Below are 72089 nucleotides of genomic sequence, written 5' to 3'. Positions count from 1 at the left end.
GAACCTTTTAAAAGATGGCAAATCAATTTTAGTTTGTCATATGCAGACATTCCAGGGTTCGATCCATATCTTACAATACATCACCCGAAAATCAGTCTAGGAGCAAGAATCAATAATAGAACACAACATGGATCAAGAGCAGGTATTCTATTCATCACACTACAAGGTCATACAATTCCAAATGCATACAAATTAAGCTTTCCATGCACCAACAACACAACAAATTATGAAGCTTTGGTAATGGGTATCAAAATGGCTATAGAATGGAACATTACATAATTTCAAGTCTTTGGAGACTCAGCTCGTTATTAATCAAATTAATGATGATTATCAAATAAAGGCTGAAAAGTTAATGCCTTATAAAAAGATGGGTGATGATATCAAGAAATACTTTGTAGAAATAACTTTTCAGCAGATTCAAAGGAATGACAACAAAGTAGTAGACACCATGACTAAACTTGCTTCTATCCTTCAGATACAGGAAAATTAACAGTGTTATGAATTCCTAGTGGAAGAGTTGCTTTACCCTCCTCATAACTGTCCTGATTCCCAAACTATTCGTCACCTTGTGGGGCATGATTCCTCCCACTACGGTGAAACTTACACATACCTGAAAGATAATATCCTCCCTCCCAACTTATCAAAAGATCAAAAGAGAAACTTTATTTGCTAATCCTCATATTTTACTCTTGTCGTGGATACCCTATTTAAACGAGGTCTAGATGGTACTCTTTTAAGATGTCTCAAACAAAAAGAATCTGAGAATGTCTTACATGAAGTCCATAATGGCATTTGTGGCACTCATTTTAGCATTTAGCATTTTTACATTTTGCATTTTGCATTTTCTATTTTGCATTTTCCATTTTTTCATTTTTGAGTTTTAGCATTTTAGCATTTACCATTTTAGCATTTTAGCATTTAGCATTTTTGCATTTTTGCATTTTAGCATTTTAGCGTTTTGCATTTTGCATTTTGCATTTTAGCATTTTAGCATTTTGAATTTTAGCATTTTAGGATTTTGAAATTTAGCATTTTAACATTTTAGCATTTACCATTTACCATTTAAGTATTTTAGTATTTAGCATTTTAGCATTTATGCATTTTAGCATTTTAGTATTTTAGCATTTTAGCATTTAGCATTTTAGCATTTTAGCATTTAGCATTTTATCATTTTATCATTTAACATTTCTGCATTTTGCATTTTGCATTTTCCATTTTAACATTTTAGCATTTTAGCATTCAGAATTTTTGCATTTTACAATTTCAAAATTTTAGCATTTAGCATTTTAGTATTTTGGTATTTTAGCATTTATGCATTTTAGCATTTTGTATTTTAGCATTTTAGCATTTTAGCATTTAGCATTTTAGCATTTAGCATTTTAGCATTTTAGCATTTTAGCATTTAGCATTTTAGCATTTTAGCATTTTAGCATTTAGCATTTTTGCATTTTAGCATTTTGGCATTTAGAATTTAGCATTTTGCATTTTAGCATTTAGAATTTTGCATTTTAGCATTTTAGCATTTTAGCATTTAGCATTTTAGCTTTTTAGCTTTTTAGCATTTTAGCATTTTAGCATTCGACATTTTTGCCTTTTTTGCATTTTACCATTTTAGCATTTTGCATTTTAGCATTTTAGCATTTCGCATTTTAGCATTTTAGCATTTAGCATTTTATCATTTTAACATTTTAGCATTTAGCATTTAGCATTTTTGCATTTTGCATTTCGGATTTTGCATTTTAGCATTTTAGCATTTTAGCATTTTTGCATTTTTGCATTTTAGCATTTAGCATTTTAGCATTTTAGCATTTTAGCATTTTAGCATTTTACCATTTATGCATTTTAGCATTTTGCATTTTAGCATTTTGCATTTTAGCATTTTGCATTTTAGCATTTTAGTATTTTAGCACTTTAGCATTTTGCATTTTAGCTTTTTTGCATTTTGCATTTTAGCATGTTAGCATTTTAGCATTTAGCATTTTTGCATTTTTGAATTTTAGCATTTTAGTATTTAGCATTTTAGCATTTTAGCATTTTAGCATTTTGCATTTTAGCATTTTAGCATTTTAGGATTTAGCATTTTAGCATTTTAGCATTTAGCATTTTTGCATTTTTGCATTTTAGCATTTTAGTATTTTAGTATTTTAGCATTTAACATTTAGCATTTTAGAATTTTAGCATTTAGCATTTATGCATTTTAGTATTTTTCATTTTAACATTTTAATATTTTAGTATTTTAGCATTTAGTATTTTATCATTTTAGCATTTAGCATTTAGCATTTTTACATTTTTGCATTTTTGCATTTTAGCATTTTAGCATTTCGCATTTTGCATTTTGCATTTTGCATTTTGCATTTTGCATTTTGCATTGTAGCATTTTAGCATTTTAGCATTTAGCATTTAGCATTTTAACATTTTAGCATTTTAACATTTAACATTTTACCATTTATGTATTTTAGCATTTTAGTATTTTAGCATTTAGCATTTTAGCATTTTAGCATTTAGCATTTTTGCGTTTTGTATTTTACATTTTCACAATTTAGCATTTTTGGATTTTTACATTTTTGCATTTTAGCATTTTGCATTTTAGCATTTTAGCATTTTAGCATTTAGGATTTTTGCATTTTGTATTTTGCATTTTAGAATTTTAGCCTTTTAGCATTTTAGCATTTAAGGATTTTAGCATTTAGCATTTAGCATTTTAGCATTTTAGCATTTATGCATTTTAGAATTTTGCATTTTAGCATTTTAGCATTTTAGCATTTAGCATTTTACCATTTTAGCATTTATCAATTTTGCATGCATTTAGTATTTTTGCATTCTGCATTTTGCATTTAGCATTTTAGCATTTTAGCACTTTTGGATTTTTGCATTTTAGCATTTTAGCATTTAGCATTTTTGCATTTTAGCATTTTGGTATTTAGCATTTTAGCATTTTAGCATTTAGCATTTTTTCATTTTTCATCATTTTTGCATTTTGCATTTTAGCATTTTAGCATTTTAGCATTTAGCATTTTTGCATTTTTGCATTTTAGCGTTTTAGCATTTCGTATTTTGCATTTTGTATTTTGCATTTTGCATTTTGCATTTTGAATTTTGCATTTTGCATTGTAGCATTTTAGCATTTTAGTATTTAGCATTTAGCATTTTAATATTTTAGCATTTAACATTTAGCATTATACCATTTATGTATTTTAGCATTTTAGTATTTTACCATTTAGCATTTTAGGATTTAGCATTTTTGCATTTTGCATTTTACATTTTAGCAATTTAGCATTTTTTAATTTTCACATTTTTGCATTTTAGCATTTTACATTTTAGCATTTTAGCATTCTAGCATTTAAGATTTTAGCATTTAGCATTTTGCATTTTGAATTTTGCATTTTGCATTTTGCATTTTGCATTTTTGTATTTTAGCCTTTTAGCATTTTAGCATTTTAGCATTTAGCATTTTAGCATTTTAGCATTTTAGCATTTATGTATTTTAGAATTTTGCATTTTAGCATTTTAGCATTTTAGCATTTAGCATTTTACCATTTTAGCATTTATCAATTTTGCATGCATTTAGTATTTTTGCATTCTGTATTTTTGCATTCTGCATTTTGCATTTAGCATTTTAACATTTTAGCATTTTAGCATTTTTGGATTTTTGCATTTTAGCATTTTAGCATTTAGCATTTTAGCATTTAGCATTTTTGTATTTTAGCATTTTGGTATTTAGCATTTTAGCATTTTAGCATTTAGCATTTTTTCATTTTTCATCATTTTTTCATTTTGCATTTTAGCATTTTAACATTTAGCATTTTAGCATTTATGCATTATAGCATTTAGCATTTTAGCATTTTGGTATTTACCTTTTTTGCATTTTGCATTTTGCATTTTGCATTTTGCATTTTGCATTTTGCGTTTTGCATTTTGCATTTTAGCATTTTAGCATTTTAGCATTTTTACATTTTTACATTTTTGCATTTGTGCATTTTAGCATTTTAGCATTTAGTATTTTAGCATTTTAGCATTTTAACATTTTAACATTTTAAAATATTTGCTTTTTTGCATTTTAGCATTTTAGCATTTATGCATTTTAGCATTTTCTATTTTACATTTTGCATTTTAGCATTTTAGCATTTTAGAATTTTTGCATTTTTACATTTTAGCATTTTTGCATTTTGCAATTTGCATTTTCCATTTTAGCATTTTTGCATTTTAGCATTAAGCATTTTAGCATTTTAGCATTTTAGCATTTTAGCATTTTTGCATTTATGGATTTTAGCATTTTGCATTTTAGCATTTTGCATTTTAGAATTTTAGTATTTTAGCATTTTAGCATTTTAGCATTTTTGGATTTTTGCATTTTAGCATTTTAGCATTTAGCATTTTTGCATTTTAGCATTTTGGTATTTAGCATTTTAGCATTTTAGCATTTAGCATTTTTTCATTTTTCATCATTTTTTCATTTTTCATTTTAGAATTTTAGCATTTAGCATTTTAACATTTATGAATTATAGCATTTAGCATTTTAGCATTTTAGCATTTAGCATTTTTGCATTTTGCATTTTGCATTTTGCATTTTGTATTTTGCATTTTGCATTTTGCATTTTGCATTTTGCATTTTAGCATTTTAGCATTTTAACATTTTTGTATTTTAGCATTTTAGCATTTAGTATTTTAGCATTTTAGCATTTTAACATTTTAACATTTTAAAATATTTGCTTTTTTGCATTTTAGCATTTAGCATTTTAGCATTTATGCATTTTACCATTGTAATGCCCCGCCAGGAACCCCAAAGGATAGCAACACAACAAGGCAACTAAAAGGCGCAAAAATTTTTTTTTTACAAAGATTAAATGAGTTAATCATAACTTGCACAATAATTAACATAAGCGGAAGACTAACATTTACATCCTAAAGGGTTACCAACGAAGATTACTTCTAAAAAAAACCACATCACAATATTAATCCAATCATCCATCTAAAATTAGAGAAAGCCAATAACGATTAAATAACTCATATTCATAATTTGATCTCCAAAAGATAGGCTTAAAGAATTACAACGTATATACTTCCAATGATTCATTTATACAAAAAAAAAAGAAAGATAATTGAAACAATATATATCCCAAGAACTTAAATTACAATATTCCATAAATTACATGGCTTCAATAGAACGATAAAATACAAAGGTTACAAGATGTTGATACAATGACCACACGGGCCTCAAGGTACAAATTCAAGAACATAAGTGCTACACGAAGCAAGAACCAAGATGCACCGGCGAAGCCAATCCTCGCATGAAGGTAGGAACAAGATATCCGATGGGAAGTGGCACTACCACCCGACCATGTGATCCCATAATGGAGCCACCCCACCGTGCTAGGAGATAGCAGAAGACCCTCAAGCAAGCAAGAAAAGTACAACAGTACACATGACTCCGCAATACACAAGTGACTTGACTCACAAAACACTAGCGACCCTAGAGAGAGAGTATCATCACATGGCTTAGCATGGTTACCCTAGGTAGGTCTCCATAGGTCCCGACCCCCATCATGGGTTATCCTGGTAACCTCTCCCGAACCCCTGGCTCCATCTAAGCATCATGCGGACCCTACCATCCTTTCGTGAAGACAAGGTGGTAGGTTTGCCATTCCAGGCCTTCCCAAACACCTTGAGCCTATACAAGGACTCAACCATGTACGGGGTACATTATCTTAATTAAATTAATAACTACCCACCCCCTAATCAAATTATTAGGTTATCACTTAATAGTTGACTTTCGAGGGGTTATCCTGCCATCCACTTTGGGTGCGGCCCCCGCCCGAAAGCCACTCTCTCTACTAGGTCACTAACTGGATAAGACTATCTATGAGAACTCTATGGTGGGCTAACAACCATAAATTATCCAGGCATAACACAGGTGGAGGACTCACAGTCACAAACCCAGAGTTGACCATTAGGGACATAACACATAATAGCCCACTTGCTCAAGGTTTGAACATCGACACCTAACCAAGGGTAAACATCGACAACATAATGACAATTTTAAACATAATGCGACGACATTAAAACAACTAGACTGCAATTATTAAAAGCACAAGATCCTACACAAGCAATCTTTCTGTAAGCAGTCAACATTTAAATCAAATTAAACAAATACATACAAGCTAATATAAACTAATTCCAAAATAACAACTATTCGTCGAATACAATCATCATACGATTATTTTTCAATACTTGGATAACAAACACTAATATTAAATTTAATCCAACTTCCCTTTTATTCCAACGTTAATGCTAACCTCCATATTATTCTATTTATTTTCAAAATATAAAGAAATTAAATTCTAATCACTAAGCCAAGGAATAATTAATTAATCTTAATAACATTATAAACTAACAATTAACTTAATATTATTATTTAATATTAAATGATAACATATTATTATTTTTGTTTAAATAACAATATGTTATCACGTAATATTAAACACAAAATAACACTAAGGATTTTATTTTAACCACTAACCAATTATAATAATATTTTCTTTTTTTTAAAACTTAAAAAAAATATTAAAAAAAACAAACTTCAAACATACCACGTGGGGCCCATAGCACCCACGGCAGCATGCGCTGCTTTTCCCAAGCTGGGGAATGCAGCGAGCTACATCCTCAGACTTGGGGAAAGCAGCGCTGCTGCTAACCCCCAAGCTGGAGAAATGCAGCGAGCTGCAGGGAAAGGGGGGGGGTGCGTGGCTGGGTTGAGCCCAGCTCCCCGCCACCGCCCCCAATGATTTGGATTTCAAATTTAATTAATTTTTTTTTGTTTTAATAAACAATTTAAATCTCATTTTTAAATAAAAACGCCTGAGACCATAAAAACAAAAACTATTAACAGAGACAGAGGTGGAAACCTCTGTTAAAACAAAATTAACAATTAATTTCCCAGCTACATCATTTTTTTTTCAAACATACAAACAAAAGATAAATTATAAAAATCACTGGTAATGCCAATTTTACCAGCAAATAAAAATCTTCTGAGACAAAACAGGGGCAATAAAATTTCATTCAAATCAGCCCAGTTTACTCTAAAAAATTTAATTAAATGGGAATAAACTTAATCCCCAAACCCCAATTGAATTTATTTGCTCCCAACAAGCAAGAACAAGAAAAATTAACTCATAACCATCATTTTTAAACTGGAAATTACGAGGGAGAGGTATTTTATGAATGCTTGGCAAAATTTTGCCAGCATAACACTATTAAAACCCAACAATATTTCCAATTACAAACAGCAAAACAAACCAAGAAATCTCTTGCACAAGCAAAGATGAAACAACAAAGTTAAGTTAAGAAATTACATGGAGAGAGTTTGAGTTTGGAATTTTGATAACAAATTGATAAAATCCTTCTTCCACAAACCCATGACAAACAAACACTCAACACCCAAAATTCATAAATCAAGCTTTTAAACAAATAACAAAGAATTGGAAGGAAAACAAGGATTTTTTTGTTGAAATAAACAAGGATTCAACCAACCTCTAAGATTTCCAAGAAGGAATGGTATGCTTCAGCAGGATTCCCAGCTAGTTCAAAACCCAAATCCACCCTTCAAGCAATTTTTCCAGAATTTCTTTTTCCTCCTCCAAATAAGCATAACCCCCAAAATCTCCTCCAAGGTAAATTAGTAAGACAATCTTTTAACCTAATTTTCTAGGTTGCAATATTTTTATTTAAAAAAAACATTAAAAATCCCACAATTGACTTTCTTTTTCTTTTCTTTTTTTCATATCCCTCAAAACAAATAAATGAAAATTCCCTTTTTGAAAATTACATTTTTCATACAGCAATTAAATCAACTTTTCTACTAAATAGGAAAACAATGAGTTAGCTTTATTTGCATATATTAAAAGCAATTAACTAATTTATTCTACTTCTTCCGTTGGATCTAAACATGATTACTTTGCCAAAATAAGCAACTAAAAGTTAAAATCTAATAAACTAATCAATTAAGCTTGATTCAAGACATACGGCATAATAAGGAATAAATCGCTCAAGCCAACAAATAATGACAACTTATACTTTAAATAAATAACCGAACCACTATGGCACACAAATTGAGGAAAAGTGAAAAGACTCGAATTTCAAACAAAAGGGATGAACGACCGACTGATGGCACTCACAATAATAGACTGAGGTAAGGACTAGGGTCAAAAGCTATCTCCTCCACTCCCATCGGACATATAAGGCACGCTCAGACCTGTGAAGCCAGGTGGAGATGATACCCCGTACGTACCCGGTACTTGTACCTGCAATATCCTGCATCATCGAAGCACACATACATGCATACAAATATAGAATACATGGCATGCACACCGATGAAGGAGAATCGCGACATTCCCTGTCTCATCGAAATGAGTGAAGGAAAATCGTCCCCTTGCATCCAATAAAATAGCAAACACGCAACATATATATGACACATCGCCTAGATAAAGTAAGATGTCAGTACAAGCAATAATCCATGAAATACTAGAAATCACCAATACTGAAATACTGAAAATAACTCATGCATTTAATATCCAGATAAACATGAAATAATATCAAATACGTCTGCAAAATGTCGAGCAATAAAGTGTCAACTGAATAGGAAACTGCAACACAAAATCAGTCTAATAAGTCCGATCAAGAAGGGGTACTACATTCTCCCCCACAAAACTAGGCTTACTCCTGGAAGCCTAAAACAGATAAGGATAGAGCTCTCTCATCTTCGTTGCATCCTCCCATGTCGCCGAGGTCTCATCATTTTTGTCCCATAGGACCCTTACTTGGTCGATGGTGCGTCCCCTGAGGGTCAAATCCCGACACTGAAGAATGCGCACGGGCTCCATGGAAAGCTGCCCGTCCTCGACCTGCAAAGCGTTCCAATCAAGAACATGAGTCACATCTGGGTGATAAGGTCGAAGAACTGAAACATGAAAGACATCGTGGATGCGGGATAGACTCGGTGGCAAGGCAAGACGATAGGCAACAGGTCCTATCCTCTCAAGGATCTCAAACGGGCCAACAAAATGAGGTGCCAACTTAGAGCCCTTTCCATAACGGATCGGACTCTTATGCGGACGCACTCTCAAGAATACATGGTCGCCAACAGAAAACTGACGATCTACCCTGTGAGCATCTGCATACTTCTTCTGCCTATCCTGTACAGCTACCAAATGCTCACGAATCCGCTCTACCTACTGCTCCATCTCTCGAAGGATATCCGGGCCTATAAGCACCCTGTCCTCTAACCGATCCCAACTCAATGGAGTATGGCAAGGACGGCCATACAAAGCCTGAAAGGGAGACATACCTATGGAGCTATGATATCTGTTGTTATAAGCAAACTCCACAAGATAAATATAATCCTCCCAACGTGACTGCTGGTCCATAACATACATGCGAAGCATGTCCTCTAAAACCTGATTCACACGCTTAGTCTGACCATCCGTCTCTGGGTGATAAGCTGAACTGAAGTTCAGTTGAGTTCCCAAAGCATGCTGAAGTGAGGTCCACAATGCTGAGGTAAAGACTGGATCTCTATCAGAGATTATCCGCCTCGGAATCCCATGCAATCTCACCACATCTTCCAAGAAGACACAAGCCACCACTGCTGCTGTATAGGAAGCTCGGATAGGAACAAAATGAGCAACCTTCGTCAACCTGTCAACAATGACCATGATGGCATCATGACGACGTGAAGAAACAGGCAACCCAACAATGAAATCCATGGAAATGATGTCCCATTTCCAATCCGGTACTAAATTAGGCTGTAAAAGCCCTGCTGGGTGCTGATGCTCCGCCTTCACTCACTGACATTCCAAACACTTCGACACAAAATCGGCAATGTCACGTTTCATACCAGCCCAATGATAAATCTGTCTAAGATCTGCATGCATCTTCTTGACACCTGGATGTGCCAAATAAGGTGCACGATGGGCCTCAGTCATGATCAAAGTGCGAAGACCCTCCAAAGGAGGTACGTAGATCCGACCAAGATGACGTAGAATGCCATCCGCCTCAAGACTATACCCAGTGAATCTACCCTCTAAGGGCCTTCCGGACTCCAACACGGCTCTAACATCCTGATACCAAGAGTCCTGAGGAAGAACTCCAAGAATTCTCTGTCTCAAGTCCACTCCAAGGGATAATGCTGAAACTTCATGCCGCCTACGACTCAAGGCATCAGCCACTACATTCTCCTTCCCTTGAATATATCGAACCTCAAAATCATACTCGCAAAGGAATTCCATCCACCTTCGCTGTCGAGCATTCAAGTTCGGCTGCGTGAAGATATATTGCAAACTGCGGTGATCACTATGCAGCTCAAACCGACGCCCTAACAGAAAGTGATGCCACCTAACCAACGCATGCACTACAGCTGCCAACTCCAAATCATGAACTGGATAGTTCAACTCGTGGTCCTTGAGTTTGTGAGACTCATAGGCAACCACACATCCATCCTGCATAAGCACCACACCTATACCTTCTAAAGAGGCATCTGTGCATACCATAAACTCTCTGGATGGATCAGGGACTGCCAAAATCGGAGCATTGACAAGGAGTTCCTTCAAGGCACGAAAAGCTGACTCACACCGCTCTGACCAAACAAACTTCTTTCCTTTCCTCTGAAGAGAAGTAATCGGGTGACCTATACGGGAAAAATCCTTAACAAAGTGATGGTAATATCCGGCCAAGCCCATAAAGCTCCGAACCTCTGAAACATTGGTCGGTGCTGGCCAATCCACTATGGCTTGGATCTTTGAAGGATCCATAGATACACCCTCTCCTGAAACCACATGAGCAAGATATTTCACCTCAGTCTGGAAGAAATCACACTTCGCTAAATTGGCATAAAGCTAATTCTCCCTCAAGCACTGCAAAACTAGACGCAGGTGACCCTCATGCTCTTCCATAGATCTAGAATAAATCAATATATCATCCAAGAACACAAGGACAAAATGATCCAGGTATGCACAGAAAACCCCATTCATGAGGCACATGAAAACTGAAGGCATGTTTGTCAACCCAAATGGTACTACTGTGAACTCATAGTGACCATAACGAGTGCGAAACGCTGTCTTATGAATGTCTGCATCATGAATGCGCAACTGATGGTACCCAGATTTCAGATCAATCTTAGAGAACACCATGGCTCCCTTCACCTGATCGAAAAGATCATCAATACGAGGCAATGGATATTGATTCTGGATGGTTACCTTATTCAGCTATCGGTAATCAATGCATAACCGAAGAGAACCATCTTTCTTCTTTACGAAGATAACAGGCGCACCCCAAGGAGAGACGCTAGGACGAATGAATCCCTTGGTCAACAATTCCTACATTTGCAACTTCAACTCACTCAACTCCTGAGTAGTCATCCGATATGGAGCTCTCGAAATAGGTTCTGCAGTAGGAACCAAGTCAATGCAGAAATCTATGTCTCACTTCGGAGGCATACCAGGAATCTCCAAAAGAAACACATCAGCAAACTCTCGAAGAATAGGGTGACCATCAAGAGCGATTTCTCAACTCTCTCCCTCATCCATATCCTCAAGAGTTACTGTAAAAAGCTGACATCCTCTACGCATACACCGCTTAAGTTGCATAGCGGAAATCATACGTAAGGATATCGATCTCTGAACTCCAATGATCCCCACTTTCCTGCCATGGTCATCTAAACACTCTACTGTCTTCTGACGACAGTCCACATGAGCACTGTGAGATGATAACCAATCCATCCCCAACACTACTCCATAGGATCCCAAAGGAATGACACGAAGGTCAACAGAAGTCACAAAGGGATCTAGATCTAACTCACAACTAGGAACAAAGGCATCTACGAACATGCGTACCCCGGTAGCCAACTCTACCTGCCACCTATCTGCCTGCTTAGCAGACGTGAGTCCACACCACTCCACAATGGATGAAGAAATAAAAGAATCCGATGCACTGGAGTCAAAAAGCACTGAGATAGGGATACCACACAACACACCTGCGGCCTCAATAACTGTCCCCTGATGCTCAGCCTGGCGGTTATCAACCGCTGTAAACACTCTGTGGGACCTACCAGCATCCCCTCCTGTAGGCTCTAATGCAGCTGGCCCCTGATTCCCTGTCTGGTGGATACGCTGAGGACACTGCACAGCTATTGACCATACTACCCACAAGAGTAGCAAGCTCCTCTACCTGGTCCTCTACCTCCAGTCGGCCCACTGGACTGCTGAAAGCTTCCCCTACTAGGGGCCTGTGATGCACTCTGAGAAGACTGTCCTGGAAAACCCTGTTTGCTCCTCCGTCAGTTCCTGTTTCTTCTATGAGGAGGGTTGCCACCTTGCTGGCCCTGAGACTGTTTCAGTTTCTGCTGCTGCGGTTGTTGTTGCGGCTGCTGCTGCTGCTGCTGCTGTCCACCCTTAGCAGGTGCCTGAGGAGCCCTGAATGGTGCTGCTGACTGGGACTGATTCCCATGAGCTCTGTTCCCACTGGAAGGAACACTCCCTATCTGAACTCCTGTCTGTCCACCATGCGCACGGATGAGGTTCTGCTCAACCAATCTGGCTTTCGCCACCACTGCCTCCACTGAAACTGGCTCAAAAACTCTAACCCCTCCACTAATGCGGTCGTTAAGACCTCTCAAGAAATGCTGTACGAGCATAGTCTCATCGTTGCCAATCCCGGCATACTGCTTCAGCTCATAGAATCTATGCTCGAACTGGTCAACTGACATACCAAATTACCGCAATGCATAGAACTCATCTGCCCGAGTCTGTCTCCACTGCGGTGAGAGAAACCGTGCTCTGAACCTCTCTAAGAAAATCTCCCAAGAAACAGTATTGATATTCAGACCAATCTTCTCCTCCTCTAACTTCCACCATATAGAAGCAAAATCATCAAGATGCATGATCGCACATCTTGCTCGGGTGTTGCTACTGTATGGGAACATAGCGAAACACCTATCCAAACTAATCAACCAAGTCTGTGCCTCGAGACCTGTGCCTCGACCATCGAAGAAAGGAGGGTTGGTCCTCAAAAGATCGTTGATGTGACTCGAGGGAGCTGAATCATGGCCAACTGGAACCTCTCTCCTCCTAGGAGACCTCTCTCTCTCTCTCTCCTCTAAAACATGCTGATGCGACTCCCCAACCTAAGCATGGATGGGCTGCTCACCTTTAGGCCTGGGGCCTAGCCTAGCTAGAACTTCCTGAAACATCTACCTCAGCTCTTCCCTTTCGGGAACCTGCTCTTCTACATGCGGTAATTCCTGATGCACTGACTGATCCTGCTCCACAATCACATGAGCGGGAGGTGGTGAAGGACTATGGTGGTCTGAACCTCGGCCCCGTCTCCCACCTCTACCTCTATTGCGGCCACCAACACGGCCAACTCCCCTAGCTTTCCTAACCATGACCAAAACTACAAAAGAGAAAACGGTTCAGATCAATGACAATGATATAGCAAGGGAAATCCAAACACTAAGATCTACACACAAGGTCAAACTAAATGGGCTCACTACAATCCCAAAGTACCCAATGTTGAAACATGGGCTCTGATACCAAATGTAATGCCCCGCCAGGAACCCCAAAGGATAGCAACACAACAAGGCAACTAAAAGGCACAACATTTTTTTTTTTACAAAGATTAAATGAGTTAATCATAACTTGCACAATAATTAACATAAGCGGAAGACTAACATTTACATCCTAAAGGGTTACCAACGAAGATTACTTCTAAAAAAAACCACATCACAATATTAATCCAATCATCCATCTAAAATTAGAGAAAGCCAATAACGATTAAATAACTCATATTCATAATTTGATATCCGAAAGATAGGCTTAAAGAATTACAACGTATATACTTCCAATGATTCATTTATACAAAAAAAAAAGAAAGATAATTGAAACAATATATATCCCAAGAACTTAAATTACAATATTTAATAAATTACATGGCTTCCATAGAACGATAAAATACAAAGGTTACAAGATGTTGATACAATGACCACACAGGCCTCAAGGTACAAATTCAAGAACATAAGTGCTACACGAAGCAAGAACCAAGATGCACCAGCGAAGCCAATCCTCGCATGAAGGTAGGAACAAGATATCCGATGGGAAGTGGCACTACCACCCGACCATGTGATCCCATAATGGAACCACCCCACCGTGCTAGGAGATAGCAGAAGACCCTCAAGCAAGCAAGAAAAGTACAACAATACACATGACTCCGCAGTACACAAGTGACTCGACTCACAAAACACTAGCGACCCTAGAGAGAGAGTGTCATCACATGGCTTAACATGGTTACCCTAGGTAGGTCTCCATAGGTCCCGACCCCCATCATGGGTTATCTTGGTAACCTCTCCCGAACCCCCAGCTCCATCTAAGCATCATGCAGACCCTACCATCCTTTCGTGAAGACAAGGTGGTAGGTTTGCCATTCCAGGCCTTCCCAAACACCTTGAGCCTATACAAGCACTCAACCGTGTACGGGGTACATTATCTTAATTAAATTAATAACTACCCACCCCCTAATCAAATTATTAGGTTATCACTTAATAGTTGACTTTCGAGGGGTTATCCTGCCATCCATTTTGGGTGCGGCCCCCGCCCGAAAGCCACTCTCTCTACTAGGTCACTAACTAGATAAGACTATCTATGAGAACTCTATGGTGGGCTAACAACCATAAATTATCCAGGCATAACACAGGTGGAGGACTCACAGTCACAAACCCAGAGTTGACCATTAGGGACATAACACATAATAGCCCACTTCCTCAAGGTTTGAACATCGACACCTGACCAAGGGTAAACATCGACAACATAATGACAATTTTAAACATAATGCGACGACATTAAAACAACTAGATTGCAATTATTAAAAGCACAAGATCCTACACAAGCAATCTTTCTTTAAGCAGTCAACATTTAAATCAAATTAAACAAATACATACAAGCTAATATAAACTAATTCCAAAATAACAACTATTCATCGAATACAATCATCATACGATTATTTTTCAATACTTGGATAACAAACACTAATATTAAATTTAATCCAACTTCCCCTTTATTCCAACGTTAATGCTAACCTCCATATTATTCTATTTATTTTCAAAATATAAAGCAATTAAATTCTAATCACTAAGCCGAGGAATAATTAATTAATCTTAATAACATTATAAACTAACAATTAACTTAATATTATTATTTAATATTAAATGATAACATATTATTATTTTTGTTTAAATAACAATATGTCATCACGTAATATTAAACACAAAATAAAACTAAGGATTTTATTTTAACCACTAACCAATTATAATAATATTTTCTTTTTTTTAAAACTAAAAAAACATATTAAAAAAAACAAACTTCAAACATACCACGTGGGGCCCATAGCACCCACGGCAGCATGCGTTGTAGTACCCCTACCCTAATCAATCTCTAACCTTGGTTTAATCTTGATCAGCTTATCGTAATATTATGTGATAGTCAGATGTTTGATTTAACGCATAGCTATTGATATGGTTCTCACATTAGTTGTATGCAGATTTTCAGTGTTCCTATTTCGTGATGTTAGTAACGGACTAACGCTTTCATTCAATTTTATATATGTATGCATGTGTGATATTGGTTGCAGGAAATTTCAGGTTCAACGCCGCATGAGTGCGAGGTTCGTCTTCACCTGAATGTACAGGTTTGAGTGTACCTTTTTAATCCCTAGAGTCGGATTAGGTGGTCGTAAGACCCTAGTTGACCTTAGTCGTGCTCAAGTGAGCATCGCCTGTCGTCGTCTGTAATCCCTCTTTTGTTTGGGTTTGCGAGTCGTCTGTTTGGTTGACCTTCTCATTTTGCGTGCTTGGTGTGCATGATTAAATTGATTATTTAGTCTTTAGTAATTATCTTGATTAAATATGCGTTTGTGCATTGATGATTAATGGATTAGATTATTCTGGTTTCCGTTATGTGATTTTCGTTGTTAATGAATTGCCTATTTTAAATTGGAAGTAAATTTGAATTAATGTCTGTTTTCGAATATTTAATGCATTTTGTTTATGATGTTGAAAAGGAAGTTTTATATTTTATCGCCATAGAGTTAATGGTATTTCGTTGGATTATTAATTAGAAAGGTTAAATTTGTTTATATAAGAAATCAATTTTTGGTTTGGAAAACAAGTTATATTGTTGATATTGTTGAAAGAATTAATTTTTGAAGAGTTATTTTGTAAATAAGAGTTTTTATTCCAAAAATAAAAATTTTGGGTCAACTCTTCCATATAACCCAAATTTGGGGAAATTTGGGGGGGATGGACAAATTTGGAGAAGATTTTGGGTGGGAGGAGATTTTGGAGGTTTTGGGAAGGAATGATGCTGGATCTAGCAGGTGGGCTCTCCTTCAGCCATTCCAGGATTGCGTATTCAGGTAGGATTCCGAATTTGTTATTGAAAAATCAATTGATTGTCCATTTGAATTTGGCTGGAAATTTTCTGATTGAGGTGTGTTATTCCTCATTGCTGTATGGTGTTTGAAAATCCCTGTTGTGTTAGGAATGGATGAATTCCATCAAGAATCTTGATGCCAAAACTGATTTTGTTGAAAATGGATTTTATATTAAATCGAATTTATTTTAAATCAAAATTTCTTATCAATTTCGTGCTGGGTGTTGTGTTCATTTTGGACTGTGTTTATTAAAAAAAAATAAAGAAAGATATTATTTTCGAGCTGTGCGTGGTGGTTTTTGTTTATGGAAACGAAACCATGAATTTTGTTAAACCCGAGCTGGGCGGAGGTTTTGTTTTAGACAGACCGTGGGTTTGGGGTTTGGAGGCGGGGAGTGGAGCTCCACCGCTCCTCCTCCCCTTCCCCCCCCCCCCCCCCCCCGCGCGCGCATCCCCCCCGCTTGCTCCCCTATTTCTCCCTGGTTCTCCGCTCGCAGACCGCAGCGCCTGCGGCTCACGGCGGTGGCCGCAGGGCGCCGCGGCACCTGCGGGCACCACCGTGAACGTCGCTCGCGGGAGTGTCCCTGGCGCTAGGGTTAGGGCACGGCCCTAACCCTTGCCTCATTGTTTTAAAACGCATCTTTTTTTAAAAATAAAGAGCATAGTTTTATTTAAATGCATTTTTTTATTTAAACGTAGTTTTAAAACTATTTTTTTTTAATGTATTTTTTTATATTTAAAAAAAAATGCATATGATATTTTATATCATTTTAATGGAAGTATTTTAAATGTTAAGTTTAGTTAGATTCTTAATTATGATTAAAGGTGGGTTATCTTGTTAAATGTTAAACTGGTATTGATTAACTATATAATGGGGTTATAGGTTAATCATCATCCAATTTCATTTCACGGCTTTGGTACCTTTTCTAATTAAGTTCTGAAACTGTTATTTTGCAATTTAATATTGTCGATGTAATTCTACTTGATGATGTTAAATATTATCGTAGAATATATTATTGAGTAATTGAAAAGTAGTGAAATATTTATCGTTGGGCATTAGAAATTGAACGATATGCTTTTGATAATGATTATCTTCATTTGGATTTCCTTTTTATATTTAAAGTTTCGTGATCCGTATAGTGCATCTGGGATTAAAAATAAATATGAATCCGTAGAGATTGACTTCGAACCAGTATGTCTATGACGTTTTGATTGGAGATTAAATACCTTGTTTAAGTGATTAATGGTTGTCCGAATTTTATTAATATAAATTGGTTAAAAACTCATTATGGCTTAATTTGCCTGTTCGATGCTTTGAACCTTAGGAGTTAGAAAACCAAGAACAACTTATCCCTTGATGAGGTAGATAACTGTAACCTGTTTGTAGATCTTGTAGAAAACTTGATCGATTTGAATGATTAAATCAATTTGAGGAAATATTGTCTTTTCTGATTATTGCCTTGCGAGTTTAATTTCTATATTCGCCTTTAATTATGAAATGGCATGTTTTGCTTTGTTTAGTAGGACCCTGTTGTATGGATTGACTTGGGGTACCTGTTTCAGTCCTCGATTCCGAGTTGACTGTTGTATTGTGGTAGTGTCGTTTTGATCATATCCTCCTTGTGTGTGAGTCGAATGATGATTGTGGTTGACCCTTGTTAGTCAGGTCTCTAGTGAGAGTACCATTAGTAGGTGTGCATCTATGAGTCGTGTTTGACCAGATGATTGTTTCTCTCTTCTTGAACTCCGTTCGTTTGACCATGTGTATTCCTTGGTTTTGAGTTCGTTTGAGTTTCGTCTAGTGTCGTATGGGAAAGTGGCTTTCAATTGGGGGCCGCGCCCAAAGTGGCGGCTGGATAACCCGTCGAAAGTGAGTCTAATAAGTGATAACCTAAGTAGATTAGAAAATAATTTATAAATAAGATAATGTGCCTCACACATGGGACGAGTGCTAACATAGACTCGACATGCTGTGAGAAGGCCTGAAATGGCAAACCACCTTCCTTGTCTTCACGAGAGGATGTGTGGGTCCACATGAGGCTTGGATGGGCCGGAAGTTTAGATTAGGTTTCCAGGGTTACCAGTGTATGGGCTGGGACCTATGAAGACTTGCCATGGTATCCATACCAGGTTGTGTGATGACACTTGTCCCTACGTTCACTAGTGTGTTGTCGTTTTGTCCTGTTTTGAGTACCTTTGTGAGTCGTCCTTTATCGCTGCCCTTGTGAGTATCGGTTTCATGTTAGACCCTTGGGTGGTGATGGTTCAGTTTTATGGAGGCTCTCATGGACTCTTATGTTATTAGCTTCGATTATGTTCAGCTGGATCTTGTTCCTTGTAAGGATCGTTTTTGTATTATGGACCGATGTGGTCGTTGTATATTGTTTATGTATCGCCTTGATGGCTGGATTGTATAGTGTAACCTCTTGTACTCTTAACTTTATTAATTATCAGAGGGGTCTTGCAGTTGCGCAGACCCAGAGATGTAGCCCTTTAGGGGTGAACTCCGAGATCATTATGGTGTTATGTGATGTATTCTCTTATGTTTCCTTTATTCAGCTTTATCATGTATGTTTAGCTTATGTTAAAATGGTTAAGTGGATAAATGGGAATTAACTATAAATGCTTATATTCAGTTCTTCCTTGAATGCCATGTTGATCAAATGCGTAAGTAGATTAGATGAGAATCTTCCGTAGATGCTAGTATGTAATCATCTTTTAAAATGCAATAAAATGGAGTATGAAAGAATGTATCTTAGAGTAATGGAATCTATTCCGTTGTGGTTAGAAAACTAAATATGCTTGGAAAGATCTCTTTTGTTATGATGAAATCCTAGTGTATTAGAATGTTAGATGTATGACTTGTTAATTTTAAATGAAAAGATTGAATGAAGATTATGCATGGATCTTAATGATGAATCTTTGTTGTGATTTATATTTCTGTCCTTTGAAAGAAATTATCCTGATATTGAATTATCTCGTTAGTAAGATATTCAACTTTTGGAATAATTGTGTGAGTAAGTGAATTGTGAAATTTAAGTAATCTCATTGGGAAACTCTTTAGGAGTTAGTTGTTGTCTTCCGCTATGTAATCTGAATCTTTGTTATCTTGTTGCATCTTATGTGTTGTAACTTTTAAAAAAAATAAAAAAATTTGCACTCTATTCTCGTAATTGTGGCTTATCCCTTCGAGGTTTCCTAGTGGGGAATTACATGCGCTGCTTTTCCCAAGCTGGGGAATGCAGTGAGCTGCATCCTCAGACTTGGGGAAAGTAGCGCTGCTGCTAACCCCCAAGATGGGGAAATGCAGCGAGCTGTAGGGAAAGGGGGGGGGGGTGCGTGGCTGGGTTGAGCCCAGCTCCCCGCCACCGCCCCCAATGATTTGGATTTCAAATTTAATTAATTTTTTTTTGTTTCAATAAATAATTTAAATCTCATTTTTAAATAAAAATTCCTGAGACCATAAAAAAAAAAACTATTAACAGAGACAGAGGTGGAAACCTCTGTTAAAACAAAATTAACAATTAATTTCCCAGCTACATCATTTTTTTTTCAAACATACAAACAAAAGATAAATTATAAAAATCACTGGTAATGCCAATTTTACCAGCAAATAAAAATCTTCTGAGACAAAACAGGGGCAATAAAATTTCATTCAAATCAGCCCAGTTTACTCTAAAAAATTTAATTAAATGGGAATAAACTTAATCCCCAAACCCCAATTGAATTTATTTTCTCCCAACAAGCAAGAACAAGAAAAATTAACTCATAACCATCATTTTTAAACTGGAAATTACTGGGGAGAGGTATTTTATGAATGCTTGGCAAAATTTTGCCAGCATAACACTATTAAAACCCAACAATATTTCCAATTACAAACAACAAAACAAACCAAGAAATCTCTTGCACAAGCAAAGATGAAACAACAAAATTAAGTTAAGAAATTACATGGAGAGAGTTTGAGTTTGGAATTTTGATAACAAATTGATAGAATCCTTCTTCCACAAACCCATGACAAACAAACACTCAACACCCAAAATTCATAAATCAAGCTTTTAAACAAATAACAGAGAATTGGAAGGAAAACAAGGATTTTTTTGTTGAAATAAACAAGGATTCAACCAACCTCTAAGATTTCCAAGAAGGAATGGTATGCTTCAGCAGGATTCCCGGCTAGTTCAAAACCCAAATCCACCCTTCAAGCAATTTTTCTAGAATTTCTTTTTCCTCCTCCAAATAAGCATAACCCCCAAAATCTCCTCCAAGGTAAATTAGTAAGACAATCTTTTAACCTAATTTTCTAGGTTGCAATATTTTTATTTTAAAAAAACATTAAAAATCCCACAATTGACTTTCTTTTTCTTTTCTTTTTTTCATATCCCTCAGAACAAATAAATGAAAATTCCCTTTTTGAAAATTACATTTTTCATACAGCAATTAAATCAACTTTTCTACTAAATAGGAAAACAATGAGTTATCTTTATTTGCATATATTAAAAGCAATTAACTAATTTATTCTACTTCTTCCATTGGATCTAAACACGATTACTTTGCCAAAATAAGCAACTAAAAGTTAAAATCTAATAAACTAATCAATTAAGCTTGATTCAAGACATACGGCATAATAAGGAATAAATCGCTCAAGCCAACAAATAATGACAACTTATACTTTAAATAAATAACCGAACCACTATGGCACACAAATTGAGGAAAAGTGAAAAGACTCGAATTTCAAACAAAAGGGATGAACGACCGACTGACGGCACTCACAATAATAGACTGAGGTAAGGACTAGGGTCAAAAGCTATCTCCTCCATTCCCATCAGACATATAAGGCACGCTCAGACCTGTGAAGCCAGGTGGAGACGATACCCCGTACCTACCCGATACTTGTACCTACAATATCCTGCATCATCGAAGCACACATACATGCATACAAAGATATAATACACGGCACGCACATCGATGAAAGAGAATCATGACGTTCCTTGTCTCATCAAAATGAGTGAAGGAAAATCGTCCCCTTGCATCCAATACAATAGCAAACATGCAACATATATATGACACATCGCCTAGATAAAGTAAGATGTCAGTACAAGCAATAATCCATGAAATACTAGAAATCACCAATACTGAAATACTGAAAATAACTCATGCATCCAATATCCTGATAAACATGAAATAATATTAAATACGTCTGCAAAATGTCGAGCAATAAAGTGTCAACTGAATAGGAAACTGCAACACAAAATCAGTCTAATAAGTCCGATCAAGAAGGGGTACTACAACCATTTAGCATTTTAGCATTTTAGCATTTAGCATTTTTGCATTTTGGATTTTGCATTTTGCATTTTGCATTTTAGCATTTTAGCATTTTTACATTTTTGTATTTTTGCATTTTAGCATTTTAGCATTTAATATTTTAGCATTTTAGCATTTTAGCATTTTAACATTTTAACATTTTAGCATTTTTATTTTTTTGCATTTTAGCATTTAGCATTTTAGCATTTTAGCATTTATGCATTTTAGCATTTTGCATTTTGCATTTTGCATTTTAGCATTTTAGCATTTTAGCATTTTAGAATTTTTGCATTTTAGCATTTTAGCATTTTAGCATTTTTGCATTTTTGCATTTTAGCATTTTATCCTTTTAGCAGTTTAGTATTTTAGCATTTAGCATTTTAACATTTTTGCATTTTAGCATTTTACATTTTAGTATTTTAGCATTTTAGCATTTTAGCATTTACCATTTTACCATTTTAGTATTTAGCATTTTTGCATTATGTATTTTGCATTTTAGCATTTTTGCATTTTGCATTTTAGCATTTTTGCATTTTGCATTTTAGCATTTTAGCATTTTAGCATTTAGTATTTTAGCATTTTAGCATTTAGCATTTTAGCATTTAGCAGTTTAGCATTTAACATTTTTGCAATTTTGCATTTTAGCATTTTAGCATTTAGCATTTTAGCATTTAGCATTTTTGTATTTTTGCATTTTATGATTTTAATATTTAGCATTCTAGCATTTTAGCATTTAGCATTTTTGCATTTTAGCATTTGAGCATTTTTGTATTTTGCATTTTAGCATTTTAGCATTTTTAACATTTAGCATTTAGTATTTTAGCATTTTAGCATTATGCATTTTAGCATTTTAGCATTTTTAACATTTAGCATTTAGTATTTTAGCATTTTAGCATTATGCATTTTAGCATTTTAGCATTTAGCATTTTAGCATTTAGCATTTTTGCATTTTTGCATTTTAGCATTTTAATATTTAGTATTTTAGCATTTTAGCATTTAGCATTTTTGCATTTTAGCATTTTAGCATTTTAGCATTTTTGCATTTTTCATTTTAGCATTTTGTATTTTAGCATTTTAGCATTTAGCATTTAGTATTTTAGCATTTTAGCATTTAGCATTTTAGCATTTTAGCATTTTAGCATTTAGCATTTTAGCATTTTAGCATTTAGCATTTTATCATTTTTGCATTTTGCATTTTAGCATTTTAGCATTTAGCATTTATCATTTAGCATTTTAGCATTTAGCATTTTAGCATTTATGCATTTTAGCATTTAGCATTTTAGCATTTAGCATTTTTGCTTTTTGCATTTTCCATTTTGCATTTTGCATTTTGCATTTTGCATTTTGCATTTTGCATTTTTCATTTTAGAATTTTAGCATTTTCACATTTAGCATTTTAGCATTTTTGCATTTTTACATTTTAGAATTTTAGCATTTTGCATTTTAGCTTTTTAGCACTTTAGCATTTAGCATTTAGCATTTTAGCATTTTAGCATTTAGCATTTTAGCATTTAGCATTTTAGCATTTTAGCATTTTAGCATTTTAGCATTTTATCATATAGGTTTTTTGCATTTTGTATTTTTGCATTTTATCATTTTAGCATTTTATCATTTATCATTTTTGTATTTTTGCATTTTTGCACTTTAGCATTTTAGTATTTACCATTTTAGCATTTTAGCATTTAGCATTTTAGCATTTTTGCATTTTAGCATTGTACTATTTTGCATTTTTGCATTTTTGCATTTTGCATTTTTGCATTTTAGCATTTTAGCACTTAGCATTTAGCATTTTAGCATTTATGCATTTTAGCATTTAGCATTTTAGCATTTAGCATTTTTTCTTTTTGCATTTTGCATTTTGCAGTTTGCAGTTTGCATTTTGCATTTTGTATTTTGTATTTTGCATTTTGCATTTTGCATTTTGCATTTTGCATTTTAGCATTTAGCATTTTAGCATTTTTGCATTTTTACATTTTAGAATTTTAGCATTTTGCATTTTAGCTTTTTAGCATTTTAGCATTTATCATTTAGCATTTTAGCATTTTAGCATTTAGCATTTTAGCATTTTAGCATTTAGCTTTTTTGCATTTTGCATTTTGCATTTTGCATTTTTGCATTTTAGCAGTTTAGCATTTTAGCATTTAGCATTTTTGCATTTTTGCATTTTTGCACTTTAGCATTTTAGTATTTACCATTTTAGCATTTTAACATTTAGCATTTTAGCATTTTTGCATTTTAGCATTGTAGTATTTTGCATTTTAGCATTTTTGTATTTTACATTTTAGCATTTTAGCATTTTGCATTTTAGCTTTTTAGCATTTTAGCATTTTACCATTTAGCATTTTAGCATTTAGCATTTTTGCATATTGCATTTTGCCTTTTGCATTTTGCATTTTAGCATTTTAGCATCTAAGCATTTTTGCATTTTAGTATTTAACATTTTTGCATTTTAGTATTTTAGCATTTTAGCATTTTAGTATTTAGCATTTTAGTATTTTAGCATTTTAGTATTTTAGCATTTTAGCATTTTAGCATTTATGCATTTTAGCGTTTTGCATTTTATTATTTAGTATTTTACCATTTTAGAATTTAGCATTTTTGCATTATGCATTTTGCATTTTGCAATTTAGCATTTTAGCATTTTAGCATTTAACAATTTTGCATTTTTGTATTTTAGCATTTTAGCATTTTAGCATTTAGCATTTTGGCATTTTTGTATTTAGTATTTTAGCATTTTAGTATTTAGCAATTTAGCATTTTAGCATTAAGCATTTTAGCATTTTAGCATTTCTGCATTTTAGCATTTAGCATTTTAGCATTTAACATTTTTGCATTTTTGTATTTTAGCATTTTAGCATTTTAGCATTTAGCATTTTGGCATTTTAGTATTTAGCATTTTAGCATTTTAGCATTTTAGCATTTTTTCATTTTGCATTTTAGCATTTTAGCATTTAGCATTTAGCATTTTAGTATTTTAGCATTTAGCACTTTAGCATTTAGCATTTTAGCATTTAGAATTTTTGCATTTTGCATTTTGCATTTTGTATTTTTCATTTTTCATTTTTGCATTTTAGCATTTTAGCATTTTAGCATTTAAGCATTTAAGCATTTTAGTATTTAGCATTTTAGCATTTTAACATTTTAGTATTTAGCATTTAGCATTTTAGCATTTTATCATTTATGCATTTTAGCATTTTGCATTTTATCATTTAGCATTTTAGCATTTTAGCATTTAGCATTTTTGCATTATGCATTTTGCATTTTGCAATTTATCATTTTAGCATTTTAGCATTTAACATTTTTGCATTTTTGCATTTTTGCATTTTTGCATTTTAGCATTTTAGCATTTAGCATTTTAGCATTTTAGTATTTAGCATTTTGGCATTTTAGCATTTTAGTATTTAGCATTTTTGCATTTTAGCATTTTAGCATTTATGCATTTATGCATTTATGCATTTTAGCATTTTACATTTTGCATTTTGCATTTTAGCATTTTAGCATTTTAGCATTTTAGTATTTTAGCATTTTAGCATTTTAGCATTTATGCATTTTAGCGTTTTGCATTTTATTATTTAGTATTTTACCATTTTAGAATTTAGCATTTTTGCATTATGCATTTTGCATTTTGCAATTTAGCATTTTAGCATTTTAGCATTTAACAATTTTGCATTTTTGTATTTTAGCATTTTAGCATTTTAGCATTTAGCATTTTGGCATTTTTGTATTTAGTATTTTAGCATTTTAGTATTTAGCAATTTAGCATTTTAGCATTAAGCATTTTAGCATTTTAGCATTTCTGCATTTTAGCATTTAGCATTTTAGCATTTAACATTTTTGCATTTTTGTATTTTAGCATTTTAGCATTTTAGCATTTAGCATTTTGGCATTTTAGTATTTAGCATTTTAGCATTTTAGCATTTTAGCATTTTTTCATTTTGCATTTTAGCATTTTAGCATTTAGCATTTAGCATTTTAGTATTTTAGCATTTAGCACTTTAGCATTTAGCATTTTAGCATTTAGAATTTTTGCATTTTGCATTTTGCATTTTGTATTTTTCATTTTTCATTTTTGCATTTTAGCATTTTAGCATTTTAGCATTTAAGCATTTAAGCATTTTAGTATTTAGCATTTTAGCATTTTAACATTTTAGTATTTAGCATTTAGCATTTTAGCATTTTATCATTTATGCATTTTAGCATTTTGCATTTTATCATTTAGCATTTTAGCATTTTAGCATTTAGCATTTTTGCATTATGCATTTTGCATTTTGCAATTTATCATTTTAGCATTTTAGCATTTAACATTTTTGCATTTTTGCATTTTTGCATTTTAGCATTTTAGCATTTTAGCATTTAGCATTTTAGCATTTTAGTATTTAGCATTTTGGCATTTTAGCATTTTAGTATTTAGCATTTTTGCATTTTAGCATTTTAGCATTTATGCATTTATGCATTTATGCATTTTAGCATTTTACATTTTGCATTTTGCATTTTAGCATTTTAGCATTTTAGCATTTTAGAATTTTTGCATTTTAGCATTTTAGCATTTTAGCATTTTAGCATTTTTGCATTTTTGCATTTTAGCATTTTAGCATTTTAGCAGTTTAGTATTTTAGCATTTAGCATTTAAACATTTTTGCATTTTAGCATTTTACATTTTAGTATTTTAGCATTTTAGCATTTTAGCATTTACCATTTTACCATTTTAGTATTTAGCATTTCTGCATTATGTATTTTGCATTTTAGAATTTTTGCATTTTACATTTTAGCATTTTTGCATTTTGCATTTTAGCATTTTAGCATTTTAGCATTTTAGCATTTAGCATTTTAGCATTTAGCAGTTTAGCATTTAACATTTTTGTAGTTTTGCATTTTAGCATTTAGCATTTTAGCATTTAGTATTTTTGCATTTTTGCATTTTATGATTTTAATATTTAGCATTCTAGCATTTTAGCATTTAGCATTTTTGTATTTTAGCATTTTAGCATTTTTGTATTTTGCATTTTAGCATTTTAGCATTTTAACATTTAGCATTTAGTATTTTAGCATTTTAGCATTATGCATTTTAGCATTTTAGCATTTAGCATTTTAGCATTTAGCATTTTTGCATTTTAGCATTTTAATATTTAGTATTTTAGCATTTTAGCATTTAGCATTTTTGCATTTTAGCATTTTAGCATTTTAGCATTTTTGCATTTTTCATTTTAGCATTTTGTATTTTAGCATTTTAGCATTTAGCATTTAGTATTTTAGCATTTTAGCATTTAGCATTTTAGCATTTTAGCATTTTAGCATTTAGCATTTTAGCATTTTAGCATTTTGCATTTTAGCATTTTTGCATTTTGCATTTTAGCATTTTAGCATTTAGGATTTATCATTTAGCATTTTAGCCTTTAGCATTTTAGCATTTATGCATTTTAGCATTTAGCATTTTAGCATTTAGCATTTTTGCTTTTTGCATTTTGCATTTTGCATTTTGCATTTTGCATTTTACATTTTGCATTTTAGAATTTTAGCATTTTTCACATTTAGCATTTTAGCATTTTTGCATTTTTACATTTTAGAATTTTAGCATTTTGCATTTTAGCTTTTTAGCACTTTAGCATTTAGCATTTAGCATTTTAGCATTTTAGCATTTAGCATTTTAGCATTTAGCATTTTAGCATTTTAGCATTTTATCATATAGCTTTTTTGCATTTTGTATTTTTGCATTTTAGCATTTTAGCATTTTATCATTTATCATTTTTGTATTTTTGCATTTTTGCACTTTAGCATTTTAGTATTTACCATTTTAACATTTTAGCATTTAGCTTTTTAGCATTTTTGCATTTTAGCATTGTACTATTTTGCATTTTTGCATTTTTACATTTTGCATTTTAGCATTTTAGCATTTTAGCATTTAGCATTTAGCATTTTAGCATTTATGCATTTTAGCATTTAGCATTTTAGCATTTAGCATTTTTTCTTTTTGCATTTTGCATTTTGCATTTTGCAGTTTGCATTTTGTATTTTGTATTTTGTATTTTGTATTTTGCATTTTGCATTTTGCATTTTGCATTTTGCATTTTGCATTTTAGCATTTAGCAATTTAGCATTTTTGCATTTTTACATTTTAGAATTTTAGCATTTTGCATTTTAGCTTTTTAGCATTTTAGCATTTATCATTTAGCATTTTAGCATTTTATCATTTAGCATTTTAGCATTTTAGCATTTAGCTTTTTTGCATTTTGCATTTTGCATTTTGCATTTTTGCATTTTAGCAGTTTAGCATTTTAGCATTTAGCATTTTTGCATTTTTGCATTTTTGCACTTTAGCATTTTAGTATTTACCATTTTAGGATTTTAACATTTAGCATTTTAGCATTCTTGCATTTTAGCATTGTAGTATTTTGCGTTTTAGCATTTTTGCATTTTGCATTTTAGCATTTTAGCATTTTGCATTTTAGCTTTTTAGCATTTTAGCATTTTTGCATTTTTCATTTTAGCATTTTGTATTTTAGCATTTTAGCATTTAGCATTTAGTATTTTATCATTTTAGCATTTAGCATTTTAGCATTTTAGCATTTAGCATTTTAGCATTTTAGCATTTTGCATTTTAGCATTTTTGCATTTTACACTTTATCATTTTAGCATTTTAGCATTTTTTATTTTTGCATTTTTGTATTTTAGCATTTTAGCATTTTGTATTTTTGCATTTTAGCATTTTAGCATTTTAGCATTTAGCATTTTTGCATTTTGCATTTTGCATTTTGCATTTTAGCATTTCAGCATTTTAGCATTTTAGCATTTAGCATTTTAGCATTTTATCATTTATGCATTTTAGCATTTTGCATTTTATCATTTAGCATTTTACCATTTTAGAATTTTTTCATTTTAGCATTTTTGCATTTTGCATTTTAATATTTTAGTATTTTAGCATTTTAGCATTTTAGCATTTAGCATTTAGCATTTTTGCATTATGCATTTTGCATTTTGCAATTTAGCATTTTAGCATTTTAGCATTTAACATTTTTGCATTTTAGCATTTTAGCATTTTAGCATTTTAGCATTTAGCATTTTAGCATTTTAGTATTTAGCATTTTAGCATTTTAGCATTTTAGTATTTAGCATTTTTGCATTTTAGCATTTTGCATTTTATCATTTAGCATTTTAGCATTTTAGCATTTAGCATTTTTGCATTATGCATTTTGTATTTTGCAATTTAGCATTTTAGCATTTTAGCATTTAACATTTTTGCATTTTTTGTATTTTAGCATTTTAGAATTTTAGCATTTTAGTATTTAGCATTTTAGCATTTTAGTATTTAGTATTTTAGTATTTTAGTATTTTAGTATTTTAGTATTTAGCATTTTAGCATTTTAGCATTTTAGTATTTAGCATTTTAACATTTTAGCGTTTAGCATTTTAGCATTTTAGCATTTACACATTTTAGCATTGTACATTTTATTATTTAGCATTTTTGCATGTTAGCATTTTAGATTTTTGTATTTTGCATTTTGCATTTTGCATTTTAGCACTTTAGCATTTTGCACTTTAGCATTTTAGCATTTTAGCATTTTTTATTTTTGCATTTTTGTATTTTAGCATTTTAGCATTTTCCATTTTTGCATTTTAGCATTTTAGCATTTTAGCATTTAACCTTTTTGCATTTTATATTTTGCATTTTGCATTTTAGCATTTCAGCATTTTAGCATTTAGCATTTTAGCATTTTAGCATTTTAGTATTTATGCATTTTAGCATTTTGCATTTTATCATTTAGCATTTTACTATTTTAGAATTTTTTCATTTTAGCATTTTTGCATTTTGCATTTTAGCATTTTAGTATTTTAGCATTTTAGCATTTTAGCATTTAGCATTTAGCATTTAGCATTTTAGTATTTTTGCATTTTTGCATTTTTGTATTTTAGCATTTTAGCATTTTAGTGTTTTAGTATTTATCATTTTATCATTTTAGTATTTTAATATTTAGCATTTTTGCATCTTTTCATTTTATCATTTTAGCATTTAGTATTTTAGCATTTTTGCATTTTTACATCTTGCATTTTGTATTTTTAAATTTTGCATTTTGCATTTTGCAATTTAGTATTTTAGTATATTAGCATTTTATCATTTTAGAATTTTTGCATTTTTGTATTTAAGCATTTTAGCAGTTAGTATTTTAGCATTTAGCATTTTACCATTTTAGCATTTTAGCATTTTATCATTTTAGCTTTTTTGCATTTTTGCATTTTACCATTTTAGCATTTAGCATTTAGCATTTTAGTATTTAGCATTTTTTCATTTTTTCATTTTAGCATTTTAGTATTTAGCATTTTAGCATTTATGCATTTTAGCATTTTGCATTTTATCATCTAGCATTTTACCATTTTAGCATTTAGCATTTTTGCATTATGCATTTTGCATGTTGCATTTTAGCATTTTAGCATTTTAGCATTTTAGCAATTTAGCATTTTAGCATTTTTGCAATTTAGCATTTTAGCATTTTAGCATTTTTTCATTCTAGCATTTAGCATTTTAGCATTTTAGCATTTTAGTATTTTAGCATTTATGCATTTTAGCATTTAGCATTTTAGCATTTTAGCATTTTAGCATTTAGCATTTTAAAATTTTAGCATGTTAGCATTTATACATTTTAGCATTTTGCATTTTAGCATTTAGCATTTTACCATTTTAGCATTTAGCATTTTTGCATTATGCATTTTACATTTTGCATTTTAGCATTTTAGCATTTAACATTTTTGCATTTTTACATTTTAGTATTTTAGCATTTTTGCATTTTAGTATTTTTGCATTTATACATTTTAGCATTTTAGCAGTTTTGTATTTTTGCATTTTTGTATTTTAACATTTTAGCATTTAGCTTTTAGCATTTTTGCATTTTTACATTTTTGCATTTTTGCATTTTAGTATTTAGCATTTTAGCATTTTAGCATTTAGTATTTTAGCATTTTGGCATTTTGCATTTTGCATTTTGCATTTTAGCATTTTAGCATTTTAGCATCTAGCAGTTTTGCATTTTGCATTTTGCATTTTGCATTTTTGCATTTTAGTATTTTAGCATTTTAGCATTTAGCATTTTTGCATTTTTGCATTTTTGCATTTTAGCATTTTAGCATTTATCTTTTAGAATTTTTGCATTTTTACATTTTTGCATTTTTTGCATTTTAGTATTTAGCATTTTAGCATTTCGCTTTTTGTATTTAGTATTTTAGCATTTTAGCATTTAGCATTTTTGCATTTTTGCATTTTAGCATTTTGCATTTTAGCATTTTGCATTTTAGCATTTTAGCATTTAACATTTTTGCATTTTGCATTTTTGCATTTTAGCATTTACATTTGAGCATTTAGCATTTTTGCATTTTGCATTTTGCATTTTTGCATTTTAGCATTTTAGCATTTAACATTTTTGCATTTTAGCATTTTAGCATTTAACATTTTTGCATTTTGCATTTTTGCATTTTAGCATTTACATTTGAGCATTTAGCATTTTTGCATTTTGCATTTTGCATTTTTGCATTTTAGCATTTTAGCATTTAACATTTTTGCATTTTAGCATTTTAGCATTTAGCATTTTTGCATTTTTTATTTTTTATTTTTTATTTTAGTATTTTAGCATTTTAGCATTTAGCATTTTTGTATTTTGCATTTTGCATTTTGCATTTTAGCATTTTAGCATTTTACCATTTAGTATTTTTGCATTTTTGCATTTTACCATTTTAGCATTTAGCATTTTAGCATTTAGAATTTTTGTATTTTTGCATTTTAGCATTTTAGCATTTAGCTTTTTATAATTTAGCATTTTAGCATTTTAACATTTTAGCATTTTATTATTGTTTAATTTCAGTGGATACATTACCATGATGTGTTAATCAAACTTATATGACATTATTTCATTCTTTATCTAGATATGAGATGCATAATTTATTTTGTAGTATTTTAGTACTTGTGATTTATGGCATTTTATGGCTTATTGTTATGTACTAACACTTTACTTTATCTATACAATGTGGAATTATATGGTATGTGTCTGTGAGTGTATTGGATGCAAGGGGATGATTTTCTTTCACTCATTTCGGTGAGATAGGGAACATCATGATTCTCCTTCATCGAGGTGTGTGCCATGTTTTTTGTATTGTATATATATGCATGAGTGGTTCGGTGATGTAGGATATTGTAGGTACAAGTATTGGGTAGGTATGGGGTATCGTCTCCACCTAGCTTCACAGGTCTAAGCGTGCCTTATATGTTTCAATGGAAGTGGACGAGATAGTAGTTGACCCTATTTTTACTCAGTTACACTTGTATGAGTGTCGTTAGTTGGTCATGTTGTTAGTTTGTTTGGCCTTTGTATTTTTGTTATTTTGATCTTCTTATGAGTCTTTGCTTTGATTTGCTCAGTTGTGTGTTTAGTGGTTTTAATTAATTAATTAAATTTATTGTATTATCTCATAGTTGAATTGTTTATGCATTGAGATTATAAATTTAGTTAATTAAAAGAAATTATTAAATTAAGTTACAAGTTGCATGATATTAGAAATATATTTTTATTTAAATTTCTGTGAAAAAATAAATTAAATTAATTGTATTATTTATTTCCTAGAATTTTAAATAAATAAAAGAATAAATAAATAAAAGAATAAAAGAATAAAAGAATAAATAAATAAAAGAATAAATAAATAAATGAATAAAAGAATTAATTAGAATTAAAGTATTGTTTTAATTGTTTATTTCAAAAATTAATTAATTTGTAGGAGAGAAGAAAAGAAAGAATTATGAATTTTAATTATTGGATGTTAGCTTATATTTTCTTATAAAATTAGAAAAGAAAAGAAAATTACTTTTATTGTAAATTTAGGTTTGCTTGGGAAAAAGCTATTGAACCTAGAATTTTAGTTTAAATAGGGGTATAGGTCTTTATTTTAGATACATGGGAAACAGGTCAGGAATTTAGGTGAAGAAATTTATTGGAAGCTTGTTTAAAAGATTAGGGCTCTTCTACAGATTTCTTCCAGGAAAGCTATACCAGGTTGGGTGGCTTCTTTTGATTGTTATTTTAAGAAAATATTTTATTTCTTTCTTCTTTCTGAATGATGTGTGTGTTAGGATGTTTGTCAAATCTAAAATCCTATCTAATTATTTCTTGTTCTTGACTAAAGTCCATTCTTGAAGTTAATTTCTAGTTTGTGGAAAGAAGTTATTACCTGGGTGTTTGTAGATTACATTTTGAGAAAATTGGGAAAAGTTATTTTGACAATTTTTGCCAAGATTTTTATTGTACATGGAACTCTGTGATATTATTAGTTATTATAGAAATAAATTTAATGTATTATTAAAAGTTAAGGGAAATCATTTTATTATATTATTTTGGAGATATTATGTATTAATTAATTTCCCTGTAAATAAATTTGATTGGAAATAAAATTTGGGTGAAAATAGAATTTACTTGTTTTAGATTATTACACTTAAAAAAAAAATTAATAAAAAAAAATTTAATTAGAAAAAATAAAAATAGAAAATTAAAAAATTAAAAAAAATAATAATAATAAAAAAAAAAAATTTAAAAAAATAAAAATAAAAATATTATATGTATATAATATTTTCTATGGTTTTAATTATGTTATTTTGGAAATGAAAGATATTTCAAAATTAAATCTTCTTTTTATTATATATTTTAATGTGATAAAATTATATAATATTATATTCATAGAATATATATATTTATGTAATTATATTATATTATTATATATAATTTTTACTTTGGAATTTAATTTAGATTATTTTTAAAATCTAATCAGGTTTATTTGTAAATTAATCATGAACATATAATTAGGGGGTTAATTTTTTGTGATTTTATTTAATTTTATTGGACAAATTACAACATTGATTTTTTGTATTAATATAGTTATATTTTTCTTATTTTGTGGAAATTCCTTATTTGCAAGTTATTTATGCTTTTGGTTGTTGTAAAGAAAGATTACCTGTATTAGGGTCTTGTGTAAATGTTGTTTGTAGTCAAGCTTAATTTCGTTGCAATTCTGGTTGAGTTGTCATTGTGTTCTATGTTATTATATCTCCTTGGTCAGGTGTTTTTGTATAACCTTATTGATGTGAGCCATTGTGTGTGTTTGTCCAAATGGTCAATCTTGGGTTAGTGATTATGTATCCTTCACTTGTGCTTTGTTAGGATTGTTTTATGGTTGTCTGTTTCATCATAGAGTTCTCGTAGTGAGAGACATTTCTTGTTAGTGTTCTATAAAAGAGAGAGTGGCTTTCGAGCGGGGGTTGTGCCTGAAGTGGATGACAAGATAACCCGTTGAAAGTCAGTTAAAAAGTGATAACCTAATAATTGATTTGGGGATGCATAGAATAAATATTAATTAAGATAATGTGTCTCGTGCATAGGTGAGTGCTTGTACAGGGCTCATAATATTACGAGAAGGCCTGGAATGGAAAACTTACCACCTTATCTTCATGAAAGGATTGGTAGGGTCTGCATGAGACTTAGTTGGAATCGGAGGCTCAGGAGAGGTTACTAGGAGAAACCCAGGATGGAGGCTAGGATCTATGGAGGTTGTACCATGGTAACCATCAAGCTATGCGATGACACTCTATCCTTAGGGTCACTAGTGTTTTGTGAGTTGAGTCACATGGATGTTTGTGAAGTCTTGTAGTCCTTTCGTACTTGTCTTACTTTGCTTGCTTGAGGGTTTTCTACTATCTCCTAGCATGGTGGGGTGGTTCCATTTTGGGATCACATGGTCATGCGGTAGTACCACTTCCCATCAGATATTATGGATTGTATCTTCAGGCAAGGAAAGGCTTTGCTGGTGTTTCTTGGTTCGTGGTTTATGTATCAGCTCTTGTTCAAGATCATTGTTCAATTGAGACCTTGTGGTCATTGTATGAGACTTTTATGTAACCTTGGTATTGTAACTTTGTAATCAGTGGCATTATTGTAAGCCATGTATTTATGGATATTGTAATATTATGTCAGTGAAATGAATGTTATTGCTTGATTTTATGTTTAAATGGTTTATGGAAATTGCGTACATTGGAATACTTTTATTTTTTTATTATAAAATTTGGATGTATGTGTAGTTTTAAACTAAAGCATTCAATTTATCTAATTAAATGGATTAACTGTGGTGTTAATATAGTATACGAAATAATCTTCATTGGTAACCCTTAGGAAAACATATGTTAGACTTCTATTGTGTTATTAAACGTTCAATGGTTTTATTTAGTGCACTTAGTCTTTAACAAAAAAAAATTTATTTCACCCTTTAGTTGCTTAGTTGTGTTGTTTTCCTTTAGGGTTCCTAGCAGGGCATTACAAAGAAGATTATCAAAAGAATCTGAATCAACAATTACTTTACATATTTTACCTTGCTTAGACATTGAGTTCTAAAGATGGATACTTGTGGTTGAACTTATTGCTGCCCTTGACCCCTTCTAAACATCAGGAAGTCACCTTCAAGTACTAAAGCAGCCTTACCAAACCTCTCTTCTTCTAGTTGTTCTTCTCCTTATGCTAATCCTAGTCCTCTACCTGATCCAAATCCGCTTCCACCATTGTAGCCTCCCCTTTGATCAGAAAATGATTCATTTCCCTTGTCATTGATGTCTTTTCCTTATCCTTCATTGTTAAGCCTACTTGCCCTTCCTCTATTTGCACCACCTCTATCACTTCCTCCTTGTCTCTCTTACTTCCTCTTTATCTTTTCTTCAGCCCTTATAGCCAACTGAAAACACTCTCAAAGTGTCTTTGGTATACTCAAACCAATCTCATCTTGCAAGTTGTATCTAAGCCCATTAAGATGTCTTTTTGTTTCAGATTTTGTCTCAACCTCTTTGTTTGAATTGCATAATTAGATGGAAGCAAATGATCCTTCATCATGGCCTTCATCCTACTCCATGTGGTGATCTTAGGCATCCCTCTTTCCAATCTCTTTGTCTACACAATACTCCATGATGTTAGAGAAGTTCCTCTTAATTTATCTTAGAAAACTTCACCTTGTTTTCCTCATCCATGTCCTCATACTCAAATTAATTATCAAGGGCATCTATCCACCCCAATACCTCTTCACAATCCATCTTGTTATGGTAGATAGGCAAATCAATGTTTGTCTTACTTCCACCTCCTTGTACTACCTTAAATAACCTCACCATCCTTCTCTCTTCAAGGTCTAGTTCCCCTTCTCTGTTCCCTTCATTTGGATTCTCATCTGCTCCATCATTTGCTTCAGCATCTTCTTCCTCATTCTCTCTTTGTGGCCCTCTTCTACATCCTCTCTTCAAGGCTTCCAACCTTGCCTGCAATGTTGCATTCTCCCTTATCATTTGTCTTATCTCTCTATCTCTTGCTTCTTCTTTCTCTCTCCTTTCTCTCCCCTCTATTTCCAAGGTCTCTTTCAACTCTTGGTTCTCCCTTGCTATTTGTTGTTTTGGAGGCATCTTGTCTATACCCCAACTCATTAAAAAAGTTATCTCTCTTCCATTCTTCCCACAAGAACCTACTAGTGGCTATAATAACACAATGATGCAAAGGTATTGGGTTCTTTCACAAATATGAATTTGTCTTACACTTTGTTCTTCAAACCCCAAGGGTTCACTAGGTTTCCTTCCACACAAAGTCCTTTCAAAGCACCAAAAATTTATCCCAATTCAAACACCACTTTCTAGGGTCTTCTCACACTCTAAACAATCTGAATCAATAGGTTATACACACCCAATAAATTAGCTCACTTACTGACCCTTACCCAGGTAACTAGGCAAGCCAATTTGCTAGTAACCCTATTTAGTGGGTAATCTACCCTTTACTGAAAATTCTTCCCAAAAACTTGAAAAAAAAATAAAAATTTCCCGATACCCTTTTGGACATTATTTAACATATGTAAATATCATATATTTTTCTTTTAGACCAACTACACGGACCAATACCCTGCTACTGCACATTTAGGCCTAATTAGGCCATTATTACAAAGCAAGTACAAACATATCAACTCCCCTCTATTCTAAACATTAAAAAATTCTTAGGCTAGGTCTCAAATAAAATTATTTTTACATTTATTTTGGCATCCACACTTATTTGATACGTCAAACCCCAAACCCTTCTATTTAGGCCTTCAAAACTAGGGCCTCCTCAAATCCACTCTTCCAATCACTTCCAAAACTTAAAGTTCATGATTAACCATTTATTTATCATGTAATAAAATATTACATACTAATATAGTGCCCTCATTAAGGCCAAACTCCTACTGCTTTACCTATGCCACCATTCCCATGCACCTTTCTCATGCAAACTTGAACTCAAAAGGTGATCACCCATCATGCCAGCTCCATCCCTGTACTTTTACCTGAATTTTAGTCTATAATACACCATTAGAGACTCATTCCTAAAGAAACATCAAATACATAAAGAGAAATGAACCCTAAAACTTCATTTTGACTCCCAAATTAGCACAAACAAGCACCTACAACACTAGTTTTGGGATAGTCAACTATATATGCACCAAATGAATTGATTAAACCTTCCAAATGAATTAAAATAATTATAATAACATATAAAAAATACCTTTCAAAGAGTATAGATCAAAATGAAGAGATAAAACAATAATTTGTTTCATATTCCACTCATGAATGCAAGGAAAATGTTAAATTTTATTGTAGTAGTTTGGTATTACAAAGACCAATCTTCAAAATAAACTCTAGAAACCTCTCCTCACATGGGAAGGATTTTTTTAAATTTATTTTCACCCCCCAAACTGAAAATAACTCCCATAACTACCCAAGAACCAACTAGCTTTGGAAATCCACCATTTTGAAATTGCACAAATTGACAATTTTTGACATAACTAGAAAAACTTTCTCAATTTGACTTTATGACATCAAAAACTTAACCTAATGACTTAAAAATATTTAAAATACTTGATATACCCCAAATTGACACCTAATATGCCTTCTTAACATTTATTACTTAAATTTGCTCATTTGACAACATTGACACAATTTTGACAATTTTGACACAACTAGACAACTTGACTCAACTTGACTCAACCATGACAAATATTGGCTTTACATGCCTTATTAAATTGTTTTAGGTTTGAAATGACCCTCATTACATCCATCCATTCTTTATAGACATGTTAGACCTTATAGGCCCCTTAGGTGCTCACCAGTTAGCATTATAATCCATTTACGATTTGCCTTAGTGTTAATATTGAAATAGGGTAAGGGTTTAAGGATAAAGCATGGTGTGAGGGTTATGATTATATAATAAATCTTAAATTAAAAGTAAAAATTAATATTTAATTAGATTTATGGTTATAGTTGCATAAAGGTTCAATTAGGGTTAGGGTTCAATTAGGTCTAGATTAAGGATATTATCAAGGTTAAGACTTGATTATGGTAAGGTTTTAGTTATATATAGGGTTTGAATTAGGATTGAAATTTAATTACATTAGGGTGAGGGTTAAAAGAGGATTTAAGTTCAATTAGGTTTAGGTGTAGGCTAGAATTAAATTAGGATTAGGATTCAATAAGGGTTAGTGTTTAAGTCAAGGTTAGATGAAGGTTGAGGTTGTAGGTAAGATTTAATTCTATGGTTAGAGTTTAGTTTAGGGTTAGATGAGGGTTTTGATTCAATTAGAGGGATTATGGTGAAGGGTTAAGGGTATAGAACTAATTAGAGTTAAGGTTCAATTATGATTAGGGTTTTATTATGGTATGTGTATAATTATATTTAGGGTTATGATTTAATTATATTAGGATCAAGGTTAAAATAGTATAAGAGATCAATTAAGATAAGGTTTTGGGATATATTAAGGTTAGGGTTAGATTACAATTAGAGTTTAATTAGGGTTAGGGTTAATTTTAGGGCTAAGATTTAATTTTAGTTACATTAGGGTTCAAGTTGTAGTTAGAATTTAATTCTAGGGTTATATTTAAATTTAGGTTTAGGTTATGGCTTAGGGTTCAATTAGGTCTAGATTAGGACATTATCAAGGTTAGGGTTTGATTATGGTAGGGTTTTAATTATAGTTAGTGTTCATATAAGAGTTCAATTAGGGTTAAGGTTAAATTGTAAGTGAAGTTTAATCATCAAGATAAAATAAATTTTCAAGATCTTCACACACATCCAAACCCTAATGGGGTTATCTAAAGTTCAACTGATTGGATGTAAATTCATTTAAAAATTAATCTTTTTAGATTATCGATCCAAGGGGGAATACGTGCCCCTTGGATTTTAACTTCCAAATTACCCTTATTTTTCCCTAATGATTTAGAGGGACAATGCCGCATACGTCGTTATTGCAGATTTATTAGGCATTAAGTGTAGTAGTTCAACACGATGACATTACCCATAAATGTGACCCAGAGGCACCATAGATACCGAACACCACTAATTTATGGTTTCAACTCCTCTTGTTTAGTTATCTAACTAGGAATTTAACTTTGAATTCATGAATCTTAAATGAAGCAATATACCAATAGAATTATGAAAAAGAAACTATTATATACAAGGAAATATCGCTTGAATTTAAAACTAAAGTATGAATTTTATGTAATTGAAAGGAACATAAACAAAACAACTACTTTGAATAGTATTTTCTCCAAAGGAAAGTTATGATAATTAAACATTCGAAAACTTGAACTAAATACATGAAATTACTAATTGCTTGGAAACCATGATACTTTCAAAGATAATGTAATAACCACTTCTAGCTTATGGGTTCAACAATAAAATTTCTTTTTTGAGACCACATAACACATTTGTAAAACTTCAACACAAGTACATTATAGCAAGTATCTAATTCCATACAATTTTGATAAACAATAACATAAGGCTTCTATTGGGTACAATTACTCAGTACCTTCTTCATTCACGAGTTTCTCTCGCCAATCCATCATCATGCAATTCGTTTATTTCTAGGACCTACATCTACAAATTTGTCTACTTGTCTAAATACATAATAGAAGGTTAGCATATATTAGAATACGCGATTTTCACATAAAATCATACTAATACTTTAACCAATTCAATCATAAAATAGATGATTATTGATTTTATAAAGATGATTAAGATATACATACCAATGGAAAGGTAAAGTAAGATCAATGTAACCCAAAAGGAGCATGACCTAAGGGCTAGACTTAATGTCTTGGGGGCTCATCATAGATGGCCTTGCCTACATGAATGCACAGAGACATCGTAGTTCATGAAAACAACTCAAAACCCATCTAATATGATGGAATAAGAGTGGGTACGCAACCCTTTCTAGGGTCCAGTTCCCCAGACAGATCTCTCGTCGGCTGCCACTCACTAAGGTGAAACAAAGATGAATACTTAGATATAGACAAGGGTTTGGCTCATGGTACAACTATTCAAGGCTTATTACTCACCATAAAATCATTACTATTCATGCTAAGGGTTATCGCTAATAGTATTATAATAATTGCTTGGAATTTGAATCATTCTTTATGAGAGGCTATTTGGTGTGGGTTCTCCACAAGTTAAAAAAGAAGTGGTGATCAACAAAACAAACGAGAATACGTACATGTCAAGCATGTAATACTATTAAACATCAAGTTGCTGACCCCCACACTTTGCAAAATAATCTACAGGCTATGCACTCTCGAGACTACAGGAAGTCAAGAGGTTGATGTGAGGCGAGTAGTGTGTGGTGGATCAATAATGGATGTTTGCACACAGTCATATTTTGCCAACAAAGAAAGAGGCTAAAAAAAGGGTACACAGCTACAAAGAGTATTGATTCTATAATGCACCAAAGATGATGACTAGAAGACATAACAACCAAGGGTTCCAATACAAGAATTGAAACAGAATAAGAAGAATACTATAATGTGAATAAGAAGAAACCACAAACAGTCAAGGAATGTTAGATGAGAATTGAAGATCTTTGAGTCAAGTTCAAATAGGGGAAGACTATCTAAATATTTAAAACCTTGGCAAGGATAAAGAACATGGGAATAGAAACCCACAACTTCACATCTGAATAAGAATTCATACAAGTACTATGGAATATAGTAGCAACACAGATTAAGCATTCAAGCATCATCATTGGTTGGTGAGGAAGGAAAGAATAAGGAAGACCTTAATCCTTAGAGAATAAATAGTCAGGTCGAATAATGACAACCCGCATGAAGACCAAATAGTGAATGCAGGCTCTAAAATACCAAAATTAGGACATGGCGATAGCAAATAGAAGAACATACAAATTCCTTAGTTTAGAAATCCCATCGCAAGCACCGATTTACCAGTCAGATAGCACAAGTTTCAAGAAAGAAGACATACCAATACAACAACAACCGATTATATCACCAATAACAAAATACTAACGGTATAAATAGAATCCATCGATTACTGTAGGAAGGAACAAACATTTGAAAGGAACAAAAAATAAGCATGCTTACCAATCTCCCACTATGAGTCAACTTGAAAGATGAGAAATTTGTTCCAGAAAAGCCCGGAAGAGCCTTCCCACAACAATCAAAACAGCCGCTAATATCTTCCCCCCCTCCTACGTCTTCTTTCCTCTCGGTTCCTCCCCCATTTGCATGCCCTCCATCATTTTTTTTGTATGGGGTTCACTGAAATAACACATCAATGCAAGAATCAATCTCCTTGGGTTCAAATTTCTTGTAACCATCCATAACTCAATAGTTTCATATGGGTCTAGCATGATTAAATCTGGTGCAAACTTGTACTGCAACTTTGGAGAAAGATTTGGTTTTTTTGTAATACTTCCAAAGCTTTTCTCATCCTTCCTTGCTGAATGTCATCATGGATTACAGTCTCATGTTGCTCCTTAAGACTAGCAAAAAACACCAGTTTGTCTACCCCTCAATCATTTTCTAATGCATCCAGCAGAGAGGTAAGACATGCTCATTTTAGTCTGCCAGCACACATTATCTGCATCAACCGTCTTTATAGCTACCAATCCCACAATACTCGCAATTGATGCCACCACCCCTCCATGTAATGTATTATACCTATTCATAATGGGAGGCATGATGGAAAGGGTGGAAAGGACAAGACCGGTATCAACACGATCGATGGTCAAATGATGGAGAATTAGCACCTCTTTGAAGCCCATGTCATGAGATTGAGGGGGAACATAATTAGCTGAACGCATGGTGTAGTACCCCTGCCCTAATCTATCTCTAACCTTGGTTTTATCTTGATTAGTTAATCGTAATATTATGTTATAGTCAGATGATTGATTTTACGCATCGCTGTTGATGTGGTTTCACACTAGTTTTATGCAAGTTATTCAGTGTTCCTATTTCGTGATATTAGCATCGGACTAACGCTTTCATTAAGTTATTATATATGTATGCATGTATGATCTTTGGTTGCAGGAAATTTTAGGTACAACGCCGCATGAGTGCGAGGTACGTCTCCACCTGGATGTATAGGTTTGAGTGTACCTTTTTGACCCTTAGAGTTGGATTAGATGGTCGTAAGACCCTAGTCGACCTTTGTCGTGCTCAAGTGAGCATCGCCAGTCATCATCGATAATCCCTTTTTGTTTGGGTTGCGAGTTGTCTGTTTGGTTGACCTTCTCGGTTTGCGTGCCTGGTGTGTTTGGTTAAATTGATTAATTAGTCCTTAGTGATTATTTTGAGTATTTATGCATTTGTGCATTGAAGATTAATGGGTTAAATTAATTTGGTTTCCGTTATGCGATCTTCGTTGATATTGGATTGCTTATTTTAATTTGGGAGTGAATTTGATTTAATGTCTGATTTTGAATATTTAATGCATTTTGTTTATGCTGTTGAAAGGAAAGCTTTGTATTTTTTTCGCAATAGACTTAAATTGTATTCTGTTGGCTTCTGAAATTAGAATGGCTAAAATTTGATTAATGAGGAAAACGATTTTGAATTGATAAGGCAAGTCAATTTGTTGTTATAATTAGAAAAGGATTAATTTTGTGAATTATTTGTAGATAAGAATTTTAATTCCAAAAATGGAATTTTTGGGTCAACTCTTCCATATAACCCAAATTTGGGGAAATTTGGAGGGATGGACAAAATTTGGAGAAGATTTTGGTTGGGAAGAAATGTTGGAGGTTTTGGGAAGAAATGATGCTGGATCTGGCAGGTGGGCTCTCCTTCAGCCATTCCAGGATTGCGTATTAAGGTAGGATTCTGAATTTGTTATTGAAAAATTAATTAGATTGTCCACTTGATTTGGCTGGAGATTTTAATTTGGGTGTGTATTTCCTCCATTCTGTTTGGGTGTTTGAAACCCTTGGATGTTTGTATAGAATGAGAAAACCATCAAGAAGATGTGATATCTAAACCAGTTCATTTAAAACCGAAACTATATTGAATTGAAATCCATTAGCAAGCTCTATAATGGGCGTTTTGTTTTAATAGTTCAAACTGTGTTTTTGAGGAAAATGGAAACATTGATTTTTTTTTTTATTGAACCTCTGCGTTTTTTAATCAAAATTTACTATTAAATTTTAGTAGGGGGCATTTTGTTTATTATCATCGATCTGTGCGTGTTTTTTTGTGATTAACAAACTGAGAGTTTGGGGTGGAGGGCGGGGAGCGGAGCTCCACCCGCTCCTCTCCCCTCCCCCGCACGTCTCCCCGTCCCCTGCGCGTCCTCCCTCGCAGACTGTTGGCTGCGGCCCACGATGGTGGCCGCAGGGCGCCGCGGCACCTGCGGGCACCACCTTGGCGCCGCCCACGAAGCTCCCCAATGCATGCGCTAGGGTTAGGGCACGGCACCCTCACCCTAGATTCTAAAATGTGTTTTTTTGTTTAAATGAAAACATCGTTTTGTATCGACCTTATGTGTATGCTTGTCCTCCTTTTGCATGTGAGTGATTGAGTAGACCTTAACTTGTGTGTGACGTGTGTGTTCACACCTTGTTTTTGCCTTCTTGATGTTGGTGTTTGAGTGCTTATTTGTGCATTGTGTGCTTATTGATGTCTTGGTCTACGATTTCTCTTATTCTGAAAGAGAGTCGTATGTACCTTCCCTTATTGAGTGTTGTACTCTTTAGACTAATCCATTTGGATTGGTCTGTGCTTGTCTTGAATTTGAAAGTGCGAATTGTGTTTGTTTAAAGATTATGATCTAGCTTAGTGTTGTTCGCTAGAAGGACTAGTATGGCAAATATTGTATGCTTATTTTGTAGAAAATTAAATGATCATCACCATTCCTCTCTCTCTCTCCTTCTGGAAATTGAAATGATTAAGATATGAGTAATTATCTTTGATTCGAGTTTTCTTGTTTGCAAGAGAAAAGGGTGTGACTTCTTGAACCCTTGTATGAGCCTTATGATGCTTATGTTTTTAGATTATTAAAGGGCTATGGGTTTAAAAATTTATTTTGGTGATTGGGAGAAAACTGTATGTGCATGTTTAAAGAATTCTCCATGTGTATGTTGTAGGAGTAGCATGATTAAATTCTACCTTAGTAAGGTGCGTTGATATGCGAATAGTTGAATTATGTGAAACTGCTTGGGTTGTAGAAGAAGTATTAAAAAGAGCATGTTATTGTAGCTTCGAGGAAGTATTAATGTGTTTTCTGAAAGATTGTCTTATGTGTCTCATTAAACCAAGTTGATTGAAGATTTATTTTTAGCAAATGCTCCATTGAACTTGCTTTTGGGTATGTGTAATTACCTTAATGCGTTTAGAAAGTGCGAATGAAAGCTTGTTTGATGTGCATGCATTAATATGTTTTATTTGGGTAATAGCTCCTTGCTTGTCTTTGATCGTCATGTGATCTTTTCTAATAGGTTGCAAATTATGACATGTGTCTATATTGTATTATTATAAGTGAGTGTTCTTATGAGGTCTTGCATTATCGAAAAGATTGCCTCTATTGATCTCTATTTTGTTTGGAAATCTAGAACCTCCTGTTGCAACCATAATTATTGGAAACGTTTTTGTTAGGCTGATAGTCGTCCTTCTAAACAGTAGCGAAATGAAAACCATGTAATTGAAATGATAGGCTTATAGTGAGAAAATGTATAATGTAGCGTGATCTTGATTGATCTTCCGTTTTTGTAGGAAATAGTTTGGTTATCAACTCTCTTTTCCTTCTCCTTGCCTAATCATAAGATTTTAGAAATGGTGTTAAAGAGTGCATTGATTTAAATAGAATGCTTATAAAACATGTGAAATTGTATGTTGCTTTTTGGCTTCATAGTGATAGATGAAAGTCTTAAGCTTTAGAAATGAATTTGCTTAGCTAGTATTTAATTATGAATGCTTAGTGAGATTCGAGAAAGATACAGAAATGATGTTATTTTCTTATATAATTGTGAATTGTTTATAATTTTAGTATTTGAAGCTAGAGTAAACTTGAATTCAGTTATTTATGTAGAAAGCATAATTGGAATCTTCCTTGTATAGATCTTAGCGTACTGAAAAGTACTCCCCGTATATGTGACTAAACCAGTACTGGTGTAATTGTGTGTGTTGTAAGAAACCAGTGCTTATCTTGTGTGCCCATAGATTGGTGAAGTAATCAACCATGGAGGATATGTTGCTTATGAGTATGGGAAACCATACTGTTTATGTAATGTTGCTTATTTGTTTCCCTACTGAGTACCAAACCTCGGGTTGTGGGTAACTCAGTATGTTAAGGGGTAGTATTCGAAGCGACCGTTCCTTGAATAGTATGGATTGGCGTACGAGTAATGTCGGCGCGAAGCGACTTTAGCTTCTCTACTTCGAGGAATGATATAGTTGTACTACTAAACTATATCAAAGGTGTACTCAATACTTTCCCTTTTGATGAATCTATTTATAGGTTTATGTGTGCCAGCCTATTCCTATCCTTTATTTTGAGCATATAGATGATAGTTTTTGAGCATATTGTTGGATTCTATTGGAGTATCTGTTGCCTTGTCTTCATGAGAGGCGTGTTATTGTTCTTACATAAGTTGCCAACTGACTAGTGTTGGTAGACTTGTGGGTAGACCTTAGCCATGTATACCTCTGGCTTACGGTGAGTATCCTGAGAGGAACATCGCTATGCGGAGTGTGACCAGCGCGTGCCTCATCCGCGGGGTACACTGCCATGCGGGATAGGTCCATTGCGTGCTTTGTCCGCTTGGAGTATTGCCATGCCATGTTGAGACACGATGCGGGATGTAGTAGACATTTCCATGCGGCCTACCGCTAGGTATTGGGTAGAGCCATGCCACGTGACGACGTGATGCGGGGTGATGTCGAGGTGCACACTGCCATGCCATGTGGATGTGTGACTTGGCCACACCACATGATGAGCTATTAGGATAGCTAGATGATTGTTCCTTCCTTCCTCGTTGGTGGCTAGCTATTAGTCACGCAGTGATGTTATGTGCAATTGTGCTATTCTTTATATTCTTTGGGGATCAGCAATTTATTTTACCTTGACTTTGAATGTTTGGCCACGATCTTGTGATCTTTTGCACTTTGATTTGGTGTTGAAATTCCGGATTATTTTCTTACCTTATTGTTGGAATTGATTTATTATCTTTATTCTTCTGTACTTTGGTGGCTAAACTAGTTTATCATTGTTGTTTTCGTATGCTGGTCTTGTGTTGTAATGTGAATTCCTCTCCAAGAATGTAGGAGATGGGCTTGGATGAGTGTATACGAGGAAGTAGATGCAAGGAACCTTGAGGATGGAGGTATGTGAGGCTGTGATGTAGCTAGTATCCACTACCTACCTATGTGTGGTGACTATCTCTTGGAGGCTAACCACCTTGTTCAACAAGGGATATTCACAGAGGTCTTGTATGGAAGGTAGCACCGCTATGGTGTGCCTAGCACCATCAAGCCTTTGAGTGAGATATTGGATTTCTTTTTATGATCATATTGTTGTTCTGAGATCAGGCATAGAGATGCTGATCGTGCATGTTATCCTTGACCGAGCATTAGACATGCTCACATGTGGCCTTTTATGTTATGCATTCCAGTTATGTGGATGGTTATTATTTGTATCATGGAGTAAATTGTGTTAACTTGTCACTATGTTATGGGACATAGTCATTGGAAAGGTTTTCTTATGCCTGGCAAGTGTAACAATTGAGTTATTTTTGTTGCTCTTATTTCATGAAAGTAATCTGGTGGTAGAAATTGATATTTTGAGCTAGTTCTATGTTGTAAATTTTATGATAAAGATGGATTGGTAAAGGAAATTGATCTTGATGGCATGTTTTCTTGTCATTTTTGGTCGATGATTATGGTGATTGTTGTTTACCTCTTTGTAATGCTTTAATTTGGTATAATGAAAGGAAGAAATTCCTGTTTTCTCTGCTATGATTGTGGATAATTCCTAGAATATTTTAAGGAATGTATGGTTTTAGATGTATCTTGCCAATTGATAATGGCGTTTGTAAAGGATTTGCAATAATATTTCATTTATTTATGAAAAGATTTCTATGTGCAATTTGATCTTTGTTGAATGAGTTTCAGGGCTGATGCGTACGACATGTTCTCCATCTAGCCTTACGACTTCCAGGAGTAAGTCGGAACCTAGGGGGGGAGAATGTAGTACCCCTGCCCTAATCTATTTCTAACCTTGGTTTTATCTTGATTAGTTAATCGTAATATTATGTTATAGTCAGATGATTGATTTTACGCATCGCTGTTGATGTGGTTTCACACTAGTTTTATGCAAGTTATTCAGTGTTCCTATTTCGTGATATTAGCATCGGACTAACGCTTTCATTAAGTTATTATATATGTATGCATGTATGATCTTTGGTTGCAGGAAATTTCAGGTACAACGCCGCATGAGTGTGAGGTTCGTCTCCACCTAGATGTACAGGTTTGAGTGTACCTTTTTGACCCTTAGAGTTGGATTAGATGGTTGTAAGACCCTAGTCGACCTTTGTCGTACTCAAGTGAGCATCGCCAATTGTCGTCGGTAATCCCTTTTTGTTTGGGTTGCGAGTCGTCTATTTGGTTGACCTTCTTAGTTTGCGTGCCTGGTGTGTTTGGTTAAATTGATTAATTAGTCCTTAGTGCTTATTTTGAGTATTTATGCATTTGTGCATTGACGATTAATGGGTTAAATTAATTTGGTTTCCATTATGCGATCTTCGTTGATATTGGATTGCTTATTTTAATTTGGAAGTGAATTTGATTTAATGTCTGATTTTGAATATTTAATGCATTTTGTTTATGCTGTTGAAAGGAAAGCTTTGTATTTTTTCCGCAATAGACTTAAATTGTATTCTGTTGGCTTCTGAAATTAGAATGGCTAAAATTTGATTAATGAGGAAAACGATTTTGAATTGATAAGGCAAGTCAATTTGTTGTTATAATTAGAAAAGGATTAATTTTGTGAATTATTTGTAAATAAGAATTTTAATTCCAAAAATGGAATTTTTGGGTCAACTCTTCCATATAACCCAAATTTGGGGAAATTTGGAGGGATGGACAAAATTTGGAGAAGATTTTGGTTGGGAAGAAATGTTGGAGGTTTTGGGAAGAAATGATGCTGGATCTGGCAGGTGGGCTCTCCTTCAGCCATTCCAGGATTGCGTATTAAGGTAGGATTCTGAATTTGTTATTGAAAAATTAATTAGATTGTCCACTTGATTTGGCTAGAGATTTTAATTTGGGTGTGTATTTCCTCCATTCTGTTTGGGTGTTTGAAACCCTTGGATGTTTGTATAGAATGAGAAAACCATCAAGAAGATGTGATATCTAAACCAGTTCGTTTAAAACCAAAACTATATTGAATTGAAATCCATTAGCAAGCTCTGTAATGGGCGTTTTGTTTTAATAGTTCGAACTGTGTTTTTGAGGAAAATGGAAACATTGATTTTTTTTATTATTGAACCTCTGCATTTTTTAATCAAAATTTACTATTAAATTTTAGTAGGGGGCGTTTTGTTTATTATCATCGATCTGTGCGTGTTTTTTTGTGATTAACGAACTGAGGGTTTGGGGTGGAGGGTGGGGAGCGGAGCTCCACCCGCTCCTCTCCCCTCCCCCGCATGTCTCCCCGTCCCCCACGCGTCCTCCCTCGCAGACCGTTGGCTGCGGCCCACGATGGTGGCCGCAGGGGCCACGGTGGCCGTAGGGCACCGCGGCACCTGCGGGCACCACCGTGGCGCCGCCCACGAAGCTCCCCAATGCATGCGCTAGGGTTAGGGCACGACGCCCTCGCCCTAGATTCTAAAATGCATTTTTTTGTTTAAATGAAAACATCGGTTTTTATAAAATGGTTTTTTTTAAATGTTTTTTTCTATCATTCAAAAAGAAAAACATATGATATGTTATATCATTTTAATGAAAGATATTTTTTAATGTTAAATGTTATTTAGCTTCCTAATTATGAATGAGGTAGCATTAATCTTGAAAGGTTGATTGGATATTGATTAACATTATAAAGGAGTTTATAGGCTAATTGTTATTCAACGTCATTTCGTGGCGTATGCCCTCTTCCTAATTAAGTCCTACAACTGTTATTTCGCAATTGAATATTGTTGTTTTTATTCTTATCATTTGAGTAATTGAAAAGTAGTGAAATATTTATCATTGGGCACCAGAAATTTAAACGATATGCTTTGGAAATGATTATCTCCATTTAGATTCTCCTTCTATATTTTTATATTCCGTGATTCGTATTATGCATCTGGGATTGAAAAAAAAAAGAAACTGTAGAGGTTGGTTTTAGACCGGTATGGTAATGACATTTTGATTGGAGATTACATATCTTATTTTAGTTGATTAATGGTTGTCTGAATTTTATTAATATGAATTGGTTAAAAACTCATTATGGCTTAATTTGCCTGTTCGATGCTTTGAACCTTAGGAGTTAGAAAACCAAGAACAACTTATCCCTAGTTGAGGTAGATAACTGTAATCTGATTTAGATCTTGTAGAAAACTTGATCGACTTGTACTGATTAAATCAATTTGAGGAAATATTGTCTTTTCTGATTATTGCCTTGCGAGTTTAATTTCTGTATTCACCTTTAATTATGAAATGGCATGTTTTTCTTTGTTTAGTACGACCCTTTCGTATGGCTTGACTTGGAGTACTTGTTTCAGTCCTCGATTCCGAGTTGACTGTTGTATTTTGGTAGTGTCGTTTTGATCATATCCTCCTTGTGTGTGAGTCGAATGATGATTATGGTTGACCATTGTTGGTCAGGTCTCTAGTTAGAGTACCATCAGTAAGTGATTACTTTTGAGTCATGTATGACCAAATGATTGTTTCTCTCTTCTTGAACTCCGTTCGTCTGACCATGTGTATTCCTTGGTTTTGAGTTCGTCCGAGTATAGTCTAGTGTCGTATGGGAAAGTGGATTTCGATTGGGGGCTGTGCCCAAAGTGGCTGCTGGGTAACCCGTCGAAAGTGAGTCTAATAAGTGATAACCTAAGTAGATTAGAATGTAATCTCTAAATAAGATAATGTACCTCACACATGGGACGAGTGCTATCATAGATTCGACATGCTGTGGGAAGGCCTGAAATGGCAAACCACCATCCTTGTCATCACGAGAGGGTGTGTGGGTCCACATGAGGCTTGGATGGGCCGGAAGCTTGGATTAGGTTGCCAGGGTGACCCAGTGTATGGGGTCGGGACCTATGAAGACTTGCCATGGTATCCATACCAGGTTGTGTGATGACACTTGTCCCTACGTTCGCTAGTGTGTTGTCGTTTTGTCCTGTTAAGAGTACCTTTGTGAGTCATCCTTTTGTCTCTGCCCTTCTGAGTGTCGGTTTCATGTTACACCTTGGGTGGTGATGGCGCAGTTTTATGGATGCTCTTCTGGACCTTTGTTTTAGCTTTGATTATGTTCAGCTGGATCCTATTCTTTTCAAGGATCGTTTATGTATTAATGGACCGATGTGGTCGTTTGTATATTGTTTATGTATCGTCTTGATGGCTGGATTGTATGGTGTAACCTCTTGTATTCTTAACTTTATTAATTATCAGAGGGGTCTTGCAGTTGCGCAGACCCGGAGATGTAGCCCTTTAGGGGTGAACTCCGAGATCATTATGGTGTTATGTGATGTATTCTCTTATGTTTCCTTTATTCAGCTTTATCATGTATGATTAACTTATGTTAGAATGGTTAAGTGGATAATTGGAATTAACTTTAAATGCTTATGTTCAGTTCTTTCTTGAATGCCATGTTGATCGAATGCTTAAGTGGTTTAGATGAGATTTAATGTAGATGTATGTATGTATTCATCTTTTGAAATGCAATAAGTTGGAATATGAAATAATGTAACTTAGAGTAACGAATTATACTCAGTTGTTGTTAAGGAATTTAAATATGCTTGGAAAGATCTCTTATGTTATGATGAAATCCTAGTGTATTAGAATGTTAGATGTATGGTTTGTAATTTTAAATGAAAGCTTGAATGAAGATTATGAATGGATCTTAATGATGAATCTTTGCTTGTGATTTATATTTCCCCCTTTTGAAAGAAATTATCCTGATTATGAATTATCTCGTTATTAAGATATTCAGCTTTTGGATTAATTGTGTGAGTTAAGTGAATTATGAAATTTGAGTAATCTCGTTGGGAAACTCTATAGGTGTTAGTTGATGTCTTCCGCTATGTAATCTGAATCTTTGATATCTTGTTGCATCTTATGTGTTGTAACTTTAAAAAAAAAAAAATTTGCACTCTATTCTTGTAATTTTGGCTTATCCCTTTGGGGTTTCCTGGCGGGGCATTACACATGGCATCAATCTAGTTTATGGATACCAAATGGGATGGTGCATTTGGGTCAATTTCTACTCAAGATAGCATGGGATCCATTGAATTTTCTGCTATACTTCCAACGTTAAGTATTGTAACTGCCGAATAACACTAGTGTGGAAATTTTCTAAAAATATTCAAACATCTCTAAAATGCTATTATTATAAGTTTTACAATTGGTTATATTTAAAGAAAATAACATGGGTGACAATTTCCATGTATAATCATATAATTAAAATTTAACCATAAAACAAATGTCCTAAAATATCCCATTTTAATACTAAACTTGTAATGTTTGTATCAATTGGAAGGAAGAACTTGACATGGAGGGTCATTACAGATAACTTATGAAAATGATTTGAATTAATTGCAAGATATAATTGTTTTGGACAAACCATTAGACAATAACTATGAATCATAGTACTGATTTCCTTAAAAGAAAATTAAACAATTGAATAGAAAGAATTTGGAAATGAATTTTAACACCTACTTGTTTGAAGCAAAAAGTACTTAATAATAATCCCATCTAATTCTTCCATATGAAGTAATATGAATTTCATCTACAAATGATAACTCTACTTTAAATGTGAATCCTCAAACTTGAAAGGTACTAAATTTCTTGAAATAGAATTTAAATTATCAAATAATTATACTTTGGAAATGAATTCAATACTCACTTGTTGAAGGGAAAAGGAAACAACTATTCAACAATAAGCTTCAAATTAACCATATTATTCTTAGTTACTAATTATTTGAAAAAGAGATTAGACAAGAGTGTAAACACTTGCTATTTAACCAAGTAAATAATAATAAGTCTCCTAATAAACAATTCTAATCAATAAACTTCTAGTTTCTTTTGAACTAATACCTTTGCAAGATTATAAAGTGATAACTAATTACTCCTTCCACTTGAAGTAATGTTAACCTTATCGTTGGATGCATTCTACAAATAATAACTTTATCAATTTCAAATACTTCAAAGGGAGGTAATATTTGCTCCTTAAATTACCCTCAATTAGAATTGTTATTTAATTTCTAAGTGATCATGGAATAGGTTTCTTGAAACTCATTTCCTAAAACAATTTCGGTTTTGAATAAACTCTCTTTGCATCCTAATTAATACTATTACCAGATGAATATTTAACTATTCAATTTACCTCTAAATTTAATGATAATTAAATTTATCTTTATTAATTAATTGTATTATTAAGTGCAACCTTTCCTTTTTATTAGTCTTGTGTTTATTTTAGCTAGAAGGTGAATGATTTTAACTATTAAAAGAAGTGACTATTCACAATGCCTTATATAATCATATCTTGGAATCTAATATAGAAACAAATCAAATAATCAACCTTTCAAATTGAATCAAAACTTTGTCTAACATTAACTCATATTACTGAAATACCTAAAAGGGTTACTATGAATCTAAACACATTACTTGTTAGGTAAATTCATTTAACATTTGATACTTTTACTAATTGAAATATACAAAAGATAGTTTTGAAATCTAATAATTAAAGAACTTAAATATTTGAAATGTATTGAATGGATTGAGGGAACCCACTTACTATTGGACTTAAATATTTGAAATTTATTGAATGTCTTCAGGGAACCCACTTACTATTAGGATTTAACTATTTTATGTAAAGATCCAAAACTATGGAATAAGTGTATCATTAGTGCAATAACATTTTCCTTGCTTCATTTTTCCTAAGTCAAACTAATTTGTTTAATAAGGAGATTTAACTCTTATATCTACATCTTAAGAAGGATTGATTCAAGATGATAGATCTCTTAATGCCCGATTATCTATTGAAATTCTCAAGTGTTAATTGACTCTTTTTCCTTATGCAATATTTATCTTTTCAAAACCCAAGGGACTCTTATCCCATCATTAAGGAGATACTAACTCTTTATATTTTAAAAAGAGTTCAAATTGCAACTTAATTTTCCATAATTAAAACTCCAATAAGGTACCCATTAATATGGGTTAGACCCTTTTCGCTTAAATTTTCCTTCAATATATTAATAATCTAATTCCTAAACTAGAGATGATATTTTAAATATATTTCCATTTATTTTAATAAGGTTATATATTAAATGGGTCTCATTAATCCTTTTTAAATATATATCAATAAATAAAACTATTTTTCATCAAATAGACCTCAAAAAATAAATCAATTTCTCATTGAATTCGATTAATTTTCAACTATTACAGTTAATAATTATAAACTAATCCTAAATGATTTTTTAATCACCAAGTGCATAATTAAATTTCAAAGAACTATAAGCTTATTAATTTTAATCATTCAAAATAACTTTCAATATTCTAAAACATTTTTAATTTTAAATTAAAATAAAAAATAATAATATAAAAATAATTTTGAACTACTTATTTTTATGATACAAATAAATTTCAATTACTTAAAAAACTTAGAATAGACATAAATTTTTCAATTATTTGAATAACACAAAATTTAATTACAAACTCTAAAGTATAATTCAATTTTAATAAAAAAATTCCTAACTCAATATATATATATATATATATATATATATATATATATATATATATATATATATATATATATATATATATATATATATATATATATATATATGTTTATTTAATCTCAAATAAATAAACAAAATTTAAAAAATAAAAATAGACTTACATCTACAAACAAATTTAGAACATAAATTTAATATGATTTTAAATAATTTTGATATATATTTTTATATAACATATATTTGAAGGGAATTTTACTAATCTATTAATCAAGGCAAGATTTACTTTTTTTTAATTTATTTCATACATGTACAGGGAATAATATTTTTTTTCCAAAAATCCAAAGAGATGAATATGTTTCTAAAAAGTACAGAGATGAACTTTTGTTTTCTATAATGCAGAGAGATGAATGTTTTCCTAAAATCTATAGACATGAATATTTTCCTAAAATCCACAGAGATGGATATTTATCTAACTTACACAGAGATGAATATATTTCTATTTTGATTTTCTTTATTCTGATTTTATATTACTTTGGCAATAGATTTATTTTTGTTCAAGTTATTCTAATATATATATATATATATATATATATATATCACTCTAAAAAAATCTGATTTTTGTAAAATAAAGAAAGTTGATTGAGGAAAAGATAATAGATTAAACAATATTTGAATTTTAATATGCATATTTTGAAAAAAATATATTAACCAATTTATTTCCTACATACAGAATAAAAGAGAAGATTTTTTTTTGTTTTTTGGATAGAAAAGAAATTCATTACATGTATTTGATTAAATCAATTAACAAAAAAAGAAAAAGTTTTCCTTGCAAAAAACTGAAATGGATAAAAGACATTTGTTTTTTTTTTAAATAAATTTTTTTTTTAAAATTTCTTATGTGCAAAATTCTGAAAGAGATGAGAAGAAGATTTTCTTTGAAAAGAAAAAGCAACCGATGAATGTGCAAGAGGGGAACCTCGATTTGAGTGAAGAATCTTACTGACCTCCTTCAATTCCTCCTTGAAGCTTGGTAATGATCTTCTCCAAAATCCTGCAACAAATCTACAAAATTTCTCCTACAACTAACATGGTATTGAAAATAAATTCATAAGAATTTCAAGACTACTTTATCATCCAAAAAAAAATGAACTCCCTCCGCTAATTTTTCAAAAATTTAGAACTCAATATATAGAAAAGAGAGTCATTTTCCCACTACAAAAGAAATTAATTCATTTCCATATTGTTTTCCCAAAATAATTTCATGCAAAATGATTAATTGTCATAGTGGGGGTTACATGCATAAATTGAATTTTAATTTCTCTTCTAGAACCTTCTCATTTCCTCCTATAACATGTGCTAAATAGCATATTGAGAAAATAAACAATTTTTGAATTAATTTAATGTGAAAATGATTGTTGTCATAGTGGGGGTTACATTTGACCATGCATTCAAAATTCAAATTTGAATTCTCTTCCAAAAATGCATTTTGTAACTCCTTTGTCATAAAAATGCCATGAATAGAATTATTCTTGTTGTAGAATAATTTTGTAACTACCATGTCATATATTTGCTAAATATAATATTTATTCTTTAATATTTTAAATTTTAAATTTATTTTCTCGAGTCTTCTTATTTCTCCCACACCATGTGCTCAATTAGGAAATTGAGAAAATAAGCAATTTTCAAATAAATTATGACCTCATGTGTGTGTCGCCACTTAAATTCCTTTTTATTTAAAAACTTAAACCTCATTTTAATTTATCTTTTCTTTCTAACATTACTCATTAAATTAATATTATAATAATAATAATAATAATAATAATAATAATAATAATAATAGCAAGTCATATCAAGGTCCAAAAAGAGGGTTATGACATCCTTCCCCCCTTAAATTGTGCATTGTCCTGATGCACTAATTATAACCTTAAAAAGAGTTTGCTAATTCATAATGTTTAGAAGGAATGTGAAAACATCTGCTGCATCATAATTGAGTCTTCCCATGTATTATTCCTTTTATCATATTGATTCCATTATATTTGAATAGAACAATCCCTTTGTTGCACAATTGGTATTGGTGCTTCTCCAAAACTCTGAATGGCTCTATCATTATTCCCCCTGATTCCTAAGAGGATCATTCCTTACTTCATCAAACCTTATCGAATAAGTTATCATATTTTAATTTCCCTTATTAGTATTATATTCATCCCTTTGATTTTGATAATGATGTGGCTTCTTTATTGATCCTTGTTGAAGTTTGCATTTCCCTTGAATTCATGCTTCGCCTTGAATGAATGATTCATGTTAAAATTATATCTCATTATTGCTAGGGCTTGAATCTTCCTTTCTTTCTCTTTCAGGTACTTCCTTCATGCCTACGAGTCTATGCACATCAACTTCTACCCCAAGTTGGTATTGAGCCCCCAAAATGAACTTTTTTATTTGACCCTCTTATATTTTGACACATAGGCACGCACTTTAACAATTTGGCAAACTTATTTCGATATAGTTGAACTGTCAAAGCCCTTGTTGTAGATATGGAATTATGTTACCTTCTCATTGAATAATAATTGTGATAGTCTCCTCTTATAAAAATGGTGAATAAATTTATCTCATGTGATTATATCCTTTTTATACCCATTTGTTCCTTAGTATTAGTCCACTAACAAGCTGCATCTCTAGTGAGTTGATAGGAAACCCCATAATGTCTTAATTGTTTCACTAAAATCTTTTAGTTCAATGTATTTTCCCATTTCATTCAACCAATTCTCAGCTCCTTCACCTATTTCTTTCCTTCGAACTTAGGTTGGTTAATTTCCTAGAAATCCTTAGATAGCTCCAACATATTGTTTTCCCTCATTTATTCAACAGTTGCAAAGTTCTAATTTTCAATCCCACTTCTATTTATTTGATGTCATTTTGCTTTGCTCTATCGTCCTGCATTGATTTTTCCATGGAGTTGATCTCATCCCTTTGTTTAGTTAATATGTTGATTATAGTTTAGAATTCTTGTTTCTTTATTCCTTTAGTCTAGTTTATTCCATCATTGTTATCTTCCCTTTGACTCCTTGAAGTGGTGGTATGCTTTCTGTAGTACCCCTGCCCTAATCTATTTCTAACCTTGGTTTAATCTTGATTAGTTTATCGTAATATTATGTTATAATTAGATGTTGATTTTAACGCATAGCTATTGATGTGGTTTTCTCACTAGTTGTATGCAAGTTGTCAGTGTTCCTATTTTGTGATATTAGTATTGGACTAACGCTTTCATTAAATTTTATATATGTATGCATGTATGATCCTTGGTTGCAGGAGATTTCAGGTACAACGCCGTATGAGTGCGAAGTTCTTCTTCACCCAGTTTGTAGGTTTGAGTGTACCCTTTTTAATCCTTAGAGTTGGATTAGGTGGTCGTAAGACCCTAGTCGACCTTAGTCGTGCTCAAGTGAGCATCGTCAGTCATCGTCGGTATTCCCTTCTTGTTTGGGTTTGCGAGTCGTCTGTTTGGTTGACCTTCTCGGTTTGCGTGCTTGGTGTGTTTGGATAAATTGGTTAATTAGTCCTTAGTAATTATTTTGATTATATGTGTTTGTGCATTAGAGATTTATGGACTAAATTAATCTGGTTTCCGTTATGCGATTCTCGTTGATATGAATTGCTTATTTTATAATGGGAGTGAATTCGATTAATCAACTGATTTTGAATATTAAATGCATGTTATATATGCTGTTGAAAAAGAAAGTCTTGTATTTTATCGCAATAGATGAATTGTATTCTATTGGATTATTAAATTAGAAAGATTAAATTTGGTTAAATGAGGAAATCAATTTTTGATTTGGAAAGCAAGTTATTTGTTGTTATGATTAGAAAAGGGTTAAATTTTGTGAATTATTTGTAAATAAGAATTTTTAATTCCAAAAATAGAATTTTTGGTCAACTCTTCCATATAACCCAAAATTTGGGGGAAAATTTTGGAAGGATGGACATTTTGGAGAAATTTTGGTTGGAGAAGGATTTTGGGGATGAAATTTGGGGATTCTGGAAGAAGGAGGAATTTTTGAGCTTGCAGGGTGGGCTCTTCAGTAATCTCTACCAGGATTGCGAATGAAGGTAGGAATCTGAATCATTTTCTTGTTGCCAAAAGAATTTCTGGTTTGCTAAGAATGATTTTAAATAAATAAAATTGAAATAAATTTGGGGGGGGTTTGGCAGATTAGATGTTAAATTTGGGAAGAACAATCTTGTTTGGCCATTTTGAGTTAGCTGGAGATTTTAATGGAAATGTGTATTTTCCTCATTGCTGTTTTTGGGTGTTTGAAACCCTTTGTTATTGGGAAGGATGTTTAATATTATTCCATAGCATAGTCCCTTTTTTTTTTAATCTGAAGTTTTCGATTTGAAACCCTTTCTGGGCATTTTCTTTGTGTTAAGTTCGGACTGTGTGTTTTAATTAGCAAAATAGTATAAAATAATGCTGAACTGTGTGTTCGAAGAAAGTTTCAAATGCTTGTAACTGAGCTGGGCGTTTGTCTTATTTTTTAAACCGAGGTTGGGGTTGGAGGGCAGGGAGCGGAGCTCCACCCGCTCCTCCTCCCCTCTCCCCCGCTCGCCCCTTACTCCCCTGTTTCCGTGTGTTCCCATGTGCGTTGGCTCGCTGTGCGTTGCCTGCGGCTCACGGTGGTGGCCGTAGGGGCCGCGGTGGCCGCAGGGCGTCGCAGCACCTGCGGGCACCACCGTGGCACCGCCCATGGTGATCTCCCCATGCCTGCAGCTAGGGTTAGGGCACGGCCCGCCCTAGCCTGTGCTTAAAGTGCATTTTTTTTTTAAATAAAACATGATACCGTAGTTTATTAAAATTATTTTTTTTAATGTATTTTTTCTTTTGTATTAAAAAAATGCATATGATATGTAATATCATGTTAATGTATGTTATTTTTATGCTGAGTTTTAATTATTTTTTAATCTTGATTAAGGTGGCATTAAATTTTTGATTAATGTTAATTTGATATCGATGAAGTTTGTAACGGAGCTTATAAGTCGATCATTATTCAATTTCATTTCATGATTTATGCACCCCTTCTAATCAAGTTCAAAAATTGTTAACTTCGCAACTGAATATCTTTGATTGTATTCTTATTGATCTTGGATTTATAAATCTAGGTCTCACCTTTTAGCTGATTAGGGCATTTGGCTAATTAAGGTAGTATTGTTTAAAAATAATGAAGAATAGTATGTTATTGGAAATGATTATCTCCTTTTAGACTCTCTTTTTATAATTATATCTCGTGATCCGTATTATGCATCTGGGTTTGAAAAAAAAAAAAAAAATGAAACTGTAGAGGTTTGTTTCGAACCAGTATGTTAATGACGTTTTGATTGGAGATTAATATCTTATTTATTTGATTAATAGTTGTCTGAGTTTAATTAGTATGAATTGGTTTAAAAACTCATTATGACTTTATATGTCTGTTCGATGCTTTGAACCTTAAGAGTTAGAAAACCAAGAACAACTTATCTCTTGATGAGGTAGATAACTGTAATCTGATTTAGATCTTGTAGAAAACTTGATCGATTTTAATGTTTTAATCAATTTGAGGAAATATTGTCTTTTCTGATTATTGCCTTGCGAGTTAATTTCTGTATTCGCCTTTAATTATGAAATGGCATGTTTTGCTTTGTTTGATAGGACCCTGTCGTAGGAAATGATTTGGTGTACCTGTTTCAGTCCTCGGTTTCGAGTTGGCTGTTGTATTGTGGTAGTGTCATTTTGGTCATATCCTCCTTGTGTGTGAGTCGAATGATGATTCATGGTTGACCTTAGTTTGTCAGGTCTCTAGTTAGAGTACCGTCAGTAAGTGTTCATCTTTGAGTCGTGTTTGACCAGATGATTGTTTCTCTCTTCTTGTTCTCCGTTCGTCTGACCATGTGTATTCCTTGGTTTGAGTTCGTCTGAGTATAGTCTAGTGTCGTATGGGAAAGTGGCTTTCGATTGGGGGCCGTGCCCAAAGTGGCTACTGGATAACCCGTCGAAAGTGAGTCTAATAAGTGATAACCTAACAGTAGATTAGAATGTAATCTCTAAATAAGATAATTGTGCCTCACACATGGGACGAGTGCTATCATAGATTCGACATGCTGTGAGAAGGCCTGAAATGGCAAACCATCATCCTTGTCTTCACGAGAGGATGTGTGGGTCCACATGAGGCATGGATGGGCCGGAAGCTCGGATTAGGTTGCCAGGGTTACCCAGTGTGTATGGGGTCGGGACCTATGAAGACTTGCCATGGTAACCATACCAGGTCGTGTGATGACACTTGTCCCTACGTTCGCTTGTGTGTTGTCGTTTTGTCCTGTTAGGAGTACCTTTGTGAGTTGTCCTTTGTCTCTGCCCTTGTGAGTGTCGGTTTCATGTTAGACCTTGGGTGGTGATGGCTTAGTTTTCTGGATGCTCTCCTGGACTCTTGTATTAGCTTGATTATGTTCAGTTGGATCCTGTTCTTTTTAAGGAGCGTTTATGTATTAATGGACCGATGTGGTCGCTTGTATATTGTTTATGTATCGCCTTGATGGCTGGATTGTATAGTGTAACCTCTTGTATTCTTAACTTTATTAATTATCAGAGGGGTCTTGCAGTTGAGCAGACCCGGAGATGTAGCCCTTTAGGGGTGAACTCCGAGATCATTATGGTGTTATGTGATGTATTCTCTTATGTTTCCTTTATTCAGCTTTATCATGTATGATTAGCTTATGTTAGAATGGTTAAGTGGATAATGGGAATTAACTATAAATGCTTATATTCAGTTCTTTCTTGAATGCCATGTTGATCGAATGCGTAAGTGGTTTAGATGAGATTATCGTAGATGCATGTATGTAATCATCTTTTGAAATGCAATAAGTTGGAATATGAAAGAATGTAACTTAGAGTAATGAATTATACTCAGCTGTTGTTAAGGAATTTAAATATGCTTGGAAAGATCTCTTATGTTATGATGAAATCCTAGTGTATTAGAATGTTAGATGTATGGTTTGTAATTTTTAATGAAAAGCTTGAATGAAGATTATGAATGGATCTTAATGATGAATCTTCGCTTGTGATTTATATTTCCCTCTTTTGAAAGGAATTATCCTGATTATGAATGATTTCATTATTAAGATATTCAGCTTTTGGATTAATTGTGTGAGTTAAGTGAATTGTGAAATTTAAGTAATCTCGTTGGGAAACTCTTTAGGTGTTAGTTGATGCCTTCCGCTGTGTAATCTGAATCTTTGATATCTTGTTGCATCTTATGTGTTGTAACTACAAAAAAATAAAAATAAAAAAATTTTGCACTCTATTCTTGTGTTTTGGCTTAATCCCTTCGGGGTTTCCTGGCAGGGCATTACATTTGGTATCAGAGCCCATGTTGCAAACATTGGGATCTCTGGTGTCGCGTGTGCCCTCTATTGGTGTGAGGTGTATCAACCTTATGTGTATGCTTGTCCTCCTTTTGCATGTGAGTGATTGAGCAGACCTTAGTGTGTGTGTAACATGTATGTTCACACCTTGTTTTCGCCTTCTTGATGTTGGTGTTTGAGTGCTTATATGTGCATTGTTACTATTGATGTCTTGGTCTACGATTACTCTTATTTTGAAAGAGAGTCGTATGTACCTTCCCTTATTGAGTGTTGTACTCTTTAGACTAATTCATTTGGGTTGGTCCGTGCTTGTCTTGAATCTGAAAGTGCGAATTGTGTTTGTTAAGATTATGATCTAGCTTAATGTTGTCCACTGGAAGGACTAGTATGGCAATTATTGAATGCTTATTTTATAGAAATTAAATGATCATCACCATTCCTCTCTCTCTTTCTGGAAATTGAAATGATTAAGATATGTGTAATTATCTTCGATTTGAGTTTCTTGTTGCAAGAGAAAAAGGGTGTGACTTCTTGAACCCTTGTGTGAGCCTTGTGACGTTTATGTTTTTAGATTATAAAAGGGCTATGGGTTTAAAAATTTATTTTGGGTGAATGGGAGAAAACTGTATGTGTACGTTTAAAGAATTCTCCATGTGTATCTTGTAGGAGTAGCATGATTAAATTCTACCTTAGTAAGGTGCATTTCTATGCGAATAGTTGAATTATGTGAAACTGCTTGGTTGTAGAAGTGTTAAAAAGAGCATGTTATTGTAGCTTCAAGAGAGTATTAATGTGTTCCCTGAAAGATTGTTTTATGTGTTTTCTGAAAGATTGTCTTATGTGTTTCATTAAACTAGTTGATTGAAGATTTATTTTAGCAAATGCTCCATTGAACTCGCTTTTGGGTATGTGTAATTACCTTAATGTGTTTAGAAAGTGCAAATGAAAAAGCTCAACTAATTGAACCCTCGCTCTATCCAAACAAGATAGGCATCCATCCAACTAGGATGGGCATTTAACCATATAGGTTAGGCATCTATCCATACAGGACTAGGCATCTAACCATACGGGTTAGGCATCTAACCATACGGGTTAGGCATCTATCCATACAGGATGGGAGGTTTCATCCATCCAATCTAGGATAGGCATCTATTCATAAGAATAGGATATGCTCTGGCCAGAGACTTTAGACTCATCGAGACCATCCGGGTCCTGAGCCACTCTCTAAAGACTACAATCCCCTACTAGGAGCACACAAAGGTCACCATCCTTAGGAGTATTAAAATAATTACACAAATAAGCTTGAGTTCCACCTTGGAATCCAACCTAAAGCCTCAGGAAGTCAAGCGAATCCATACGGGATTCCTTCTGAGTATGCATTGAATTAACTTTAACCTTTCAATTATTATTTGCACCATTTGATTAAAAGACGAAGGAGCTTCAAGAACCAACTACTCACCCATAACCAAATCCTAATCTCCATTCTCAAATGCCTGAGTACAAGGGACAACTTCATCCCTAGACTGCCTACATACCCGTTTGGGCACGAGATCAAGGCGTAAAGTATGTAGTTTGTAGTACCCCTACCCTAGTCTATATCTAACCTTGGCTTAATATTGATTAGTTAATCGTAATATTATGTTATAGTTAGATGTTGATTAATGCATAGCTATTGATGTGGTTTTCTCACTAGTTGTATGCAGGTTATTTAGTGTACCTATTTCGTGATTTTAGTATCGGACTAACGCGTTCATTAGATTTTATAAATGTATGCATGTAGGATCTTTTGTTGTAGGAGATTTTACGTACGAAGTCGCATGAGCGCGAGGTCCGTCGTCACCTGGTTTTGCAGGTTTGAGTGTACCTCTTTTTAATCCTTAGAGTTGGATTAGGTGGTCGTAAGACCCTAGTTGACCTTAGTCGTGCTCTAGTGAGCATCGCCAGTCGTCGTCGGTAATCCCTTCTTGTTTGGGTTTGCGAGTCGTCTGTTTGGTTGACTTTCTCGATTTGCGTGCTTGGTGTGTTTGGTTAATTGGATTAATTAGTCCTTAATAATTTCTTGATTAAATATGCATTTGTGCATTGATGATTGATGGATTAAATTGATTGAGAATTCGTTATGCGTTTTTTCGTTGTTAATGAACTGCTCGTTTTAGATTGGAAGTAAATTTGAATTTAATGGCTGATTTTGAATATTAATGCATTTATATATGCTGTTGAAAAGGAAGTGATAGATTTTATCGCCATAGAGTTAATTGTGTTTTGTCGGCTTATTTGAATCGAAAGATTAAATTGGTTTAAATTGAGAAAATCGTCTTGAATTGATAAAGCAAGTTAAATTGTTAATAATTAGAAAAGGATTAATTTTATGAATTATTTGTAAATAAAAGATTTTATTCCAAAAATAGAAATTGGGAGTCAACTCTTCCATATTACCCAAATTTGGGAAAATTTTGGGGGAGAGAAATTTTGGAAGGAATTTGGGGATTTTGGATGGAGAAAGATAGTTTTGGACAGCTGGAGATGGGGACTCCTCAGCAGATCTTGCCAGGAACGCGAGATCAGGTAGGATTCAATTCCCAATTTTAGTTATTGGTTAAATGGATATGCGAGTTGGATTTCATGTTTTTGATTGGTTTTGTGGATTAACTAGCTTGGCTGGAAGTGCTTTTGAGATGTTGTTTTCCTCTTATCGTTTGGGTGTTAAAACCTGTTTGTGTTTGGGAAAGAAATGGTTATCATCATATATCTTGTTTCCCAATACACAGTTCGTTTAAAACGAACTTGTTAATGCTGAACCTGTGTGTTTTATTAAAGAAAAATACATATCATTTTCGATCTATGGTTATATTGTTCTAGCGCTGGGCGTTTTGGTTCGAATCCGAGCTGGGCTTCGTCCTTTGTTATTATTTCGGACTGTGTTTAAAATAAAATTTATTTGTTTTTACTATTTTGTGCTGGGCGTGTCTTTGTTTTAAGAAACCCGTGGGGTTGGGGTTTGGAGGCGGGGAGCGGAGCTCCCCCGCACCTCCTCCCCCTTCCCCCGCGCGCAGCCGTTCTCCTCGCTCCCCCCCGTTGTGCTTACCTTTCGCCAGCAGCAGCCGTGGCTGCAGCCCATGGCGGTGGCCGCAGGGGCCACGGTGGCCGCAGGGCGCCGTGGCACCTGCGGGCACCACCGTGGCGCCGCCCACGGGGACCCTCATTGCTTGCGGCTGGGGTAGGGTTAGGGCACGGCCCGCCCTCCCCCTTCGCCTAATGTTTTTTTTTAATTAAGTTTTCTTTTAAATGCATTTTCGTGGTTTTCAACGTAGTTTTAAAATGCGTTTCTTTTTGATAAGAACATAGTTTTTAACATGTGTTTTTTTATGTATTTTTTTATCAATCAAAAAAAAATGCATTTGATTATTATATCATTTTTATGTAAGAGATTCATAATGCTATGTTTAAAGTGCTCTTAATTACGATTAAGAGGCAATATTTGGATCGATGTAAATTTGGATATTAAGTAATTCTATAATGAAAATTTATAAGCTAGTTATTATCCAAACTCATTTTGTGGCTTATGTATTTTTGTGGTTAAGTTCTAAAATTGATAATTTCATCATTGAATCTAATTGGCTATATTTTGGTCCAATCTTGGATTAATAAGGTTATACCATGTGCGTTTGGAAATGAGTATCTACAATTGAATTTTCCTTACGTTATATTTTCATGATCCGTATTATGCAACTGGGATTGAAAGTATGGAATTGTAGAGGTCGATTTTAGACCGGTATGTTAATGTCGTTTGTTGGAGATTAAATGTATCCTTGTTTAAATTGCTTAATGGTTGTCTAAATTTGATTAATATGAATTGGTTAAACTCTTCATGGCTTAAATTGCCTGTTCGATGCTTGAACCTTAGGAGTTAGAAAACCAAGAACAAATTATTCCTTGATGAGGTAGATAACTGTAACCTGTTTTTAGATCTTGTAGGAAACTTGTTCGATTTTAATGACTAAATCAATTTGAGAAAATATTGTCTTTTCTGATTACTGCATTGTGGGTTTAATTTCTGTATTCGCCTTTAATTATGAAATGGCATGTTTTGCTTGTTTAAAGGACCCTGTCGTAAGGATGATTTGGTGTTCCTGTTTTAGTCCTCGATTTCCGAGTTGACTGTTGTATTGTGATGTTGTCATTATTGGTCATATCCTCTTGAGTGAGTCGAATGATGATTCATGGTTAACCTTAGTTGTCAGGTCTCTAGTCAGAGTACCGTCAGTAAGTGATTACCGTTGAGTCATGTTTGACCAGATGATTGTTTCTCTCTTCTTGAACTCCGTTCGTCTGACCATGTGTATTCCTTGGTTTGGGTTCGTCTAAGTTAGTCTAGTGTTGTATGGGAAAGTGGCTTTCGATTGGGGGCCACGCCCAAAGTGGCTGCTGGGTAACCCGTCGAAAGCGAGTCTAATAAGTGATAACCTAAGTAGATTAGAAAATAATCTCTAAATAAGATAATGTGCCTCACACATGGGACGAATGCTATCATAGATTCGGCATGCTGTGAGAAGGCCTGAAATGGCAAACTACCTTCCTTGTCTTCACGAGAGGATGTGTGGGTCCACATGAGGCTTGGATGGGCCGGAAGTTCGGATTAGGTTGCCAGGGTTACCAGTGTATGGGCCGGGACCTATGAAGACTTGCCATGGTATCCATACCAGGTCATGTGATGACACTTGTCCCTACGTTCGCTAGTGTGTTGTCGTTTTGTTCTGTTTTGAGTACCTTTGTGAGTTGTCCTTCGTCGCTGCCCTTGTGAGTATCGGTTTCATGTTAGACCCCTGGGTGGTGATGGTTCAGTTTTATGGATGCTCTCATGGACTCTTATGTTATTAGCTTTGATTATGTTCAGCTGGATCCTGTTCCTTGTAAGGATCGTTTATGTATTTATTGACCGGTGTGGTCGCTTGTATATTGCTTATGTATCGCCTTGATGGCTGGATTGTATAGTGTAACCTCTTGTACTCTTAACCTTATTATTTATCCGAGGGGGTCTTGCAGTTGCGCAGACCCGGAGATGTAGCCCTTTAGGGGTGAACTCCGAGATCATTATTGGTGTTATGTGGTGTATTCTCTTATGTTTCCTTTATTCAGCTTTATCATGTATGATTAATTTATGTTAGAATGGTTAAGTGGATAATGAAATTAACTCTAAATGCTTATATTTAGTTCTATCTTGAATGCCATGTTAATCGAATGCATAATTGGTTGAGATGCGATTTATCGTAATGCATGTGTGAAATCGTCCTTTTAATGCAATAAGTTGGAATATGGAATAATGCATCTTAGAGTAATGAATTATACTCAGTTGTTGTTAAGAAATTTAGATATGCTTGGAAAGATCTCTTATGTCATGATGAAATCCTAGTGTATTAGAAAAGGTAGATGTATGGTTTGTAATTTTAAATTGAAAAGCTTGAATGAGGTTGATGAATGGATCTTAATGGATGAATCTTTGTTGTGATTTATATTTCCGTCCTTTGAAAGAAATTGTCCTGATTATGAATTACCTCGTTATTAAGATATTAGCTTATTGGATTAATCGTGTGAGTTAAGTGAATGGTGTAATTTAAGTAATCTCGTTGGGAAACTCTTTAGGAGTTAGTTGAAGTCTTCCGCTATGTAATCTGAATCTTTGGTATCTTGTTGCATCTTATGTGTTGTAACTTTAAAAAAAAAAAAAATTGCACTCTATTCTTGTTATTTTAGCTTATCCCTTCGGGGTTTCCTGGCGGGGCATTACATTTGGTATCAGAGCCATGTTGCAAACATTGGGATCTCTGGTGTCGCGTGTGCCCTCTATTTGTGTGAGGTGTATCGACCTTATGTGTATGCTTGTCCTCGTTTTGCATGTGAGTGATTGAGCAGACCTTAGCTGGTGTGTAACGTGTGTGTGTTCACACCTTGTCTTCGCCTTCTTGATGTTGGTGTTGAGTGCTTATGTGTGCATTGTGTGCCTTCCCTATTGAGTGTTGTACTCTTTAGACTAACCCAGTTGGATTGGTCCGTGCTTGTCTTGAATCTGAAAGTGCGAATTGTGTTTGTTTAAAGATTATGATCTAGCTTAGTGTTATCCTCTTGAAGGACTAGTGTGGCTATTATTGAATGCTTATTTTGCAGAAAAATTAAATGATCATCACCATTCCTCTCTCTCTCTTGGAAATTAAAATGATTAAGATGTGTGTAATTATCTTTGATTCGAGTTTTCTTGATTGCGAAAGAGAAAAGGTTGTGATTTCTTGTACCCTTGTGTGAGCCTTATGTCGTCTATGCTTTTAGATCATTAAATGGGCTATGGGTTTAAAAAAATTTATTTTGGTTATTGGGTGAATGGGAGAAAACTGTATGTGTACGTTTAAAGAATTCTCCATGTGTATGTTGTAGGAGTAGCATGATTAAATTCTACCTTAGTAAGGTGCATTGCTATGCGAATAGTGAAATTATGTGAAACTGCTTGATTGGTAGAAGAGGTGTTAAAAGGAGCATGTTATTGTAGCTTCGAGAAAGTATTATGTGTTTTCCGAAAGATTGTTTTATGTGTTTTATTAAACCAGATTGATTGAAGATTATTTTAGCAAATGCTCCATTGAACTCGCTTTTGGGTATGTGGAATTACCTGAATGTGTTTAGAAAGTGCGAATGGAAAGCTTGTTTGATGTGCATGCATTAATATGTTTTATTTGGGTAATAGCTCTTTGCTTATCTTTGATCGTAATGTGATCTTCTCTAATAGGTTGCAGATTATGACATGTGTCTATATTGTATTATTATTAAGTGAGTGTTCTTATGAGGTCTTGCATTAGCGAAAAGAGTGCCTCTCTTGATCTCTATTTTGTTTGGTAAACTAGAACCTCCTGTTGCAACCATAATTGTTGGAAATGTTTTTGCTCGGCTGATTGTCATCTTTTTAAAACGGTAGCGAAATGAAAACCGTGTAATTGAAATGATAGGCTTGTAGTGAGAAATTTAATATTATAGCATGATCTTGATTGATCTTGTGTCTTTGTAAGAAACAGTTTGGTTATCAAACCCTCTTTACCTTCTCTTTGCCTAATCCTAAGATTTTTTAGAAATGATAATAAAGAGTGCATTGATTTAAATAGAATGTTTTTAAAACATGTGAAATTGTATGTTGCTTTTGGCTTCGTAGTGATAGATGAAAGTCTTAAGCTTTAGAAATGAATTTGCTTAGCTAGTAATTTAATTATGAATGCTTAGTGAGATTCGAGAAAGATATAGGAATGATGTTAATTCCTTATATAATTGTGAATTGTTAATAATTTCAGTACTTGAATCTAGAGTAAAATTGATTCAGTTATTTATGAAAGAAGCGTAATTAGAATCTTCCTTGTATAGATGTTAGCGTACTGAAAAGTACTCCCCGTAATGTGACTAAACCAGTGCTGGTGTATTTGTGTGTGTTGTGAGAAACCAGTGCTTATTATATGTGCCCATGGATTGGTGAAGTAATCAACCATGGAGGATATGTTGCTTATGAGTATGGGAAACCATACTGTTTATGTAATGTTGCTTATTTGTTCCCTACTGAGTGCCAAACCTCGGGTTGTGGGTAACTCGGTATGTTAAGGGGTAGTATTCGAAGCGACCGTTCCTTGAATAGTATGGATTGGCTTGCGAGTAATGTCGACGCGAAGCGACTTTAGCTTCTCTACTTCGAGGAATGATATAGTTGTACTACTAAACTGTATCAAGGTGTACTCAATACTTTCCCTTTGATGAACCTATTTATAGGTTTATGTGTGCCAGCCTATTTCTCTTCCTTATCTGAGCATATAGATGGTAGTTTTTGTGCATATTGTTGGATTCTATTGGAGTATCTGTTGCCTTGTCTTCTTGAGAGGCGTGTTATTATTCTTACATAAGTTGCCAACTGGCCTGTGTTGGTAGACTTGTGGGTAGACCATAGTCATGTATACCTCTGACTTACGGCGAGTATCCTTCTAGATACGTCGCTATGCGAGATGTGACCTGCGCGTGCTTTTTCCGCGAGGTGCACTACCATGCGGGATACGTCCATTGTGTGTTTTCTCCACTTGGGGTATTGCCATGCCACGTGACGACGTGATGCGGGGTGATGTCGAGGTGCATACTGCCATGCCATGTGGATAGTGTGACTATGTCGCACCACATGATGAGCTACTGCAATAGCTAGTCAGTTGTTCCTTCCTTCCTCGTTGGTGGCTAGATGCTAGTCACACAGTGATGTTACGTGCAGTTGTGATATTCTTTATATTTCTTTGGGGATCAGCAATTTATTTTACTTTGACTTTGAAGGTTTAGCCACGATCTTGTGATCTTTTGCACTTTTGATTTGGTGTTGAAATTCTGGATTATTTTCTTACCTTATTGTTGGAATTGATGATTTATTATCTTTATTCTTCTGTACTTTGGTGGCTAAACTGGTTTATCCTTATTGTTTTCGGATGCTGGTCTTGTGTTGCAATGTGAATTCCTCTCCAAGAACGTAGGAGATGGGCTTGGATGAGTGTATACGAGGAAGTAGACGCAAGGAACCTTGAGGATGGGGGTATGTGAGGCTATGATGCAGCTAGTATCCACTACCTACCTATGTGTGGTGACTATCTCTTGGAGGCTAAACACCTTACACAACAAGGGATATCCACAAAGGTCTTGTATGGAAGGTAGCACCGCTATGGTGTGCCTAGCACCATCAAGCCTTTGAGTGAGATATTGGATTCTTATGATCATATTGTTGTTATGAGATCAGGCATAGAGATGCTGAACGTGCATGTTATCATTGACCGAGCATTAGACATGCTCACATGTGGCCTTTTCTATTATGCATTCCAGTTATGTGGATGGTTATTATTTGTATCATGGAGTAAATTGTGTTAGCTTGTCGCTATGTTATGGGACATAGTCATTGGAAAGGTTTTCTTATGCCTGGCAAGTGTAAACAATTGAGTTATTTTGTTGCTCTTATTTCATGAAAGCTAATTTGGCTGTAGAAATTGATATTTTGAGCTAGTTCTATGATTTAAAGTTTTTGATTAAGATGGATTGGTAAAGGAAATTGATCATGATGGCATGTTCCTGTCATTTTTGATCGATGATTATGGTAATTGTTGTTACCTCATTGTAATGTTTTAATTTGGTGTAATGAATGGAAGAAAATTCCTGTTTTCTCTGCTATGATTGTGGATAATTCCTAGAATATTCTAAGGAATGTATGGTTTTAGATGTAGTTTGCCAATGGATAATGGCGTTTGTAAAGGATTTTGCAATAATATTTCATTTAATTATGGAAAGTTTTCTATGTGCAATTTGACCTTTGTTGAATGAGTTTCAGGGCTGATGCGTACGACATGTTCTTCATCTAGCCTTACGACTTCCAGGAGTAAGTCGGAACCTAGGGGGGGAGAATGTAGTACCCCTACCCTAGTCTATTTCTAACCTTGGCTTAATCTTGATTAGTTAATCGTAATATTATGTTATAGTCAGATGTTGATTAACGCATAGCTATTGATGTGGTTTTCTCACTAGTTGTATGCAGGTTATTTAGTGTACCTATTTCGTGATTTTAGTATCGGACTAACGCGTTCATTAGATTTTATAAATGTATGCATGTAGGATCTTTTGTTGTAGGAGATTTCAGGTACGAAGTCGCATGAGCGCGAGGTCCGTCGTCACCTGGTTTTGCAGGTTTGAGTGTACCTCTTTTTAATCCTTAGAGTTGGATTAGGTGGTCGTAAGACCCTAGTTGACCTTAGTCGTGCTCTAGTGAGCATCGCCAGTCGTCGTCGGTAATCCCTTCTTGTTTGGGTTTGCGAGTCGTCTGTTTGGTTGACTTTCTCGATTTGCGTGCTTGGTGTGTTTGGTTAATTGGATTAATTAGTCCTTAATAATTTCTTGATTAAATATGCATTTGTGCATTGATGATTGATGGATTAAATTGATTGAGAATTCGTTATGCGTTTTTTCGTTGTTAATGAACTGCTCGTTTTAGATTGGAAGTAAATTTGAATTTAATGGCTGATTTTGAATATTAATGCATTTATATATGGTGTTGAAAAGGAAGTGATAGATTTTATCGCCATAGAGTTAATTGTTTTCTGTTGGCTTATTTGAATCGAAAGATTAAATTGGTTTAAATTGAGAAAATCGTCTTGAATTGATAAAGCAAGTTAAATTGTTAATAATTAGAAAAGGATTAATTTTATGAATTATTTGTAAATAAAAGATTTTATTCCAAAAATAGAAATTGGGAGTCAACTCTTCCATATTACCCAAATTTGGGAAAATTTTGGGGGAGAGAAATTTTGGAAGGAATTTGGGGATTTTGGATGGAGAAAGATGGTTTTGGACAGCTGGAGATGGGGACTCCTCAGCAGATCTTGCCAGGAACGCGAGATCAGGTAGGATTCAATTCCCAATTTTAGTTATTGGTTAAATGGATATGGGAGTTGGATTTCATGTTTTTGATTGGTTTTGTGGATTAACCAGCTTGGCTGGAAGTGCTTTTGAGATGTTGTTTTCCTCTTATCGTTTGGGTGTTAAAACCTGTTTGTGTTTGGGAAAGAAACGGTTATCATCATATATCTTGTTTCCCAATACACAGTTCGTTTAAAATGAACTTGTTAATGCTGAACCTGTGTGTTTTATTAAAGAAAAATACAT

The 72089-nt window shown here is 33.5% G+C and overlaps 1 protein-coding gene across 1 annotated transcript; it reads right to left on the bottom strand.

Annotated features, from left to right (window-relative positions):
* Positions 1-12325: 12325 nt before the first annotated feature.
* LOC131876206 (pheromone receptor transcription factor-like) lies at positions 12326-36111 on the bottom strand. The gene is made up of 3 exons (XM_059221046.1): positions 35904-36111; positions 12677-12747; positions 12326-12484 (listed from the first exon to the last, which is right to left on the bottom strand). The coding sequence occupies exons 1-3, from the start codon at positions 36109-36111 to the stop codon at positions 12326-12328; spliced, it is 438 nt and encodes a 145-aa protein (XP_059077029.1).
* Positions 36112-72089: the final 35978 nt, after the last annotated feature.

The sequence above is a fragment of the Cryptomeria japonica genome, chromosome 5 (genome assembly GCF_030272615.1).
Source record: "Cryptomeria japonica chromosome 5, Sugi_1.0, whole genome shotgun sequence".
Classification (NCBI taxonomy): domain Eukaryota; kingdom Viridiplantae; phylum Streptophyta; class Pinopsida; order Cupressales; family Cupressaceae; genus Cryptomeria; species Cryptomeria japonica.
Note: the sequence above shows the minus strand (reverse complement) of the source record. Positions and strands in the feature narration are given on the sequence as shown.

Excerpts from the sequence above, each read along its gene's own strand:
- LOC131876206 (XM_059221046.1), bottom strand. The coding sequence starts at position 36,111 with ATGATAAGGGAGAATGCAACATTGCAGGCAAGGTTGGAAGCCTTGAAG. Across the intron at positions 12,748-35,903 it reads GGTAGTACAAGGAGGTGGAA|TTGACCAGTTCGAGCATAGA; the intron begins GTAAGACAAACA and ends TTGGTATGTCAG. Across the intron at positions 12,485-12,676 it reads GCAACGATGAGACTATGCTC|TCCCAGTCAGCAGCACCATT; the intron begins GTACAGCATTTC and ends CATGGGAATCAG.